Source organism: Girardinichthys multiradiatus, chromosome 8 (assembly GCF_021462225.1).
Source record: "Girardinichthys multiradiatus isolate DD_20200921_A chromosome 8, DD_fGirMul_XY1, whole genome shotgun sequence".
Lineage (NCBI taxonomy): Eukaryota > Metazoa > Chordata > Actinopteri > Cyprinodontiformes > Goodeidae > Girardinichthys > Girardinichthys multiradiatus.
The window spans coordinates 25,473,429-25,545,517 of NC_061801.1; the positions used below are offsets into that span (position 1 = coordinate 25,473,429).

The following is a 72,089-nucleotide window of genomic DNA, read 5'->3' on the forward strand; positions in this document are numbered from 1 at the left end:
TTCTTTGGCCTCACCGTGCCTTGGGTTGTATAAACAAAGTGGAAGAGTTTCTCTATGGCTTGTGTGTAAACAACCGCCCAAAGTTGTGAGCTTTACAGTTTGTCAGTATAAAATGTCATTAACCTGTGTAAGAACCCTTTCGCTCACCAAGGCCAGACTGCAGCTTTTCCTGTTTTTTTTGAGTTTGCAGCCAGCTTTGTGTCAGTTTGCAAAGAAAAACGTCAACTGCTTCAATAGTGGCATTTATGAGGAGTAAATTTCAAACTGTGTCATAAAACAGATTAACAGATGGCTTCTTTGAAACAAGTGCCAATGACAACAGGCCTCGTCACTATCTTTAGGCCTTACCATTTCATGGCAATGAAACTGAGACCATGAAATCAAGAACAGGAATTGATAAAACAACAAAAAATCAAAAGGAAAATTGAAGAGGCAGCTTTGTACTTGTATGTTTTGATGAAAGCATTGTGTAAGCTTTCAAACAAGCAACACAAAATGTGGCAAAAGCACACACAAACTTCAAAGTAACAGCCTTTAATGTGACAAACCCACATAAAGTAGTTCATGATTGTGAAGTGGTAGGAGAAGGACACATGTCTTTCAAATTTGATTAAAGAGAAACATGTGAAGTGTGGTTTGTAATTGTATTCAGCCCTCATTACTCTGATACTCCTAAATAAAATCCAGTGCAACAACTGCCTTCAAAAAGGACCTATTAATGAGAGTACATCTGTGCGTAGTTTAATTTTAATATAAATCCAGTTGTTCTGTGTGGGAGAAAAGTAATGTGCATATGACCATGAACATAAAATCCCCAAATTTAAACATGGTGGTGGCAGCATCAGGCTGCGGGGTAAGTAAGTACAGACAGGCTGGTCAGAGTTGATAGGAAGATAAATTGAGCTAAATACACCCCAATCCTGGAGCAAAACATGTTAAAGACTGCAAAAAACAAAAGGGACTAGGGCAGAGGTCCACCATCTGTCAAACTGGCTTGTATTTTGAATTTAAGTTTGAGTTTTTGTTCTATTATCTGGTCTAGTCTTTTGCTTTCTGTCTCTCTGCACCCCAAGCCCACACCTCTTCTGTGTTTTCCCCTGATTGTCTGGTCACGTTTGTCATTGGTTCCCCCGCTGTTCAGTTTTGTATTTAAGCCCGTTTGTTTCCTTTGTTCCCCGCTGGTTCCTTATGTGTGTTTGTGTGCACACTTGCTACCCTGTCTGTGTCCTGCCATGAACATTAAAGACTCGTCTAACCTGCAAACCTCGAGCTTCTGGAGTTCTTCACCGCTTAGTGGTCCATCAAAAAAAAAAAAAAAAATTATGGCAGTGTCCAGCAGGACAAATACTCTAAACATGCACCCAGAGTAACGATCAAATGGTTTACATCAAAACATAGTCATGTGCTAGAATGGCCCAGTCAACATCTGTAACTGCAGCTATAGCTGCAAAAGACTTGCAACTGTAATTACATCAAGTTTGGTTCCACAAAGTATTCACTTAAAAGGCTAAACCCAAAAGCCCACCACACTTTCATATTTCCATTAGGGGGAAAACATTTTAAACATTTTATTCTTTTCCTTCTACTTTACGACTATGCACTATTTGGTTTGTCACATAGAATATCTGACAAAATGTGAAAAAGTTCAAAGAGTATGAAGCCCATTTAGCTTTAAAGTCATATGACGAATGAAAAACAAAAACAAAACAAAACAATAAATAAACTATTCCATGATAGAATTATGTTCAGTTTAGCTAAAGTGTCTGCATTAGTGGATTAAGTCTGTAGTTACGACTATGCAGAATGGATTGAGACACATTTACATTGTGTTCCTCTCCTCTGACTGATCTTGGACACAGGACGTCATGAATCTCCTCCTGCTTAGCTGATTGGTGGCAGGGGGAGGTTAGCGACCTCGCGGTTTTGTTTCATCACGTCTTCGCCAAGACAAACAGATGATGGGTGTTGTCCTGTTTCCTGCCATTCTCAATTCATCACTCTGAAACAACACAGGAGGGAACCTCTCAAAATTAGGTTTTGGTCTGATTGAAGTCTGAACTCTTGTGTATTTAGCCTTGTCAAAGAAGTTGCACCTCTTGAACTCTTGAAGTTTTTTTGTACAAATAAAAATTTGAGTACTGTCAAAGTTAGTATTAGCATTCAACAAACCTGACTCTATACTTTGACACATCTAACAGCAACAATTTTGTGTCTCTACCAGCTTTGCACATCTAGAGACACGTTTTTGCCCCATTATTCTCTGTAAGATAGCTTAAGCCTAGCCTGATTTGATGAAGAGGATCTCTGAACACCAGTTTTCAAGTTTTCCCACAGATTCTCAGTTGGATGACATTCTGGACTTTGACTGGGCCATTCTAACAAATATTGGAATCTTTAGCCAGGAAGTACGAGCTCAGATTCTTTATTCAGAGGGTGGACGACTGATAATGTCAAAGGTTAAGATTTGACTCACCTGTAAAATGTAATGGACAACTCGCAATTTTACTGGCAACTATATACTGGTGCTCAAAGCTATTTTGTTTCCTTGTAAAAAGCCGCTAAGCCAAGTTTTGAATGCAAAGGTGAGAAATAATTCCACTATTAAATGATAAAAGATGGTGAATAGCTTGAAGGAAAAACCACACTGAATTGTTTCACCTTTATTAACAGATCAGATTGATCAGATATATTATTTGACCTGCCATAAAACAAGCGACCTCTAATGTATTATAAGTAAACTTTAGAATAGGTCCTCCAAGGGATGCCATGTGGCTCAGTGGTAGAGTAGGTGAACTGTATAAAGAGGTTATCCTCGACCCAGCTGTCCTGGATTTGACACCAGTCTGGGTTATTTACTGGATGTCTTTCCTCTTCTGTCTCTGTCCTTCCAATCAAGCTACTAATTCATAAAAGCCACTAACATTACAAAGTCAAAAAAAAGACTAGGTCTTCCCATTTAGGAACTTAGCCAAGAACTTTCAGTTTGGTCCAACAAGAGCATATTTTTCCCTGTTTGTCATGTCCATTACATGCTTGCATCATATTGCAAAGAGGACTTCTTATGGCTATATTTCAAAAATGGCTTTCTTTTTTATCCCTCCTCTATAAAAGAACAGATTTATAGAGTACACAAAGAGTTGCCCTGTCAACACACTGTCCCCCGCCTAACCTGTGGAACTCTGCATTTCCTCCAGAATTACCACAAATCTCTTTGCATCTTCTCTGATAAATGCTCTCTGACCTGTCAGTTTAGATAGAAGGCTGTGTCATGGTAGTTGCATATTACTTTTTCTGTTCTCCAGTTGATGTTTAAAACTTGTGACATTGTTTTATAACCTTTTAACTTCTCCACAAAGCATCCCTAATGTATCTGCTGTTTTTCTTGGTCTTCATGATGCTGTTTCCCTAAGTCTAATGCCTTCACATAACAGCTGGATTTATACTGGTTTTACATTACAGTTTGCTAATTAGTTAAATCCTACTGGCAATTGGTTGCACTACATTTTATTCATGCGGTATCAGAGTGAAGGAGGCTGAATACATTTATGTTCGGCAAATTCTAGATACCCTCTTAAGTCCGACGAGCCTGGCAGAGCAAAGCCCATTTTTTGCCATTTGTAAAACTACGTTAAACACCGCCAGTTTTTTTTTCTTAAATTCCTCACAAGAGGAGGCTTTAATGCTCATAAAATAATTCCCCAAATGAGTTTTGCACAAATACTTTTAGTTTTACAGCAACTTAAAAACATGCAATGACATTTAAAGGTCCCTCAGACATGGCTGACTGTGAACAAAACATTACAAAAAGCACCTTTCTGTTTGCAGCAACCCCCCTAAGTCTGATATCATTATGGACTAGAGACACTCACCTTTCTAACAAGGCATAACACGTCTTTCTAGTACCTTCTCCGGTGATGTTATTTGCATCTGCGCTTGGTGCATTCTGGTGTTCGAATTACAGTCTGCTGGCTGCTGGCTGCTAGCTTGCACGCCGTTCTGTTAGCTTCCAGTGTTTCTGGATAATTCATCCCTCATAACGGCACAGAAGATGATATTTGTGGTTTGGAAGTTTTGGACGACATTTGGCGGACCAGCGACATGAAAATGGAATTTTCTTTAGACACAGGGTAACTTTCGTGACCGAAAACTAGGACATATGCAGAAGGGGTCCTACTACAGAAATCAGCACTTTTATTTGACCAGATTCCCTTTTATGAGATGAAAAACACATTCAGCACAGTTTTGGCACATTTGGCTAAATTGTGCCGAAATCCCAGCTCCGCCTTGCACATTGCCCACTAAAACCTTTGTGGAACAAATGTTCAAATTTCAGGCCAAATTTGCTACAGTTATAGTCAAAATGTTGATGAATACAAATTTCTCCTGGATGTTCATGGTGTTTTGCAATGTTCATTTAATGAAAAAAATAGGATTTTGTTTGTCTGTTTAATCACAAGGAAATCAGTCATAGTTACAGTTGCAATAGTGATTCCATTGGAAAAATATTTTATGTCTTACCTTTACACAGGTACCAAAAGTCTGCATTTAGACTTTATAAATGTGGAGCTATACTTGGTTTATTTAAGTTGTGTAACTTCAGGTGGAAATTGGTTCAAAACCCCCTAAGGGCTTAACAGGATTTGAACATGGAATAAAAATTCAAAAGCCCTGTATCATTTTCCTCCCATTATTTTCTACTTTGCGTCGAGCAACTATATAAAATCGCTTTAAAATTCATGGGTGTTTAAGATTGTAATATGGACAAGTTTAAATGTTTCTGATATGGAAGCTCATCAGACTACAAGGTGGGATGCAAAAGTTCTGTTTTTTTTTTTCTTGCTGCCTTTCACCATTTGCCCAGAGAGTTTAGTTTATTATTTTTACTTTACATTCTTGTTTGTTTTGATTAAGCCATACCTCATCCTGTAGTCTGCAAACATTTACTATCCCGGGTATGTTTGTTTTGCAGCTTTACATGTTTACTATAACATCATGGTTTTAATTAATTCTAACCAGTTTTGTTAAGTCTACCTTTTATTTATTTAATGCAGTTGATTTGAGCACTTGCCTGACTCACCTGTGTTCAGGAGCAAAAGGAGAAATTGCTGTCTCACGTCCTGTATTTATAGCTCCCTGTAGAAAGCTGATTTCACAAGAAGGGACCAAGTGAAGAGGGGTAAGAGAAACTGTGGAATTTTGCTAAAGTTACTTTTAGGTTTTTGTTTGCCTTAGCTTTGTGTATACTGCTGTTGCATTATTTAATGGTTACACTAAAACATGTTTGTTTCTCACTTGTAAGAAGTAGCATCAACAAGTAAATGATTTTGATGTTTAGTCATACTGGTATTTGGAATACTCCATGAGAGACATTTTTATTGACTTGCCTGAGACTAATTAGGCAGAAGAGTTTAGCTGTTCAGGAGGAGAGGACCAGGTCAGTGTAACTGAGTGTACTTGCCCTTAATTTTGGTTGACTTAAGTTCAGTTCTGTTCATTTGTGCAATGTTAAATTTTGAGTCTATAATTATTTGGATTTTTGTAAAAAGATTTTTTGGTCAATAAATCACCTGCTACACTGGACAACATCTGCCAACTGCTCTTTTTCAGCAACTTTGGCCAGGCTATCTCGCCATTCACAAGATTAACGATCAAAACAAGGTGAACTCTCCCCCACAACGCTGAAAGAGCCAGCTCATGAGCTGAATAGGCTTTTTGTTCTACAAAAGATTTTAAACAGACATGTCTCTAAAGTATCTAAAACGTAGCCACATCAAGAGCATTTGCACAGTAGAGGGCTTGAGTGTTTTCTTCTTCATTGTCCCACAGTTCCTTGCATCTGTCATTGACTTTACCTCTTCATACAAAGTATTTTCTTCTCCATCCCATCTGTGTGCCTAAGTTCAGAAGCAGCAACTTAGAAATAAGGTGGGACCAACTGTAACTAATGATCCATCTACTCTACAAATTCATGTAGCATCTGCACATCTCAAGATTGCATTAAAGCAATCACAGCCAGACAAAGTCATGTTGCATCAAGTCTTGTCTTTCTATACAGTGCCTGTCAATATATTTACCACATCTTTCCTGTTACCAGAACTTGCTGAAAAGCTACCTTGTCACTGCATGCAGCTGCAGAAAAAAATGTCTCAGGAATTAAGCCTTCCAAATCCTCTCAGGCCATCTAATGCAGAAAACCTCTAACCTGTGTTTCGGAAGCCAAACTGTAACATAAATCATCAAACTGATTACAAACCAAACACTGTTCAGTCAATGACTCTACTTTTAAATCAGACCACACAGTTTATATGAGATATAACATGAGGCTAAGCTCACATTGACTTGGATGTTATAGAGCAACCAATCCCTGACTTTTCAACATCAGCCTATAACAGTAATATACTGCCTGTCAGAGTGGTACTTTAGCTGCAACATGGCAGACCAGAAGGCTACAAAGAGGATAGCAGGGGGAGCTGACGAGGTTGCCATAGTGTCTCTACCCTCTGTACAGGATCTGCTTCAAGAATGTTTGAGTAAAAAGGTCCTGAAATTTGTCAAAGACTCCTCACACCCTCTATATGAAGGTACAACGAGGCAAAACAAAATTATTAGCATAACCAAGCTGACCTCCTGTAAAGATTATGCTGTTTAGGTCAATGTGCTTTTTCTTTACACATTTTATCTGTTATGTGTTTTTATCTGTTTATTAATCTGACACTAATATAACTTTGTCAGTATAGTAAACCTGAAAGATGGTAAATGGTAAATGGCATGCATTTGTATAGCACTTTATCAAGTCCCCAGAGACCCAAAAGGGTTTAACACTACAAACAATCATCCACACATTCATCCACACATTCACACACTGACAGCGGTGAGCTACAATGTAGCCACAGCTGCCCTGGGGCAGACTGACAAAAGCGAGGCTGCCATCTACAGGCGCCACCGAGCCCTCTGACCACCATCAGCAGGCAAGTGGGGTGAAGTGTCTTGCCCAAGGACACAACGACTGAGGCAGACAGAGCGAAGTTTAGAGCCACAAACCCACCAGTTACAAGTTGAACCACTACCACCGTTGCCCGTAAAAAAAAATATCACTAAATAAAAAAAATAAAATATCAAAAATACTAATTTGTAGCAAAAACCTTTTGGCTTGTAAAACTGCAGTACCTAATTATCAGGTTGGTTTGAACACCTTTAAAAGTGTCGTTCAGTTTTTACATAATATATGAAGAAATAATTATTTTAAACAGCTTCCTATGAGGAATATTATTTCACAAAATGTTAACCTAACAAATGTAATGGTGACAACAAAGCTACTTGCAACAAACTCAACAGTAATTTTACAAAAGCAGCAGCAAAAAATACTTTCTATAACCTGTAAAACCATTTTACTGTTATAGAGCAAAATGGGCATGAAAAAAAAGGCATAAGTGAAATCAAACCTTATTTTATCTTTCCCGTTTTATGCTAGCACTAACACAGTAACACAGCTAGCTGCTACAGGAAGTTAGAAAAGTACCAATTAAGAAGTATCATGAACCCATTACTTCAAAAGACCTTGGAATGATCCATTTCTTGATTTTTGCCATATGAGGCAGCTCTGTTGGTAGACAATTGTTTGTTTAATACTGCCAGTTTGTCGGGCCATCCTAATTAAAGTTCTTCCAATAATAAGTCATGTAAGGCTAGTGCTTGCCTCTATAAAGTTGTACTTTGCTGCTGATCGGATCAGTAGACATTTTTTCAATTTAAATACTAGTCTTGAATTTTTCCTACAGACCCCTGTCAAGTGAAAGGAAATGTAGAAATAAAAGAGCTTGGTAAAAATCTGGAATTTGGGAGCATCACGTGGTATAGTGCACGTGACATATGCGGAGGCTTCAGTCCTCGACGCAGCTGTCCCTGGTTTGAGTCCCAACCTGTGCTGCAGGTCTTCCCCCTCTGCCTACTTTGAAGGCCAATAGTGCCGCAAAAGAGAGAAAAAAAAATCTGGACTCTTCTGTGAAAACAGTTTTTGAAATAAATAAATAACAGGCCACAGGGACAAGCAACAAGCTTAATTAAAAGTTGGCCACAAGGCAATTTCTTTCTCTAAGGATGTTTGTACATTTTAATCTAACTTTATTGATGATCCCTGATGAAAATCCAAAAAAAAAAAAAAAAACATAATTTAAATGGTAATAATCCAGCTTCACTAAATGTTCAACCTTTAATTGTTTTCTAAAGGTTGTGTAATATGTTTTAAATGTAAAATTCAAAATCAATAAAAAATAACTGTCTTTAGTTAAACATAATTCCTGTCTGGAATTTCTAGCAAAGGTTTGCTTGTGCAATAGTTTTATTGGCAGTGAACTAATCCATTACAGTAGTCACTCACTCCCATTTACTTAGCTGACTGAACAGATTATGCTGTTGTTCCTTAGCATGTCTCCTCATGTGACTCTCAACTGCTTTCAATGTTTGCTACAGAAAATGGGAGCCAGTGAGGCGTGCAAAGTCATGCTTTAAGCTGTATTTGCTGAGATCTGGGACTAGGCAAATAGTCCTGCTACCGACAAACAATAAACAGAGAACAGCCAGAATCAGAAGACTGAGTGGGAAAGTGAATTGAGGACTCTGATTGGCTACCTTTCAGCGAGCTTAAATGGGAATAAAACTCAGTCTTTTAGAAACAGCAGAGCTGAAAGAAGGACTTAATATTGGTTTTCTGCCAGTCAGATGGTTGCGGTGTGTTCCCCATCCCTTCTGTCAAAAGTGTTTCTGGCCACAACATCAACCCTTGTGTAACTGTTTTGTATGTATGAGATGCAGCAAAAACAAAAGAGGCATTTTGTAAATCTATGAAAGTAATTTGCACTATAAATGCTAGTAAAAATGTCACCAAACAAGAAGAGTGCTTTAAAAGTGCAATCTTACTGTTTATGTAAATAAAATCTAAACACTTGGTGAATAAAGTGGATGAGTTTTGATGGTAGAGAAAATTATATTTTTTGGTTTTACAAGTCAACTTAAAATAATAAATTGCAGTTTTTTATCTTGGATGTGTCGATGTTCTCTTGGCCAAATTTTGGTAAGTAATTTATTGGTAAATGATGTGAATATCCTGATGCAACAATTGATGCTCAGTTTGCCATAACCACTGAACAAAAAGTCACCACGCAACTTTGAAGGAATAAACAGATAAATAAAGATATGAGTTGTTTGTTATGGTTCACTAGTGATAAACGTTCAATTATTATATTAGTCTTTCACTGCCAGGAAAGCCTTCAGTTTAACCTGTGCTTGTCTCAAGGTATCAGTTTCTAACTCGATGAATAATCTCATTCAGCTACTGAACATTCCTGCTTGAATTGTTTTAGTGATATTTCATCCTACAGAAGCTGTTCCTTAACTGAGAGGGCAATGTGTTTGAATGACTCACCTGAGAAAACCCATTCTTCCCCTTGTGGGCTCCAATCCATCCTGTCATTAATCATTTATCCTGTTGATTAATGTTTCAGCGATATTAAATTGTGTGAAGGGATGAGTACAGTCTGGCGACCTGTCCAGGGTGTACCCTGCCTCTCGCCCGTAGACTGCTGGAGATAGGCACCATGGAATAAGCGGTAGAAAATGACCGACTCACTGATGAGTACAGTATACAGCAGATGTGACCTGAAATTAGAGTGAGATATATTTAAACCATTTTGGACACAAACAAGAAAACTAATAATTAGGAAATCACAAACGCTTGTGTTCATGCTTTTTCCATGTTTTATCCTTCAATGTTGTTCTCATCTGGATATTTGAGAAGCTTTCCTCAGCTTGACTTCGGATAAATGGTGAAGTCCAGTGGTGCAAAGAATAAGTTAAACAAACAATAAAAATGCTAAATATATTGAAAATTCATTTGGAATTGTGAATATTTCCAGAATAGGAATATGAGTGGCCACTTAAAATAAGTTTAAATTATTTACCAACATAATTACGTTGCTGTTTGTGAACCCGGAGTCGCAGCTGTGTGCATTTAAGCATTTTATATTCAATTCTGGCAATCTGATCCTTGAGTGTGGCGTTGAACCAAAACTCATTTTGGCAATCCACTGTAGAATAGATTCACATTTTTCTTTCGGTGATTGTGTTTTAGTTTTTATTTTTACAGTCCAAGTTCTCCTGTTGTTTGTTTTACTGTCTCTCTGTCTATGAGGACAGTAAATAGGTCATATTGCACCTCAAGGCTTGATTGTCCCCTGCTGCAGCCCAGTATCTACAAAAGGCAAGTGTCACACCAACATGAAGAGGTAAATATGCCAAGCAACAACGAAAGAAATGTATTGGGGACTTTAATTCATTCATAAATAAGATGACTATGGAAAAAACTCCTATTAAAGGTTGTACCAGGCTACAGTTGTTAAAAAAAGTGAACTGAGCCTGCACTTGATGATAATGTTGACAATAAATGAAACAATAGCAGCATAGTTAAAGCAGGTCACTGTTGAAGAGGCCATTAATGCAATGGAGTGATGATACTTTGCTTTTGCCTGGAGCAGAAGAGACACAGATGTCAGAGAACAAAAATTCCCCTGAGAAACACGTGCAAAATCTACTCATTTTCTCCACTTACTCTAATTAGCTCAATGTATTAATGTCAATATCTACCTTCTGTTGAGAGAATTATGATCCTGGGTGTACAGATTTGACTTAAGAGTGACAATTTTCTGTTTTGAGCTGTTTTTAAATTCTTTTATGGCTGTTAATCAAAATTTCTATTCTGTTTTTGACAATATGCAGTTTCTGGAAAGCTGTTAGGGTTATAATTTAATCTTTCAGCATTTGTTATAAGGTAAATCTTAGACTGAGAGTGACAGATGGGGTAGACTGAAAGAATGTGTGGAGATAACTCTTTTGTTTTCTTGATCAAAGCTCCATAGAGTGTCTTCCACAATAACTGACACCACTAAATTTCACTGAAAGTTTTAGATATATGCTGCCTTTAAATTACATGCCATTAAATGCATGTATTTAGTGCAGAAATAAAACATCATATTAGGAAATAATTACTTTTTTACCATTCCCTGCAGGTAATACTTTGTATAACCTTCTTTTGCAAATAGGATAGCATTTAGTCATTTGACAAGCTTGGCATTTCTCTTTGCACAATCTGTCAAAGTAGTACAGAGTCCTGCATCCTTTCTCCTGCTTTTCTTTCTATGTTCACTGCAAAGGTTTTCTACAGGATTTAGTTCAGGAGACTCACATGGTCATGAAAAACAATTCATTTTGTATCCGGTGAACCACTTCTGTGTTGATTTTCCTGTTGTTTTGGATAACTTTCTGGCTAAAATACCTATTAATGACCAATGTTTTGGCCTGAGGTTACCAGATTTTTGTCTAAACTGACCTGGTACTTCAAATAACTCATGATGCTATGAACTCTAACAAGGTTTCCAGGAAGAAAGACCATCACAAATTCATGACATATCCTCTACCATACTCACCAGTAAAAATGAGGGACTTTCTCACATATTCATCCTTTGTTCACATCTAGGCCGCCAGAAGTGTTTGTCGTTGAAAAGCTAAATCTGACTCTCACTGAATAAAAACACAAAGTTCCTGTTACAATCCCTGCACCATTTTACAGACTAGTGGTTGCATTCTACTGTAGATTATGTCTAATGGTTGTAATAAAGACTTGGTTAAGTGCTGCACTTACTGTCAGAGTAAGCTTGAGGTATTCTTTGTTACACTAAGTGTTCTGACAACATAAACCTGGATCCTTGTCCAGACTTGTTCCACTAGTTTTAAACCTTTTATTTATCGCTCTTGCTGTAGGTATAACCATGTTTAGGTCAAGTAGCTGTTTTCTTGTAAAAATTTTCTTATGAAGTTCAACATACATCTGATTTACTTGAAATAGATTTTCTCTTGTTTTTCCCATTTTGAAAAGTGGCCCACATTATATTTATATACCAGGAAAACAATAAGTAGTAGATTTCCAAATAGAAGTTCTTAGATACTCTGAGTAATTTAAAGAAAACTATAATTTCAAGAATTGCTTCGGTTTTACGCATTTTATAGAAATTGTTAGGAGTGACAGTTTGGAACCAGTAATTTTGTCAAAAACTAGTTCAGGGTTTTTTACTTGACTAAAAAAATATATTGAAATAAATTTTGGTTGGTTTAAGATTATGCTACTTACATAAAAGATTTGTTGATTTTAATGGTTTTACACATCTACTACGGATACAAATAACCGTGATGGGTGCTGTCTCAGTTTAATGACTGTTTCCAACAATGTCAGAATGAGTATATTAGCTCAACATTTTTTTGAAAACTTTTATGTTGTTTGGTGTGTCACGATATATTTTTTTATCAGTTTTAACATCATCTTGCATTTTTATATTTTCATAAAGGCATGCTACTAAAAGTCTGTATTTTTTGTTGCTGTGGTATCTTGCACCTCTAAAAGAGAACCTCTAACCTATTAATGTATGTGAAGTCTAACATGTGATTGACATAAATTACTAATAAATAGACCACATATAGTTTAAATGATGTATATATTAGTTTAAATTAATAGTACAGAGTCAAAGAGACTGTGAGGTTTTCACTGATAATAAATGAGATATATGAGGACAGCTCAGGTGGGACAGCTCGGAAACAAAGTTAGAGATGCTTAAAGAAGAGGTATCAAAAAAACATTAGACATAGATATTGATCATAGAGATGAAAGGAAGAGGAAGATCACATAAAAGGTTCATGAATGTAGGAGGAAGAGATGGAGTTGGGATAGAGGCAGATGATCCGTTGTGGTTACCCCAAAAGGAATGCTGCAATCATAACTGGAGGTTTCTTCCTGTCAAAAGGGAGTTTTTCCTCTCCACTGTCGCTACATGCATGCTCAGTATGAGGGATTGCTGTAAAGTCAACGCCAGTGACTGTCCACTGTCTCTACATGATCATTCAGGAGGAGTGAATGCTACAAATCTCTGACTCGATGCAATCTGCTGGGTTTCCTTAGATAGAAAAACGTTTTATCCAATTTGATTAAATAACTGAATCTGACTGCACTGTTTAATGGTTAGGATTAATTTGGAATGTATGTACCTGACTTTTGTGAAGTGCCTTGAGACAACATGTGTTGTGAATTGGCGCTATATAAATAAACTGAATTGAATTGAATTGAATAACAAATTATAAGGTACAGGTCCTTCTAAAAAAATTAGCATATTGTGATAAAGTTCATTATTTTCTATAATGTAATGATGAAAATTTAACATTCATATATTTTAGATTCATTGCACACTAACTGAAATATTTCAGGTCTTTTATTGTATTAATACGGATGATTTTGGCATACAGCTCATGAAAACCCAAAATTCCTATCTCACAAAATTAGCATATTTCATCCGACCGATAAAAGAAAAGTGTTTTTAATACAAAAAACATCAACCTTCAAATAATCATGTACAGTTATGCACTCAATACTTGGTCGGGAATCCTTTGGCAGAAATGACTGCTTCAATGCGGCGTGGCATGGAGGCAATCAGCCTGTGGCACTGCTGAGGTCTTATGGAGGCCCAGGATGCTTCGATAGCGGCCTTTAACTCATCCAGAGTGTTGGGTCTTGAGTCTCTCAACGTTCTCTTCACAATATCCCACAGATTCTCTATGGGGTTCAGGTCAGGAGAGTTGGCAGGCCAATTGAGCACAGTGATACCATGGTCAGTAAACCATTTACCAGTGGTTTTGGCACTGTGAGCAGGTGCCAGGTCGTGCTGAAAAATGAAATCTTCATCTCCATAAAGCTTTTCAGCAGATGGAAGCATGAAGTGCTCCAAAATCTCCTGATAGCTAGCTGCATTGACCCTGCCCTTGATAAAACACAGTGGACCAACACCAGCAGCTGACACAGCACCCCAGACCATCACTGACTGTGGGTACTTGACACTGGACTTCTGGCATTTTGGCATTTCCTTCTCCCCAGTCTTCCTCCAGACTCTGGCACCTTGATTTCCGAATGACATGCAGAATTTGCTTTCATCCGAAAAAAGTACTTTGGACCACTGAGCAACAGTCCAGTGCTGCTTCTCTGTAGCCCAGGTCTGGGGAATGCGGCACCTGTAGCCCATTTCCTGCACACGCCTGTGCACGGTGGCTCTGGATGTTTCTACTCCAGACTCAGTCCACTGCTTCCGCAGGTCCCCCAAGGTCTGGAATCGGACCTTCTCCACAATCTTCCTCAGGGTCCGGTCACCTCTTCTCGTTGTGCAGCGTTTTCTGCCACACTTTTTCCTTCCCACAGACTTCCCACTGAGGTGCCTTGATACAGCACTCTGGGAACAGCCTATTCGTTCAGAAATTTCTTTCTGTGTCTTACCCTCTTGCTTGAGGGTGTCAATAGTGGCCTTCTGGACAGCAGTCAGGTCGGCAGTCTTACCCATGATTGGGGTTTTGAGTGATGAACCAGGCTGGGAGTTTTAAAGGCCTCAGGAATCTTTTGCAGGTGTTTAGAGTTAACTCGTTGATTCAGATGATTAGGTTCATAGCTCGTTTAGAGACCCTTTTAATGATATGCTAATTTTGTGAGATAGGAATTTTGGGTTTTCATGAGCTGTATGCCAAAATCATCCATATTAAGACAATAAAAGACCTGAAATATTTCAGTTAGTGTGCAATGTATCTAAAATATATGAATGTTAAATTTTCATCATGACATTATGGAAAATAATGAACTTTATCACAATATGCTAATATTTTGAGAAGGACCAGTATATGTTGATACAGAATTATTTTTCTGTATGTTTAACTGGCCAAAAGCCTACATCATGTTTATGTTATACTGGAAGCCTGAAAGCCTTCAACTGAATTTTAGACCAAACCCACATCAGGAAATGTGCAAAATGTTCCTGCATCAAAGTCTGCAAAAGCATTTCTATAAACAAAGCACTATAGTGTGAGAAATGAAGAACTATAGGACACGTCCATTTCTTAACACGCCTTTAAGAGTCACCTATGTTCACCCGAATTAATGTCACTGTGACCACTTTTGTGTCTGTGTCCTCTAGTGTGACGATGTCCATCAATCTTCTGGATTCAAGCATGCACCCTGTCCCTCCCTCCCATCACCTTCTAATCAAACACAATAGGGCGAAACAAGTTATCCTGGCAGGTCATGCGTGGAAATTATCTGTACGCTTGTGACATGCGTCTTAATGAACTTTTGTGCGCGCTACACTGCAGCTGAACACACTGCTGCCGTCAAAACTTAGCAAAGCTCCCTGTGGAGCCTCTGGCTGAACGCCTGCTGCCACATCAGGCGACACTTCACACTCAGCTGCTGCCCGATTAGGTGCATCTTTCGGGGCTGTCCAGCGTGTGAGTGAGGGATAAAGAGAGACGCTCTGAATGCGGCTGAACACCTGCAAGGACACTGCGGACTGTCTTCTTTTCATTTTCTCCATTCGCATCCCTCACCAGCCTCTTATTGCTTATTAAGAAGGAGAAAGAGAAGGATGAGCTCCTCTCTTCCCAAAAGCGAGTCGACCGCCTCTCTGCTGCGGTCGTCAGGGTTCAGCCGCAGGATTGCGCACCCTGATCACCCCGCTGCTCACCGGGTCCACCACCGCACACACCATCAACAGCATCACCACCCTTCCAGAGCTGGGAGCAGCGAGGATGCGCCCTGGTCGGATGACTCTGAGACAAGTGCGCGGAGACCTCTCTGCCAGCCCCGACACGCTGAGTCTCGGCATTTAGTTGAGCCTCACCAGGTGCAAAGGAGTTACTCTAACCGCGAGCCGAGCCACATGGAGGATGATTATTCTCAGGAGCTGGATGCGAGGCACAGGGCGAACCGGCTTCACCAGAAAGAGCGCAGCAAGTCATCCAGATCCAAACCTCACCACCATCCCCATCATCACCACGAGTCGCCTCCTGCAGAGCCTCTCATCCACCAGGGCGACTCCCGACAGGACAGGAGGAACTCACCGACTCCTTCTCTTCCAAAAATCTCCGACGAGGCAGATTTCCTCTTCGAGCAGAGCGAGAGAGCCGTGACTGGGTCCACTTCCACTCTCAGCTCGGACGCACCTGCTGGCCGCAGGTGCGCACCTGTCCGGCCAGCATCCAGCCGCAAAGGCAAAAGACTGGGCTCGGCGTCAGAGTGCGACTCCAGTCTGCATCCTATAGTGAAGTCAGTATTTGGGCAGGTAACTAAAACTTTCAAATACTTTTAAAAATTGCTTCGAAGCCCAACCTATGGTAAATACAGTAATCGGTTGGTGTTTAGCTGAAGAAATATTGCTGGCATTAGTCCTGAAGAACAACTTGGAGGGCAGTATTTGACAGGGAAGTATTGGGGAAGAATTGACTCAGAATTCACAACACAAAAACATCTGTTGATATCTTGATTTAAATGGCAAGAATTAAGAAATAATTCATACATTTAGAAAAAGCTTTACTGAACAAAAGAAGGTTTTAGGGTCTCCATTCAAAATGAGTGCAGCGTGACCCCCCTGTTCCTTGCGCTCAAAGCCAATCCATCTAAAAGTGGAGTTAGGGCCCCAAGAGAACTTGACTTAGCTTGCAAGTTATGTTAACAGACTCACAGTTTTAAGCCTAAAGGCAACTAATTTAGCTTCTCCCTGTAAACGTCATGCATACTGTAACTTTAATTGATTTTATTTAATGGTTGCTTGTACAGAAAACAAAGGACTTGGACCCTCCTCCCTCACTGTCTGTTCACTTCACGTGACTCCCAATACCAAATGAATAATTCAGATTAATAACCATTTATTTACTGCAGTCATTTTCTAAAACATGTATACGCAATATAAATTTTCCCTTTTCATTTTGCCAAAAACCATGCAGGGGTCACAGCTAACATGCGGGTGAGGGTGGTCCAGTCAGATCAAACCAAAATTATACCTTTTTGAGCCATCTGTGGCAGAAAACTAATTATTCACATTTCCCCAAACATACCATGCCCATTGTGAAATATGGTGGTGGCAGCATCATGCTGTGGGGATGCTTTTTTCCCAGCAGGGGCAGGGACACTGGTCAGAGTTGATAGGGAGATGGATGGCACTAAATATAGAGCAATCCTGGATGAAAACCTGTTAGAGGCTACAAAAGACAGGAGAGTGGGGTGGAGGTTCACCTTTAAGCAGGACAATGAGCCTAAACATACAGCAAGAGTTATAATGAAATGATAACTCAAAGCAATTCATTAAAAACCTAAATCCAGCCAAGAATCTGTGCCAAGGTGTGCTGTGTGGTGTAGATGTAATGTAAATGTGCACGTATGTAGTGGCTATTGGTCCTCAGGGCAGCCATCTGGAGTTTGGTTCCCAACCTTTGCTGTGTATCTTCCCCCTCTCTGCCCCTTTACCATCTGATTACTTTGAATAAAGGCCACCAGAGCCAAAGCAAACCTTGCCAAGACCTGAAATTTGATGTTCACAGAGGGTCTCTATCCATCTAGTCTGATTAAAACAAAAAAAAGAAAACACTGTTTAGAGCATAAGGCATAAGTTTAACATTCAGGTCATCTTCATTATTTACACAGACAAACTTTCTCCTGCAGGAACAGATCAGGGTGCAAAGTAACAAAACTGAATAAAAGGTGTTATGCTCAAATTAGAGAAAAAAGGAAGTTAAAAAAAAGATAGTAGTATTAAAGCTCTGTTATAGTTGAACAAATCAACTGTTCCACTGAAGCTCTCTGGTTATATAACTACAGCATAAATGGTTAGTGAAAGTGCTGATTGTTCTGCAGGAGGTAAAAGGCTCTCAGGTGAGACACAGGTTGAAGCTAGAACCAATTAAAGAAACCTAGGTTCACCTTGTGGGGTAAAGCAGATTAAAAATGAATGTTGAAATCTGGCTGCGCCATGTGTCTGGTGTCTGTTACTTTTCATCTATCCTAGTATGAATACAGCAGCTTTCATCAAGCCTGCCACCTGAGCAGTGAAAAGGGGGATCACCTTACATGCTCTGTGGAAAATGTTTGCATAGATGAGAGCTTATCTGGTATACACAAAACAATAAAGAATGAGAGCCATTTATCCATGCTTTAATAAAACATACTGTACTGTACTTTGTTTTATAAAGCATGGGATACTGTCCTTGTTGCTCTGAAAGATCATGCAGCTGCACAGTTCCCCTCCTCATCCAGTCCCTCCCCTGCATTTCATCTCCTTGCCAATCTATTTTCTTCCTTCATTATAATCTGTCTTTTTGTGTCGATGATAAAAAGCTCGAGAGGAGACAATTACCTCCCCCGTGCACTGATGTGTTCCAGAAATAACTCCTCTCAATTTAGGTCAAAGCTTCAATCAGTCTTAGGTGGTTCCAGAGAGAAAAAATCCATGCCACAGTGTGCTATATAAAGTCTCCAAAACTGCTGATGTGTGAGAAAAGGAGAGCTAATTTAGCATTTATTTGATCACATCTATAAATTAGTATCTAAATATTTAATTGGTATGCACACCTGAAAACCTTTGAGTTTCAGAACAAAGAGAAATGTTACTGTTCAAAGTTATTTTGAGGCAGAGAATCTTAGGTAAGCTACTGTCATTAAAGGTTGAAGTGGGTTCTTTTAAAAGGTTGAAAGAAGTTTATATCTGGCATGGTGACAGTTTAAAGGTTCATGAAATATAATTTTCTTAGACCTCTGTAACGTTTTTTGAGATTGTCATGTTTTGTTGCTGAATAGCACCCAAATGCAGGCAGGAGGCAGGCATGACCTAATTAAGATTGATAATTAATGATAAAAAGGATAATTAATGATAAAAAGGGTGAGAAAAAGAAAACTGACAAAAAGGGGGGAAAACCACTAGGAAGAAGCAATCTACTACTACTACAACCAGTAGTAGTAATATTAATTGATGCATTTCTTGGCCTCTAGTTTAGTTGGAAGCTAACTTGTTGTCCGAAATGGTCAAAAACCTTAGCAGACTTCTACCATCTGAAACAAATGAAAAATCTAAAACATCAGACTGGTTTGTCCAAATGCTATTTAAAAAACCTTTAAACCACTGCCAATTTTGCATCAATTATTTGTTAATTTAGGTCTAATTAGATATGCTTTGTATGCTGTGTAATTTGTTTTAAACAGGAGGATCACTGTCAGTGCAGCACCACTTAACTCAGCCTTCCATGTAAATAATCATCTTTAAAGGAAAGTAGCTCTTTGGGCTTCGCCCCTCTCAAACTGCCTTACAGCTTCAACCTTAAGGATCACCTAATCTGGATTTATACTAAATGAAGACAGTTATCTACTTCAGGTAAGATGTTACCTGCCTATAACCTGTTAACAGCACCTCACCTAAGAAATTCTGAACTATACCTTTAAAATGTTACCATAGATTTTGGATCTGAAGCAGTAGGATTAAATCAGAAAATTGTGTGTTTTATGCACTGATGGCAATGTGAAGTAAAGTAATATCTGACACAACAGCTCATAATTAGTATGAAATCATGAGTGGACACAAGTTTGCATTGGTATTTGTGTAATGGAGTGTGTGAATAATGCATGAATGGGAGTGAAACCCAAAAACAAAGAAGTTGCTTTCTCTTCGAAGAGATGCAGCAGCATCACACAGAATCCAGGGTGAGATGTCAAACTCTGCAAACTCTTTCATTTCACATTTTCTTACATAACATCAGATTTATGTACCATCTCAGCAGAACTCATTTGCCACAAGCGCAAGAAGCTAAAAATAGCCCATTAAGACCTAATTATGAGTCTAGAGGACAGAAGTGTTTTCTTTCAGGTATTAGCAGAAAAGAGAGGGGAAACTCTTTATCCAACATGTTAACTAACATAGCTGATTAGTGAATTAAGTAACTGATGTCTGGCATTAGCCAACATGTTGCTCCCCAGTTGCACGTTTACAGTCCACATCATAGGATGCAATCATCAAAGGGCCATTGTAGCAAGTTAGATGCAATCTAATCTGGCATCTAGCTGTTATCATAAAGACCTGGTGACCCCAAGATGCCACTCCATGATGTTCCAGTTGTAAATGTTTTAAACACTGCCCTGAATGTAGATATGGGCATGTTTAGGAGATGTCAATTTTTTCAGCAACTTAAACTCTGCAGACTCTCCCATTTTACATACTTTATGTAACTTTAGGACCCCTGCACATCCCAGACAGAATTCCCATGCCACCAGTAGAAGAAGCTAAAAATAGCCCATCAAGGCTTATGAGACTGGAGCAAATTAGTGTTTTTTCTTCTTTTCATGTCTTACTTAAAAAAATAAATTGAACATTTGAGCCAACATGACAACTGACAGAGTTGATTAGTGATGCAAACAAAAGCTAACCAGGATTAGCTGAGATGCTGCTCCAAGCTCCTGCCTTATAATCCATATATGTAGATGCAATCATTATGACAGAGTAGCAGTTTACATAAAGGACACTCAGGGGATTTGCAGCATCATAGACTGAGTTAAAGTGACTAATGTCCTTTTTAATGCTATATTCTTTATTTGAAGCAGGCACAAACTATAAAAAAATTCAGCTTTCTAAATTCTTTAGGCAGTGACTGTTTCTTCCCCTGAAAAACATTTTTTTACATGAAGATGCTCACATCTTTGGAACCTTGCATGGCATCAAGGAGTCAGGGAGCTGTTTAAAATACAAATTTAGAAGAAAGCATGTATTATCCAGCAGAGGGTGCAAGCACCTATAAGATAAAGCTTGCAGAATGTATTTTTGAGTGCCAGGGAGAAACTAGTACTCCTCTGTGTCCCATAAGTGAACTCAGAAATGTTGCATGGTAGAAGGAAGTGAAGAAAGCATGAAAATTGGGTAAATTGGATAAACCTGCTCACAGTAAAAAGCTCTGAGGTCAGAATAAAGGCATTAAATAGAAGATTATTTTCTCATTTCCTCATTTTTACAGTCAGTCTTTCCTCATTAGCAAGGAATAAGGTCTCCTTTTTTTTTTTACGCTTTCTTCTATTTCTCCAGCAACCCACTATGGAAGAAGCGGTATAGAAAATGACTGACTGACTTTCTTCTATTTCTTTGCTCCTTCAAAAATCTTCCTGCATTTTTCTTTTTTTCCTTGGTCGCCTGGGTCACACTGACCTTGATGATGTCAAAGGACCGACTAAAATAACTAAAAGCCCACTTATTTCCACAATAGAGGATGGAAATTGAAATAGAGTGAGCAGAAGGGCTTAATTCTCCCCCCTGCGTATGTTGTCAGTTTGTCTGGAGTGTAGGAGGCTATTTTTAGACACAGTTGAGTATTTTTATATCTGTGCTGCCAAAGATGGAGGCAGAAAATTCACTGTTTGGTAAAATCCACCCCGCTTTTTGAAACGAGGAATACAGCCCATGCACACATGTACACATTATGTAGTTTAAGGTATGGGTCTGTTTGATGCATGAATGTTTGTAGCGACCAGAAGCTGAAACATGAAATCAGATAAATCAGCTAAAAACAGATACAGAGGACAAAAAAAGAGGTTTCACTGACATACTCGATGTGGTGCAATACCACAAAATCCTCTTTGAAGTCTCATATTTTGTGCAAATTTGGTTTTAGTGGATCAGTCGGATAAAAGTGGGACGTCGTAGCCGAAGCTCAAGAAGATGACGCAAATGTATTTCTTTTCTTTTTCTGAATATGAAAATGCATAAAAAGAAGGAATCATATGTTCACAGTTTATTATTTTCTCTCAGCATCCAGATTCACAGCAGAATAAAATTGCCCCTTTGGAAGTACCTCCAGACCTAAAACATGCAACGTAAAGTGCAAAAACATTTTTGAAAGAAAATGTCTATGGCAATAAGATATATCATAATCCCCTATGTCTTTCTCTAACACAACATTCATTTAATAGAGTTGGTTAGTGCCTTGCAGCAGTATTAACACTTTACAATATATTTTACTGAGATTTTATTTTTTTAGACCAACCAACTCGCAAGTTAAATTTATACTTGAATCTATAATGGAGGTTTACCTTTGAGCAGGACAATGACCCTACATCCAGGGCTACAGTGGATGGTTCAGATCAAAGCACATTCACATATTAGAATGGCTCAGTCAAAGTTCAAACCTAAATGCAATTGTAAATCTGTGTCAAAAATTATACATATGCCATACAGTCAGTGATTGAACGTGAGCCTAAAGTATCTGTCCGTCTATCCAAATCATCGAATTCCTTTGTTTATTTCACTTCAATGGCCATCAATGTGTAAAATTAGGCACCTAGACATGCAAACCTCTTCCACAAACATTTGTGAAATAATGAGTCGCTCTCAGGAGCTCAGCAAATTCCGGTGTGGTACCGTCATAGGATACCTACCAGCACAGTCTAGTTAAGAAATTTCCTCTCTTCTAAATATTCCACGGTTAAGTATTAATGGTAATATAACAAAATGGAAGTGATTGCAAATGACTGCAACTCAGCTCTAAAGTGGTAGACCACATAAAAACAACGAACAGAGTCAGTGCGTAGAGGTTGGCAACTTTCTGCAGAGACAATAACTCCAAATGTCATGTAGCTTTTTTGATTAGCTCAAGAACACTGTGTAGATAGTTTCTTGGAATAAGTTTCCATCTGCATCTAAACCTTACATCACCAACTGCAGCACAAAGAGTCAGTTGCAATGGTATGAAGCACAAAACCACTGACCCCTAGAACAGTCGAGATGTGTTCTTTGGAGTGACAAATCATGCCCCTTTGCAACAAATGGATCAGTCTGGGTTTGGGAGTTGCTAAGGGGAATGGCATTTTTCTGGCTGCATGGAAGATGGTGTGGGTCTGTTCCAGTGAGAGGAGCTCTTAATGCTGTGGCATAACATGACATTTTAGACAATTTCATGCTCCCAACTTTGTGGGAACAGTTTGGAGATTACGTCTTGAAATTCCCACATGACTGTGCACCGTGACACAAAGTGTGGCCCATGAAGACACAGACAAGTCAGTTTGGTGTACAAGAACATGGCTGGCCTCCATAGAGTCCTAATGTCAACGCAACAGAACACATTTGGGATGAATTAGCAGAGACTGTAAGCCAGGCCTCTTTGTCCAATACCAGTGTCTGACCTCAAAAATGTGCTTCTAAAATAGTGTTCAAAAGTTCCTATGAACTCACTCGTAAACCTTGTAGAATTGAAGCTACTATTCTTATAAAAAAAACTGGGATGACATCGTATTAAGCCCTATGGATTAAGAATGGGATGTCACTCAAGTTTATATGGTTGTGAGGGTATATGAGGACATATAGTCAGATTGTGAAGGCAGGTGAGCAAATATAGTCTATTTTGCAAGGTAAAATAAGCAAAGAATGTAGTCTCTAGATGTACAAAGCTGGTTGAGACATACCCCAAAAGACTGTAGCTTATGCAAAACATAGTTATACAAAGTATTTACTCAGGGGGGATGAATATATATGGACCCAACAAGAGAACCATGTTTTATTTTCCTTTTGCTTCACAACTATGCACTAGATTAGCTCCACTAATGTGGAACAAACTTCAAGGTTAAAAACCCATTTGCTTAGAGTTGCTGTTGATTGTTTTATTTAAACTATTAACTGAAACATCATTCATTTTAGCCCATAGTCCAACTTTTCTTTACTTTTTTAATGATTTTTCTAAATGCAATGTACTTTTTTCATCCTGTAAAACACTTTGAGTTGTCTTGTTGCTGAAATGTGGTATACAAATAAACGAGCCTTGCTTTACTTTGTGTAGGTCTATCACATAAAATCCATTTAAAATGCACAGAAGATCATGGTTGTAACAAAATGTGAAAACAGTGAAGGGGTGTAAATACTTTCCCAAGGCATTGTATTTGCAGATTTAAACAAACCTCAACATCTTCAATAATATTTCTTTTTACAGCAAGAGTTTAGTCTATTTTCTTTGTATCACTAAAATGATGCCATCGTGCATCATAATATGATGTCTGCTTTTAAGTTAGATCCTAGAATGACTTTATCACAGGATGCAGTGGCCATGCTGTGTCCAAACAGTTATGTAAAAAAGTAATCATGATTTTCTGAGAGAGTGCGTAAATGCATGAGGCAGAAGAAAAAAGATACAAAAGAGAAAGAAAGAGAAGGAGATGGAAATGAAGCCCGTGCACACTGTGGTGTGACATTATAAGAGCTGACGGCTCCTGTATCTGACATCTGATGTGTTCTGAAGTTCACAATGAGCCTCCGGTGAGAGGCTTGATGAATCATCTGCGGAGCAACAAAGAGGACGCTGAATGGGAGCTTAGATCTGAAATGACTCCGGCGTGAATGTGTTTATTAGAACAGGAGCGAACAGACAAGGTCGAGCAGGAGAGGAGAATATAGGCGTCCACAGGGACTGATGTTGGCGTTACCGCTGGGAGACGGCGTTAAAAAAGAGATGGCTTTTACCACATGTGGTGGTTTATTTTTACAGCAGAAGAGGAGATTGGACCTTCACTATGCAGAATAAGACACGCATGCAGTTGGAAAGCTGTTTAGAACATCCGTAAAAACAAATTTACACAGGAGTTTGATTTTCTGAAAATTCAAAAATTTATTTAAAAAGAAAACATACGTCCAGTCATAATTTCAACTCAAATGTAAAGGGAAAACTTGAAACCTCCTTCTACATAGACTTTCAGTGCACGAAATACAACACTCTGCATTTATTGGAGCATCTTGTGAAGATGTGCAAATAGCAATGAAACAAAGCCAGCTTTTAAGCAGCAGCATAATCGAAAATTGAAATTTATATTTCAAGTACATTTTACCACATTTTTAAATGTTCTATAAAATGTATGTTATTTTTCTTTACCTTTTAGGTTGATCATATTGCCTGAAAAAAATTAATCAGTAATTCATCATTTCTAGTTACCATATAGCAAAAATATGATGTGACCAAGGCCCTTTTCAACTTTTCAGACAGAAAAGAAAAGACAACATGGGCGGTACGGTAGACATGTGTTGTTATGCAGCATAGGAGGTTGTCTTGTTATTAACAAAAACCCAGAAGTGTGTATAGAAAGATATTAATGATTATTAAAATCATCAACGAAATAATGATTTTAAGGAGATCATCTGGAAAGGAATCAGAAACTAACAATATTGGTATCTGTTTCAAATACATGGTGGCCTGTATTCTTCAATCTTTACAGAAACACACTCAGTTACATGCTGATAGAGTAATAATTTAAACCTAATTTAACAACTTGTGGCTGAACTTAAAAAAGGCATAATTTACTTTTTTGTAATTAGATCAGAGAGGATAGTATATTTTTCTCTTGGTTGCTTGTGAACGCAACATTACACCTGGCCACTTCTCCCTGATAAGAAATACTAAACTAAATGTTTTAACCTGTCCAGGGTGTACCCTGCCACTTGCCTGTAGACGACTAAAGATAGGCACCGGTTCCCCCAAAACCCTGTATGGAAGAAGTGGGTATAGAAAATTAATGGATGGATATTATAATTAGGGAAAAAAATACCATGTCATTCAACTTAAATTCATTATTGACTCAAAAGGTCAAATATAGTCGCTGTAATTGTGATGATTGCAGAAAGCAAAAATAGTCAAGTATGGACAAAATAAAAGCAATACCAAAACATCTGGTGTGTTTAATTGGAGGTGGGGCCCCAAAAGGAATTCTGCTGAAGGCCTCATAGAACCATGGACCGGCTGTGCAGATATGACACCTTCATTGCAGTTTAGTAAAGGCTTGAATTCAGGCTTTTCAACCAACAGCTTTTACAATGTTCATATATAAATTATGACAAAAACATATTCTTTAAGAGCACAATAGAATTTATTAACGTGTTAACAATGATAATAATCAGTCATGCTAAGCCTAATAAACACTGTTGTCAACTAAATACAGTTCTGTTTAAAGCATATACAACAACAGTGATACCCTTATGTTAGTGAGTTTGTCTAAATGTGTGTTGGGTGTGTTTGTGGGGGTAGGTATGGAACAACAACAAATACAATACCAAAGATTATTTTGGTTTGTCTGGTCTTAGAACAAGATATTATGTGTCACTAGAACAAAGAAATCACAAGAAGGCGGGTCAGCTGGACATTATGTTGATTTTAAGACCACATGCTCTGTACCTGTTGGTTTAAGACACGTGGTACAGAGGACAATGGATTTTGGGAGAAGCAGGGAAATTGAATGTCTCTAGATCCCTACTTTGCTGTGCCCTGTAACTTTCCTTGTCCAGTATGTCTCTTTCAGTTGGTCCTCTTTGAGCTCTTTAAAAGAGGAATATGCACACTTGCATGTCAGTGTTGAATAAAAGTCACCAGAGAATGTAGTCCCGAACTGTCTAGTAAGAAGATTTAAACCAGTTTTGCAAAGTTTAAGCAGTGTGAAACTAGTTTTTCGCATCCGAGTCACCCTGACAACACAGAGATCATGCAGTACTGACAGGATGTCCCAAAGGCAGATAAAGAATGGTGTTTGATTTCTATTTGTTAAACATGTCAACCAACTCTACAACAAAATGAATGACAGCAACAGATAAAATTACAATCCTGAAGTCATAGGTAGATTTGCTCAACTGACTGAGATAGGACGATTGTCATTACAAGGTCCTGCGTAAAATCCCAGTGCCATTGCAGGCTTTCTTTATGCTTCTCTATCTCTCTAAAACAGCCACATTACATAAAACCCAGTTTAAATGTCTGCTCAGGAGGTCCTTTTTCTTCACATTTTTAAGAAAATGTTGTATAACAAGTTCTACATTCTGGTAGAACAACTGGCCAGAAAATGAGTGAAATAGCAGCCAAAGTACAAAGAAAATATTTTAAAGACCCCAAGGACTAAAAAAAACCACCAATGAAACACCCCCTAAAACCTTTCAAGAAAGTCTTACATCTTAGATACAAAATAAAAGGAATTTATGGGCGGGTTTAAACTTTGGAACAGTATTACTATAATAATACACAGCAAGGTTAGGACTCTACGAGACAATATGGGAAATATAACAACCAGATACATTTGGTAGATTCTTTAGATCTGTAAATAGTTTTATATTCAAACTTGTATTTAAATACAGGTTCTGTCTTTAAATGTAATTTAATTAATTTTATTCCTCAATACACCTGGTTTTTAGAGATGCTCCGTATGTTCAGCCTTTATCCTCAGTGACAAATGTGTGTGTGTGTGTCTGTGCGTGTGTGTGTGTGTGTGTGTGTGTGTGTGTGTGAAAGACAAACTGCCAGAGAGCATTTCTTTCCCTTTCTGCGTGTGTTTGCATTTGCACGTGCTGCTCTGCTCCTCTCTCCGTCAGGGTAATTTGGCATCCGTGTGTAATTTCTTTACCATTTTGGCTTTGATCTGAATCCAAACCCTCAAAGCTTATCATGACTTTGTGTTGCCTCCATGTAGTCGGGGATGGTTGCTGGGGTTAGAGTCAGAAAAGGGGTGGAGAAGGGAGACAGAGAGAGAGAGAGAGAGAACGAGAGAGAGAGAGTTTTATTTTTAGCTTCATAGCCCCACATCTGAGTGGGTTTAATCAAGTGTATGTATGTGTGTGTTTGTGTACATACTTGGATTAGTGTCTTCAGACTCTTGGTCAGAGGAAGGTAAAATGCCGAAAGAACTTCTTGAGACACATTTGTGAAAAGATGCTTTAAAAGTGTGGAGCTAGCAGGAGTTTGGGAGTCGAAGGGGGGTGTGCACAAAAAGAGCAAAACTGACGGACACACAACGAGATATAGAGAGGGTAGAGAGGAGGGAGGGAAGACACTGTAGGAGAGAGGATGGAATGAATAAGCAATCCTGCTTTTCCACTTCAGGCACTTGCATCTTGCACAGATCACATGCATGCTTCCTCACCCTAGTAATCTTTGTTTTTCTGACCTGTCCTTTATTTTGTCTCAGCATCCCTCTCCTTGTACTGTCCAGCAGGTCTTCCTTTGTACTTTCCCCCCTATTTCCTCTGTCTTTTCCCAAATATCCCTTTATGTCAGTCAGTAACCCACTGATTCTTTTTTCCCTTTCTGATCCTTCTATTCCAATGCATGCCTTGATACCCATTCAAACATGCATGCAGACATGTGCACTCAAAAACAGACACAGTAGCACAGTTAGAGGGAAAACATAAAGGAAAGGGAGCTTTTGTTGCCTTTTTGTTTTCTTTTTGCAATGGGAAACTCTGTAAAGTCACTAAAAAATTTCTCCAAAAAGGTAAGCTTTGCTCTGAGGTTTTTCACCCTGTGGTCGTCTCCCTTGACTTCCCCTGACCCTCAGTGCATGTTTGTTTAATGGTGTGTCACCATATGGATCATTGACTGTAATATTTGACTGAATCTCTCCTGACTGATCCCTCTGTGCATTTTGACATTTCAATCCCGGGCAGTAGGTCTAGAGTCAAATCATTCTTGGAATTACTGTAGAGTTGCAAAGATAGAATTAATGTCATAGCTTGCTAACGCCATAGCGTTTAGGTATGATACACACAAGATTGTAACGGAAAAATTGTCCTGCAGAGTGGTTTTCAGAAGACTTGAGCAATGGTGCTTGTGTTATACACAATCTTAACATGACATGATTATGATCATGCCATCAGACCCAAAAATCAAGAATTCCACCCAGCAGGAGGTATGATTAGTCATTGGGTTTTGTTGCGAGCAGCTTTTCAATTTTCAGAGTGTGTCAAATGAAATGCACAACTAGAACTGAATCATAGTGTTCCCGAAATCATCAAACCTGACAAATTCATCTCCTAATTGGCTCCTCTGGTTGTATCAGCCTCATGCTTGAATACACTCTCATCATAGCAGCAGTTTCCTTCATATCTGCAGCTGTGCATCCTTGAGGAAGCACAATATCACAAGCAACTGTTGATGCCATCTGTTCGAAATGGGGTTGGAAGAGTGCTACAGAGTTTCTTCTTACTCTCTTTTCCAATGTGTGCAGGTGCTTTTTTTTAGATTATATAACTAGCACAAGGCTTCGTAGTACTTTCCTGGCAGGATGTAGCCACGGACAGCCCTGCTCCATGCATCGCTTGCTCAGATTACCCAGTGGGCATCCGCTCCTGTGGCGAAAACTGTAGGAATGCACAAATTGGCATTGGGACTGGCATGGTGGCAGATGGAGTGTGAAGGTTGTTTGTAGAATGTTATACATCTAAGGCATATATGCAAAGGAATATTTCAGCAGCCATTTGTGTGCAAAGATTATGCTCGCTCATGTCAGAGAGAGTTTAAGCAGCTGTTAAATGGATGCTTGGTTATTCCCTGAGATGTTGAGTCAGTTGCTTTTGCAGTTACTTGATGATCCACTTCTGCAGTTATTAAAGCAAAACTCAACATTTCGTGCTCTAAATTTTATAAAAGACATAAAATGTTGCTTTTGAGCTCCAGCTGAATGATGGTAGGAGCTTGTTTGATTTAATCTACAGGAGACTTCCACTCTTGTTTCTAATTAACCCGCAGTTCTCTCATTAATTCGGAAGGCTGCTGTGAGAACAACATTTTCCCACTGGTTGATTGAATAATTGGTGATTATAATTTAATGGCTAGCTAAACTTTTGCTTCACTTTTTAGGACAGGTTTACAATGTATTCAGAAGAAAACAAGACAACAAGATCAAATTGCAAATTGATGACAAAACTGAACATGTTCATGTGAGCCTAGACACAAATATAATTATTTGTGCATTTTTGTGCCTCATGCTTCTAGATATTAAACAACAAATGCAGCAGCTCCAATGTCTTGCAAAAACCTGCACAGAGCTATAAACTTCAGTCAATTTGTTTTTAGGATTTTATGTGATAGAGCATCACTAAGTAACTCATGATAGTTTTATTTGTTTTCAATTTTACAAAAATATCTAAAATTTGTGGCATGCATTTGTATTCAGGTTTGATCAGGTTGATCATTTCATGAAGCACTTTTTGATCCATCATCCAAAAATGGAGGGAGAATGGTACAACTGCAAACCTAACAAGACATGACCCCTACTTTAACTGACAGGACAGGCAAGAAGACCATGAATCAGAGAAGCAGACAAGAAGTGAATGATTACTCTAGATGGGAAGTAGAAATCCACAGCTCAGATGTAATAATCTGTGGACAGGACAAATATTAGTTGTGCATTTCATTAATCTGATTGTTATGGAAGAGTGGCACGAAGAAAGTCACTGTTGAAAAAGAGCCAAAATAAATCCTGTTAGCAGTTTGGCGAATAAGGGACATAGCAAACATGTGGAAGAAGGTGCTTGGTTCAGATGAGAGCAAAATGGAACTTTCTGACCTACTTATAAAATGCTCTATGTGATGGAAAACTAACACTGCACATCACCCAAAACATGCTATTGCTGCCCAGCATGTTGGTGCAGCTTCATGATGTGAAGATGCTTTTCTTAAGCAGAGACAGGCACCTGGTCAGAGGAGATGGAACGATAGAGTTAAATATGGGGCAATTCTGGATGAAAATCTTTTAGAAGCTGCGAAAGATTTGAGGCTAGAGCAGGAGATCACCTTTCAGCAGGACAGTGACCCTTTACATACAACCAGAGCTGCAATATGGTTTAGATCAAAGCGTGTTCATGTGTGAAAATGGCCCAGTCAAAGTCCAGAACGAAATACAATTGAGAATCTGGATGAAGCCTTAAAAATTTCAATTTGGACATTATAAATCCAATCTGACTGAGCTTGAGCTATTTAAAAAAGAAGAATGTGCAAAAAAGAGACATAGCAACAAGCCCCAATATATGCTGCCAAAATTCAAATGCATGCTACTCTCTTCAGAGTTTTATTTGCCAAACACTTTTGAACACCAAGTATTATTTTTCTCCTATTTTACAACTATGCATTACTTTGTATTGGTCTATCACGTAACATCTCAACAAAATACTGCACATTTGTACAGATTTGTAGTTGTAATGTGACAAAATGTGAAAAAGCTCAAAAGCTATGAAAACCTTTGCAAGACGCTGGATTTTTGGCTATTATTTTTTCTAAGTTCGGCAAATTCTAGTGCCGACATTTTAAAATAAAACATCTATAACCAGCTGGATCCAATATACAAGTGAAGACATCTAAGCTAAATTATTTCATTCGTATTAGAGGCATTCTTCCTCATTGCAGGGGAATGAATAAATACAGTACAACCACGTTTAGTACTGCACCAAATTTAAGATCTGAAATTAGTTGGTGAAATGTTATTTGTTTAAAACATGCAGTGATATAAAATGTTTTAGGAACATGAGATGACACATTTTCATTCTTTGAATGGTTGGACAATTCTCAACTTATTCCACATGATATGAAGATTTACCACAGTTCTCCTAGGCAGGATGGTGAGGTACACGGCATCATGTATGGCATCAGATGCTTTGTAATATGTTACACCCTGTTTTGACTGGGCTCTTTCATCCATCATAGCTAACCTGAATTCACACCTTCCTATGACTGACAGGCATATGTTAGTCCACAGTCACCCCCTTGCACTCCGTTTGAACCCCTCACCCCACTCTACTTCTACCCGACTCCTTGTTGACACCACACCTCAACAAACTGAGTCACAGTCTCTACCCCTGTCTTTGCATCTGCTCCCATTTCTGGCCCCTATCCCTGGATGCTGCTCCAGGACAAGAAGAAGAACTACAAAGCAGTGCAGTCCAGTGAGGAGGGGGGATCTGGGGGGAGCTATCTTGAGCCACTAGTAGCCCTGGCCCAGAACGGAGTCAACATGCACAACGTGCTGGGGCCTGCATGCATCTTTCTACGCAAGGGCTTCGCTGAAAGCCGGCAGGCTGTACGTAAGTCCAGAACATATAAAGTGCATGCATTGCAAAAAGATTAGCACAAAATGCAGTTTATGCACAATAACCATCAGGAGAAGGTATAGTGATCACAATATACAATCATATAAGCATTTCACAAATGTGGTCCTGGTCAGAGGATGGTGCTTATGGGACTTCTCAAAGTCTTCTCAGATGAAATGAGTAATCTTGGTTGCTGAAAAACTAGACAGAATAGTGTGTTTGTGTCTGTGTGATGTGCATTTTGGCATAAACAGCTGGATACTTGAAATAAAATGGAGAGTTAAAAAGAGGGGCTATTGGGATGGTAGAAATGTATCTTTCCTGGTCATTATTTATTTTTAACAGTCTGCAGAAATGCACCAAAAGATCTAGAATGTTTTTTTTTTTCTATTAACAAATAGTCAGTTAGTATTTGTTGATATCATAAGGATTCTGAATGGGTCATTGAAATAAATATATTTCTCTTAGAACCTACAGAGACTCTCAAAAGCGTACACACCTGTTACAATGCCAGGTTTTTGTCATGTGAAAAACCTGACTTTGATAAATAATTTCAAACATTTATCAGAGGAACAAATACAACAAAAAACTTCAATAACGTCACATGACAGTGCACATACCTACACTTGTATTTTATTAAAGTACCTTTTTGAATAAGTAACAGCGCACAGTGAAACCTGTCACCAGTAAACAAAGACGATGTTAAAGTGGTCGGTTCTCCGAAGCTGAAAGATGAGAGGGAAACTGGTCCAGGAGGTGGCCAAGAGGCCAACAGAGACACTTAAGAAGCTGCAGCAATTTTCAACAAGCTGTTGAATTCTGCGTATGACAACAAGCTCCTATATTATGCGTATACTAAAGAGTAGGGTTATCAGATGTATAATGTGTACGTTTGAATAAATGGTGGCCACTCTAACTTAAAAGAAACAGCAGGATGGAGAAAGACACCTTTGAGAAACAGGTTTTACTCTTCTTCACACTTTCCCCAGTTTACACACATGCCACCTCCTTGTTCTCACTCACATGTGAAAGAGCTAACAATGAAAAGCTAGGCTGAGCTTCGATTAAACGAGAAGATTAAACAAAAACAAATTCAACAGCCTATAACTTAAATGCAATAAATTAAATGCCTACATATGTAAGCATCTATGGCGAAGGCATACATTTCTGTTTAATTAACTGTATTTGTGTCTCACAATATATATTAACAAATTAACAGAAAAAATTAAGGATTGAAAACCTCTACAGCTGTATCATCTTCCTGAAAAAAAAAAACGTGTGGCCCAAATTAAAAATCTCTAAAACTTTGCTGAAGCTTACATGTTGCAGTCTGATACAGGCCAAATGGAGCTGAGGCTTCAGGCCACAATTCCAAAAGCAACGTTTGGCTCAAAAACAACACCAGACATCACCAAAAGTAATGTGTAAAATATGGTAGTGGCAGCATTATGTTTCTGGGTTACCTTTTCACAACAGAACAAAACCATTTTGTGAATAATTCAATCTAATAATAACATAATAATAACAATAATAACAATCTAATAGATTGGGAGGACATTTGCAAATTGGGTGAGCAGTTATTGGCGAGTTAAGATTCAGGATGCTGACAGACTCCTAGCAAAGAAGACTAAACATAAAATTGAATCAAAAGCTGCTTAAACAAAATATTAGCTCAAGCCGTGGACACTTATGAAACCAGATTTTGTGAAAGCTTTTTTAAATATTAAGAGATTTGTTATTTAGTTTGTTTTTTGCATCGTAAAAACCTGGCATTTAAAAAGAAGCATACACTTATGAGAGCTATTAATAGAAGTAAAACACAACATTTATTCCTCACACGGTGAAAATAAGGTGTTACGGAATAATGAATTCCTCTCTTGAAGAACCTACATTACAAATCCCATGTTTCTGATTTTTGTCTAATTCCCTTTGTTCCATATGCCAAATTTTACCCGACTGCCAAGACTCTCAGCGTGTTTTAATCTCTGTGATCTCACGGATAAGCTCCTCCTGTCTGGTTGGAAACAAAACCGCTGGCACACACTCAAAAGTGTCAATTCTTGTTTTTCACAGCCTCATGTTGTGTGAGGAATGATGGCCGTTGGCATAGGTTTTAACATATGTCAGCTGCAGTTTGGTTGATAACCTTGCATTGTGATTTATTTTCAGGACCGAGAGCTGAGGCCGGAAGAGCTGGATGGTATGTTAGACAACAGCACGCGTCAAGGTTATTGGCAGCCCTGTTAAAAATGTGTCTTAGAATTAAAAAATGTCATCTTTTACTGTAGTAATCTCACACTGTAAAAATTAGAAAAATCCAACCTTTTATACGAGTGCATTTAATCCCATAGCAAGAAATATCATTAAAAATCTTAATAATTTATGTTTAATAAATGTAACTCAAACACGTTTAGTTATTCTTTACCTTTTTTAGGTTGATCTGATTGTAAAAATCTGATGTGAAACAACAGCCTTTTTTGTTTGTTAAAAATGGGAAAGATAAGAGAACATGCCATTCAAGTTAGGAAGACGTGTTCAGATACTGACTTCAACTTCCCAATATCCACAGTCTGGAAAATGTTACAGACATTGGACAAGGATCCAAGTTTATTTTCCCACCACGTAACGCAACTATAAAATAATAAATATGCAATAATGCTAGTGCAATAAGATATTATTTGAAGACCTGTTTACTCATTTTTAACCAGTGTTGCCAATAACTATGGATGACGATTTATATGCAGCAACATAAACAATCCAAATGAGCACTTTTTAAAATATTTTCAGGTAATTTGTGTTACATCTTTTTCGTCCACAGAGTTGCGGGAAGCATTCAAGGAGTTTGACAAAGACAAAGATGGATTCATTGGCTGCAAAGACCTGGGGAACTGCATGAGGACGATGGGATACATGCCAACAGAGATGGAGCTGATAGAGCTGAGCCAGCAAATCAACATGAATTGTAACTGTTTTGTTTGTTGACTTTTATTTCATTTCCTTCTGATGTAACTCAGTGAGCAGAAAGTCTAACACTACGTTTTCATCTGTTTCACATCACAGATTTTTAAATTCTCTTTAATTTGATGTGATTTTGAGGTTAACTCTTGTTTTCTAACAGTGGGAGGACATGTTGACTTTGAGGACTTTGTTGAACTTATGGGGCCCAAACTTCTGGCTGAAACAGCAGACATGATTGGAGTAAAGGAGCTGAGGGATGCTTTTAAGGAGGTGAGGAATACCCCCACTGCTAACTGATGCTTAAGTAATACTGAACTCCATCTAAACTTTTAATTAATTTCCTAAGTCCAAGCCAAAAAAAGAAAATGATTGAAACTTCCTATAAGGTCTGTATTCTGAATTAGAAATGGAAATGTTTCTCACAACCATGACCTCAAAATTCAATTTAGAAGATGAATACTTGTAATAGCTGCAGTGAAAAGGGATTTATTCACCGACTCACTTACTGACTACACAAAGGACTGTACAAGACAAATTGATTGAACATTTGAATGTATTAATTACTGAAAAACATTATGAACTCCTCAAATGAAATTCTGTCATTTTCAGAGTTGTAACTGTGAGGAAGTCACTATTCTTTGTTAGTTCTTCCACTTTATGCATGCACTAGTATGACTGATGGCAAAACAGTTGTTAGCAAGTAAGCAGAACAACAGTCCCATAGCATGAAGTATCCACTACCTGTCATGTTTTGAGGTGGTTGAGCCGGACCAAAATGCAGGCAGGAGGACAGGAGCCGCATGGTGAGTTGACAAGATTTAATAATAACTGACAAACACTTACATACGCAGGCAGGGTAAAATGCAAAAACACTGAGACAAGGAACTAGGGAGATGCGCGGCAAAGGCATACAGCAAACAGAGGCAGCAAATGCAGAGAATCCAGTGGCGAACAATGAAAAACAGAGAACTTAAATACTGATGGGAATACAAGAAGAACAAATGAGCTAGTAGGGGAACCAATCAGGAGAAACATGAAACAGCTGGTAGACATGGAACATGGAGAGCAAGAAGGTGACCAGAACACAAGGAAACAATAACTAGACTTAAGAACATAAATATGGAGGGACCAGATCTATTAGAAAATATATAAACTAAACACAACTAACTCCGGGACCCGGGAAGTAACAAAATTACCCAGAAGCAATCTAAATAAACTTGAGCAGAAAAGCACCTGGCTAAGCAGAAAGTAAACAACACAAAACCTAACAGAGACAGATCCTGACACTACCAAGCTTAACAACTGAAATGGCATTCCTATGGTAAAAAGCCTTATCTTGATTTCTACAAACATATTTCTGGTCATTGAAGCTTTCTCTTGTTTGAACAGAAAACCTGATACTACTCCCACAGAGCTTGACAGTTGTAACAGTTTTCTTAGATCAGAAAACCTTCTGTTGACTCTTTCAATCATACTTCTTGACGCTGTGGGCAATAACTCAATTTTGTCTCATCTGACCATAAAACCGCAATAAGCTGCAAAATCCAAAGACTTGTAACCGCAATATAGTTACAGTAAGTTGAATGTCTTTCCAGGATCCTGGTTCAGACTTCAGAGACAAATAGAATAGAGTAACGGGATCAATTGCACTGATTTTATGAGTATTGCTTGTAATATATTTAGTCCACAGTGATGAAAGGCTACAAAAAAAAAGAGGAATCAAGACTTACACCAGCTGCTTATTTTAATTATCTTTTTCCTTATTTTTAGTTTGACACCAATGGTGACGGCCAGATCAGCACAGCCGAACTGAGAGAAGCAATGAAAAAACTCTTAGGACAGCAGGTACAGAGCCGCTCGGAGAGACTGCCCTCCTCTCTGAGACTCTCCATCAATCAGTGTCCGACTGATTTCTGTCTGTCTCTTTTCACGTGTAAATTTAGTCTGAGTGTAAGCCACAGAAGCTCACACTTTCCCCTCAACGTTCTCAGGTTGGACACAGAGATCTGGAGGAAATTCTACGTGACATTGATCTAAACGGAGATGGACATGTAGACTTTGAAGGTAAAATAGCTAATATGGTATGCATTCATATGCACATGTGAAAACACCATATGACATATAGTTATCATCTGGTTCCACCTTTTCTGTTTGTTCTCGACAGCTGCGTGTTTATCTATACACACCCATGCACATTTATTTCAATACAAGGGTGTGTCTGTCTATTGATATCTGAAACCATGCTGATGTTGGAGTGAAGGGATGAAGAAATCTCTGCCGGTTTATCTCTGAGGCAACAGATTACTTCACCTCAAAGATTACCTGCAGAGAAAAATATGGATACACGCTGTGAAGTTTTAAAAAACAAGAAGTGTTACTTTTTCTCAGCTAATCCACTCGTCTCGAATAATAATGTTCAGTTCGTTATTGAAGAGGTTCAGGATTCAAAAGCAAGTGCACACATGCTGGACATTATTGCACAGAATAATACTAACCATGGATTTGGTGAACTTGCATTAACTGAGTTTTGACAGTCTCTGTGAGCTGCAACAAAGTAAATTCAAAGATAAAAGGGCAGTTTTCCTCAATTTGATTGTAAAAACATTATGATCATTAGAGCTACTGAGCTCTTCGGAAGCACTTGGAAAGTATACCCCCATGCATAAACAGCATTAACAACAATTTAAACAACAGCAAACGTTTTGAGAGGAACTTAAGTCCTATTTTGTTTTCTCTATGACACATTCAACCATCCTTAAAAACATAAGGCTGTCTTATGTTTCCATCCAGCTGCAACATTTAAAGCAGCTATTAATTTTCTATATTCAGGGCTACCTTTGCTACCTTTGCGTATCCATTTTGTGTTTGTAAAAGACATTGATCTCATCTCTAATCTGTTCCGACAAGCCATGAAACACCAGCATCAACAGTCCAGGTATCTGAGCTGTTCTGTCTCAAGCACACTGGATGCAACTAATGAAGCCTTCGATTGGTTGCATCAGGCATGCCTGTGTGCTCTTATGAACAATTATACTCAATGGGTTAAATTATTTTGAGATGGCAGTAGACACTAAAGGTAGGATCTAGCGTTTAAATTTCATATAATCATTGAAATATAATAATCGTAATAATAATAATAGTAACAATAATATTTAACTTCCTAAACTGGGCTTGTGTCATTTGGATATTTTGCAAATAAATCTAATTGCTGTTGGGGTTGAATAGTTTTGGGTGCAACTGTGTCTGATGCATTTTTCAGATTCAGGTTGTTTTTATTTATATATGTAAGAAATTATCTCAAAACCTTTTACGTACTTCATTACATGTTTAATATTTTCTATTATGGTCAAAAGAAGAAGACATTGTACTTTTTTAAGACTGCATATGGTAGTTAAGAAAAGTGTCTTGTGCTTTTGTATCAGAAAGAAAGAATCAGAAATCAGAAAAGCTTTATTGCCAAATACGTTTTTGGACATACAAGGAATTTGTTTTGGCGTAGTCGGTGCAATACAGTACATGTAAGTATTTAAATGTTTTGGAATTTACAGATTTCTTTTTGACAGTCAATTTTTTTATTAGGTTTTTTGTTACTTAGCAAATAAGACATTTCTTTACCCTTCTGGGATCTGCAAAGTCTGTCAGGATTTGAAACCCGATGTTCAAAACTGTTTGGCAATTAACAGATACATAAAGAGTTAAATAACTAGAAATTTCTGAGTAGAGCTGGAAAGAAATGCACATTAATTCAGAAAATAAAATGAACTATCAATTTTGACCCTATATTCAACAGATGTGGAAATATGATGTTATGTGGTGTTTGTGAATTGCAATAATTAACAAAAGCTAAAGTTGAGCTGTTTCGATTCTTTAGAGTATTGAAATTAAAGCTACGAATTGGTTCAAATATTTAAATGAAAAAAAAAATGAAATAGCAAATTTAGCTCCGCAGCAAAAGCAAAACCTTTCAGTCAATAAATAGTGAAGTAATGAAATACTGTAACCATTTGGCCTCATTTATTGAGAAAAAACTAAAGCTGGGCACTAAGCTATACAAACAATCTATCCTTTTCTCCAAAATTCCCAGAATTTGTTCGAATGATGTCCCGATGATTTCCTGCCAGACAGCTACGTTTTATTGGACCCGGATTCCCAGCTGGAGCAGCACAGAGAAAGTCTGGGGAAGAAAACCGACAGGTCTCAAACTTTTCTGAACTGTGAAGATGGCAAAAACATATCAACCTTGCCCCGAAACTGCCTCGCTGAAGCACAACGGCTGACGAGTTCAGCCGGGAGCATCACTGTTAATAACACACTGCTGCTGTTCCTTCCAGCATAAACAAAACCAACGGCTGCACTCGTGACTTTTGCAGAGTACATTTTTAAAACATGTTTTCTTTTAAAGATTACATTTCTATATGTTTACTGACGCAGATGTGATGTTTGAGGCATTTTCTCAAACACCAACAGCCTCTCTTATTACTGACTGTATCAGTAAGGAATAATTATGTTTAATACAGCAGTATGAAGCAAAGCAACACAGAGTTCAGTAAAATCTGTTTTAATGCAGAGGTTATATTAAGCACAAATACTAAAAGCAATATAGAAACATTCCTTGTCATCAAGTCTTGTCTGTGTGCGTTTTGTGAATCATGTACTGTTGATGTTTTAATGTTGATTCAGACCACAGACAAATCTGCTTAAGACAAACCAATATTTGTTTGGTACATATGTATAATGTAGCACTGACCTTTCTGTGACATACAGTGTGCATAATATGCTTGTTTAGCCGCAAGAAAAACATTATTAGTACCAATATTGTTATGTTTTTATAAATTCCTATTATTGCTTGCATGAATAATAACACAGAAGTACGTGATCAGAACTTTGTCACTAATCTATGATTGATGGATTCAGTCAACAGATTACTTTATAGCAGAAAACTTTTCCCTTTTGGTGCAATAGTTATCAGCATTAAATACCTCAAAGTGAGCTGAACCATAAATGTCCTCAATTTTCTTCCTTAAACACATTCCAGTCTCTAAAACCTGTGTCGTTACTTTATTATCAGTAAGTGTAGGAAGCGAGGTGAGCTTCTTCATGCAGAAAGCCAAAGAACGTTTACAAAGTCTGATTTAGTTGAATAAGTGACGCTGGGACAGCTTTGACTGTTTAAGACTGGACACGAGAGAATATGCATGCTTTAAAGTTGAGCTATATCTGAAACGGGAAATCCAACTTTGTGATTTTATGTGTCCTAACTGTGTGAAACTATGCATGACAGAAAACTACTGCAATTTGTAGCAGAATATTTGAAAATAAAGATATTTATTTCAACTGGAAAATGTGTGTTTCACAAATAAATTTAGACTTTACTAATATCATGATGGAGAAATTATCCTGCATTTAACCAGGGAACCGTGGGCTTCCATTGAAATAAATCTTTGAGTACGTAAATTACATGCTGTACAAGTGGGATAATGATTTTCTGCCTTTTCTTTCTTTGATACTGAACAAAAGCTGAAAATGCTACAGATGAATCTTGTAAATAAGTTTGAAAGGGCTAATAATATAGTCAGAATAATAAAAGCATTATGTCCACCTCAGGGACCACTGAAAAAATGAAACAAACAATGAGTAACCCACTTTACAGGCATATGGGAAAACATATGATAATATAATAGAGCAGTCTGTATGCAGGATTCAAGTCTAAACTATTGCAATCCTTAAAAAGTTCCTTTTTGTGAAAATGGTGGATAATGAAGTGATCTGTATTGACTATGTCATGTAATGAAATATATTTATGTTCTCACTAATTACTGTAAAGGGGACCTTTTTAGAACTAACTTAGAGATGGGTTTTGCTTCATTAAAATATAGTGTTTTTCTTTATATAGGTTTCATAGACTACCATGTAATCATTTGCTGGACAAATTTAGATGATCCAGGGTTATGTGTCTTACCTGACACGGTATCAAGAAAAATATAGGAGAGAGATTTTAAAGCCATAATGCCAAGTGAAGTCAAAATGTATCAAATCAAATTTCAGTTAGAAATGATTAAATCAAAATATTTATGAGAAAAAAGTGAAAATGTTAAAATAAAAGCATGATAGTACTTTTATTAATGTAGTGGAAATGACAGGAAATGTAATTTTAAGATTAAATAAAAAAATTAAGATTGGCGTACTGGCCTGCTTTGGCCATATTTACAAAATTCCCTGTATTTTTAAAATATTTAACATGTTTAAAAGATTTAACAGCTTTAAAGAAAATGGAAATTTAAGGCCATAAACAGTGTGGTAATAATTATTTTCAGTTTAGAAAAGAAAATCATTCAACTTTATTCTCAACCTGCCACTTGACATTTCACCATTTAAAAAAAAAAAAAATCTAAATTCTGTAAAAATCATCCTATAAAAGCCAAATATTTCATCAATGCCTTAACATTTATTTAAATCAACAAAATTTGAAAACAAAAACAAAACTAATTTCCTCATTTTTCTTGGTGCTAGGCTTCACTACAGTGACACTTAAATCCACCATAATCAGATTTAAGGTTTATTCCCATCCCCCAGAGCAGTGACTGCAGCTCTCATTGGCCACCTGTTGCCAAGTGTTGCCACTGGGACTTGTTGCTGATTGTCTGAAAAGCAAACAGAACCGAGTCACACAGTCCCTCTACATCAGAGGGGACTGTTCTTATATATGGAGCATCACCTGATCACCTTTCTTCCTCTCAGCTACAACTTCATATCTGAAGGATGGTAGGAGACAGTTGTGTAGGTTACTTTGTTTCCAATTCCTCCGAGCTGTAAACCTGTGGGTCTAAATTAAGGCTAAGTGGTTATTATTAACAGACATCAGTGGTGTGGTTAGAGTTGCGTGGTTTAGAGCCAGTCACATTGATGTTAGTGATGTTATGATGTTGTTCCTGCACATGTAATGATTATTAAAATATAAAACTAAGAATAGCTACCTTGGCCGTATATGTACGATATTTAAAGCTTGGAAAAATATTTGGAGTAATTGACTTTTTCATTATGAGGTGCTGTATTAATTTACAAAAGATGAGAACACTTGAAAAACATAAGGCAAGAAATAAAAACCTATTTAAGCAGATGAACAGTATCTGAAAAAATCCACCATACAAATTATTGGAAGCTTTAAGGACATGTTAATTGACGTGTCATTATTTCTGCCACTTTTATTTGGTATACATGTACAGTGCCTTGTAAAGGTAGTCACACTCCTTGAACTTTTTATATTTTATATTTCCATGATTTTTTGCCATGATTCATGTTTGTAGTTTATCTTTCATGGGACATTTTTAATTGTTCGCTTTTCTTTTGGAAGTCAGTTTTTAATGTATTTTTGTTTTTTTAATTTTTCGTTTATTTCTTCTGGCCATATCACACGGTAAAGGGTACAAATCTCATGCAAAGAACAAAACATGACAGACCAACACAAAGTTGTACATATTGGGAAATGAAAGGAAAAAGACACATGGCTTTTAAATGTTTTTGTAAACATAAATCTGAAAAGTGTAGTGCCCGTTTGTATTTAATCATGGTATAAATGCTTCAGAGGTTTGTTGCAGAACATTTTGAAACAAGATCAAGGGGTATGAATACTTTAGAAAGGCACTCTGGATCAGCAATGAGTATGTCAAGGACTTGATTTGTGGCAGCTGGTACATCTGAAATGGGCATCAATGAACATAAGTGGTTTAGAGGTAGCATTTCAGGCGGTTGCAGCATTAAGTCTTAATGACACCACTTAACGAGTTCGATCCCATTGTGAGTATTCATCACGCAACTGGCCACCAGTATGGGGCAAACCCATGATATTACCCTGCAGGATAACGTGTGGGTTCCAATATGTACCCACTGATTTCAGGTTAATGCTCAACTAATTCCTCAGTAAGAGTATTTTAAATTGGTTCAGGGTTAGGAGTCTTTTTTCAGGCTTGAATTATTCAAAGGTCAGCATTCAGTGACTCTTGCATACGACAAGGTTTGCTCAAGACCACATAAAAAAAAAAAAAAATAACCAATGAGACATAGTTTAATGAATAATATCTGTTCATCAATGAAGCAGCGTTAGTCCTATTGGAGGCCTCCAACCTCCACCCCCTTAGATTACATCTACTTCAGACCAGGAACATCACACAGCTGTTGCAGGTGTAGAAATGTCAGTACAGCCAATACAATTTGTAAAATTACTTTATTTAATATATAAAGCGTTATACTTGCACATTCTTTCTCCTTTCATCATATCATCTTCAAGGACGTATTGCTCTTATGCTGTTGTATATTTCTAGGTCTTAGAAACTGGTTTAAGATTATTTTTTTTATGAATTGGTTCTATATAAATAAACATAATTAAACCAAATTGACCTGAATGTCGAGCAAGATGTGTTTTACATCAACTTCCACTGCTCATATAGATATAACTGATTTTTAGACTTTGATTCTTTTTGCTGTCAGCCTTAAGCTCATTTTAAAAAGGCTGCAATGACCATAAAGTTATGGTGAAAGTTACCTTTCACAGATAATTTAATCAATATTTCATCGAGAAACAATGATTTAACATCATAAATTGTGTTGTGTGTCTGTTATCTGTGATAATTTTACTCTTTTTTTAACCAGATCTAGATGGTTCACTCCTAATGTATGACTCCGCGACTTCCACAGTGGTCATGGTTTTAAACAGAGAGGAAGACCTTTGGTAAAGCTGAAGGTTTCCATCTCATCTATCTCCACGTCTCCTTCTCTGCTGTATTCATGGATTGGTTCATGTCTCCTGCTGATGAGCTGCTGTCCAAATATCTTGGCCTATCCATCAATGTGTGGCTGACTCTTGTGTTTGGCTTCTTAATTGTGCCAGCTGTACTTGGAGTCTCTTTTGGTATCCATAAATATTACATGAGGACACTTCTCTGTATATTTGAGGTGAGCTTGATGTGTCTCTTAATTCTTATTTCTTTTAAATAGCATATATCATAATTTTTTTACCAATTATTCCTCTTCAGTTGTGTCCATGCTTGTAGCCCATAAGAGTTATTTTCATTTCAATGTCAAGAGTTGGGAAATACGTTTTTAAAACATATAAAAGAAAGAAACCGAGCAAAAAGCAGCTGAGAACCCAGCCAAAAGTTGCTAAAGGGTGATAATGTTATATTTGGAACACTGACAGCATCATTGCATAACACAAAGTTATGCAAAGTCTCCAGCTTGAATGTGAGTTCATGAACAGAAGCTTGATAAGGTGATTTGTCGGAGGAGGAGAAAGTCAGCTTGGAGTAGCTTGGAGATCTAACAAACAGGCAATCTACCTGGGGATTTAAAAGCCCTCTGAGGAGAGTAATTTGACTGTAATTTACCACAGTGCTAAATAACAGCTAGTTAATCTGTAATTTAAAAAAACTAAAACTCTGGCAGCATTAAGGTAGATCTAATTTCTTCAGTTTTGACCAGTAATGTCACACTGATGCTCGCTGGCGTCAGCATTTCCTTTTCTCCCAACAGCTGTCATCAGCAAGGCATGCAGTGGTTGTGTAAAACATAGGGTCAGTCAATGGAAGCAGGTGAAAGTCCTCTTTTGTTCCTCATAAGCTGTCCATGTTTTACTTGCAAGGTTTTAATGGCACTTTGAGGACACCATATTTCAGACCTTTCAAACTCTTTAAGTCCTTCTACAGTTAGTTTTCTTGTTTGGCCCTGAAAAAAATCACTTCATGTTAAGGCTACACATGTGGTGGTTGGAAGTAAAGTAAAGAAACACTGATATAAAGTCTGTTGTTTATTTGGTTCAGAGACAGAGTTGTTGAACCTGCATGAGGAGCATTTGGATAGATTTATTGATTTAATTGTAAAAACGTTTTTGCAGTGACAGAGGGCATATACAACTAAAAAGCACAGAAAAAATACATTTTCTTATCTGAGAAAGTTTATTCTCAACAAACCCACGGTCGCCTAAGTATTTTGACCTCTGACTCCGCTATAACTATCATTGATAGCTGTGAAAGCACCTGGTTTGTGTTATTGTCCCTCAGCTTTTCGTTGTTGCTTCCTCCTAAGTCAAATATCAATTGTGTTATAATCTTGGGGCAAAAAGTCTTTTGGGTGGGGGAAGAAAAATACACCTTCATTTCGTTACTTTCACAAATCTTACCCATGTTTCATGTTAAGAATGCTCTCTTTATCCATTTTCTGTGTTGCCACTGGGTGACAACAAAGCCTTTTATGTGAAGAAACTCCGTTTTCAAGTTTGTAATAATATGCTGTTTTACACTGTGGTTCTAGGGGACATGGTATCATCCATGTTTGGTAGTGAATTTCCCATTTTGGAGGTCAGGGCTTGAAAAATGTAAAGTGTATTTGAAAACTCTCATGCAATGTGGAACATGAACCTTTAAACTGATTTTGAAACATAAAACCTTAAGATATCAGTTTAGACATGATGCTATTTGCTTGTGAAGATTTAGTGCTTCCTTTACTCCCTCCATAGTGAGAGAAAAGCTTAGAACCTCAGGACCACCATCTGAGTTGGTCTTGAGTGATCTAAGACCCCTGGGAAGTGGTTCATTCACTTCTGTAGCAGTTTATTGAATAAGCTTAATCCCTGAGGTTTAGCTGCATATGTGGTAGCTAAATACATTCTGACCTGGTCTCTATTTAAAGTGAAAATAAACAATTTTGTCGCAAAATGTTATTCTTGGATTGGAAGAGTCCTCTCTATTAGCTGCTTTGGAGATTTCGAGTCATTTTAGGGAGCTGTTACAGTTCAATTTCCCCAATCCTTGGATGTGTAGAAAATATAACAAGACAGATGAGATCCAAACACTGTTTAAGAAAACTGAAAAATAGAAAACATCCAAGTTTAGAAATCATCTTTGAACAAAACGAAGAGTATTGTTGATTATTTGGTCATTATTCCTCATGTGGTTGTCAAGAATTTAAACCTTTTGAGGGTTTTTTGATCTGCATAAATTCCTCATTTAAGTGTATTTCCATAAATAAATAATAATAAATAAATAAATGCAACACATGCATAAATAAGAATAAGTAAATTTACTCTAGAACTGTGTATACAAGTTTAGAGACACTCTTTAATGTAGGTATGGAGGTCAAAATAATTAAGAGCTTTTAATAATCTATTGAAACCATACTTTTCAGAGTGGACTGAACACAAGAAACACTTTTGATTATGTTTCAAAACAAAAACTAAGTGTACAAGTTTTAATATAGTAATATGGATCCTTTGTAATCCATACAAAGTCACAATTATACATACAGGCTCAATTGTACTCATACACCTCCACTAAAATTTTGTGAAATATCCCCTAGCACATTACAGAGAAAGAAACAACATGTTTGTACCCACCAACAAGGTCCAGGCATTATTCTGGCAGAATACCTATCAGTTCTCCTCGTCAGCAAAAAAATAGTTAAAAATTGGTTTATTTCCTATCACAAGGCCCATATGGACAAGTCAAATATTTTCTGGGGATGTGTTTAAAAATCAGATTTAAGCTGTTTGTGTACTACGACAAAAAATGCTTGGAGGAGTAACGATGAAATCAAAGAACACTGTACGACCTTTAAAGCACAGTGGTAGTAGTATCATGCTGAGTGTCTGTTTTTTAATTTTAGAATTGCGCCGCTCAAGGTGGCAGCAGGTTGGAGTAGCTCTGTTACTTTTGATTCTGATTTAGTCTTTTTTGGGAACTATTCCTCTTGTGGTGGATACAGTTGATTTTTTTTTTGGATGACTGTCCACTCCAGTATCGGATGCTGTGCAGCTTGGATGATTTTTCTTGATACTTTCTATTTTTGGACATTTGTTATGATGCATTGCCATGGCAACGGGGTTGTTTCTTACAACCGGGAGCAGCTGATTAATATCTCAAAAGCTCAAATAATACTTCAGCTACAACCCCAAATCCCTGATGAGTTGAAAAGGAGACGCCGTGGATGCAGAGCAGGAGCTAAGTGAAGAGAGAGAAGGAGGAAGTTCAAACCATCTCTTCCGTCGATTTTGATGGGCAATGTGAGATCGTTGGGAAACAAGTTGGATTAACTCCAAGCCCTACAAAGGACCCAGCCAGAGTACTGGGCATGCAGTATCATGTGTTTTACTGAGACATGGCTGCAGGATCATATCCCCGACTCCAGCGTCTCTCTGCCGGGCTTTTTAACCATACGAGCTTACAGAGATTTAAAGAGGAGCGGCAAATGTAAAGGAGGTGGACTGGCAGTACTTGTGAACAACAGATGGTGTAATCCAGGACATGTTACTGTGAAGTGTCATCTCTCCAGTCCAGATATTGAACTGTTGGCAGTAAGTTTTCGTCCATATTATTTACCAAGAGAGTTCACCAGTGTTATTTTGGCAACAGTTTACGTTCCACCTTCCGCTGTTGCTGACACTGCATGTGATGCCATCAGCTCAGTTGTTGCTAAGCTACAGACACAAAACCCCAATGCTTTTGTGGCAATTTCTGGTGATTTTAACCATGCTTCACTCTCTGCTACACTTCCAACGTTTCAACAATTTGTCAGGTGCTCTACCAGAGAAAACAAAACATTGGATTTGTTTTATGCAAATGTCAAGGACTCATACATCTCTACAGCAAGACCTCCTCTAGGCAAATCAGATCACAATCTTGCTTTCTCTGCTCGAAATATAAGCCCCTTGTTCAGAGACAACCTGTAATAAAGAGGACTGTGAGAAAATGGTCACAGGAAGCTGAATAAGCTCTGCAAGGTTGCTTTGGGGATACAGACTGGGACGCACTGTGCCAGCCACATGGAGAGGACATCAATGCCATGGCTGAGTGTGTAACCGACTATATAAACTTCTGTGTGGATAACATCATCCCCACCAGAACCGTGAGATGCTTCCCCAATAACAAACCTTGGATCACCAGTGACCTGAAGGACCTGCTTAACAAGAAAAAAAGAGCCTTCAGAGAGGGAGACAGAGAATTATTGAGGATTATACAGAAGCAACTTGAAGTCAAGATAAGAGACAGCAAGGAGGTGTACAAGAAGAAGCTGGAGAGCAAGCTCCAGCAAAACAATATCAGAGATGTGTGGACAGGGATGAAGAAGATCACAGGCTTCAAGCAGAAGGATGATCAGACCGATGGAGGTCTGGACAGAGCCAATGAACTGAACACATTCTTCAATAGGTTCAGTTCAGAAACAAGCTTTGCATCCTCCTCTCCTGCTCACAGCCAAACAGACATTCCACCTTCCTTTGACCCACAGGACCCACAGCTGTCCAGTAACACCTCACATTTTTTATCTTCCCTCAGCCCTAGACCCTTCTGCTTCTACATGTTTGCCTTCAACCATATTAGAAGATGCTGATGCTTCCTTTGCTTCCCCTTTCCACCTGTGTGTCTCAAGAAGTCAAGTGAAGATGCAACTGGAGAGACTGAATAGGAATAAGGCTGCAGGTCCAGATCATGTCAGCCCTAGAGTCCTGAAGGCCTGTGCAGAGCAGCTCTGTGGGATTCTGCAGCACCTCTTCAACCTTAGCCTGGCCCAGAAGAAGGTTCCGGTGTTGTGGAAGACCTCCTGTCTTGTTCCGGTACCAAAGAAAACTCACCCATCAGTCCTCAATGACCATAGACCTGTTGCCCTGACATCTCACATCATGAAGGTCATAGAGAGACTCCTGTTGGCCCACCTGAGTAAGCAAACAGTAAACCATCAGGACCCCCTTCAGTTTGCTTATCGCTGTGGAGTTGAAGTTGAAGATGCCATCATACACCTGCTTCAACAAACCCACTGTCATCTGGACAAAGCCAGTAGCACTGTGAGAATCATGTTCTTTGATTTCTCCAGTGCATTTAATACAATCCAACCTGATTTGCTTTCTCAGAAACTCCAGAAGACTCAGGTGGAGGCCTCAACAATCTCCTGGATCAAAGACTACCTGACAAATAGACCACAGTTTGTGAGACTGAAGGGTTGTGAGTCTAACCAGGTAGTCAGCAGCACAGGAGCACCACAGGGGACTGTACTCTCACCATTCCTTTTCACTCTGTACACCTCAGACTTCCATTACAAGACAGACTCCTGTCATCTGCAGAAATACTTGGATGATTCTGCAGTCGTGGGGTGGATCAGAGATGGACAAGAAGCTGAGTACAGGAAGGTGGTGGACCGCTTTGTGGCATGGTGTGGAAACAATCATCTCATTTTGAACGTGACTAAAACAAAGGAGATGATTGTAGATTTTAAGAGAAACAGGAATAAGTCAAAAACTATTTCTATCATGGGAGAAGAAGTGGAGGTGGTGGAGGAGTATAAATACCTCGGTGTTCACCTGGACAACAGACTAGAGTGGAGATGCAACTGTGAAGCCATCTACAAGAAGGGACAGAGCAGACTGTACTTCTTGAGGAAGCTTAGGTCCTTTGGTGTTTGCAGCGAGATGCTGCATATCTTCTATAAGTCTGTTGTGGAGAGTGTGATCTCTTCTACCATCATCTCCTGGGGAAGCAGCATCAGAGCCAGGGACTTAAAAAAGCTCAACAAGCTGATAAAAAAGGCTGGCTCTGTTCTGGGGACTCCTCTGGAACCTCTGGAGATCATTGTGCAAAGAAGGATTCTTCATAAAATGAAGAACATTATGGAGAACCCTGAGCATCATCTTCATGAGACTGTCCTACAACAACAGAGTATCTTCAGTCAGAGGCTTCTTCAGATCTGCTGTAAGACGGAGGACTACAGGAGATCCTTCCTGCTCACAGCCATCAGCATCTACAACGGCTCTTTGAGGAAACCTTCATAATGAGCTACAACAACATTTAATTTCCCTTTGGGATTAATAAAGTATTTTTGAATTTGAATTGAATTGAATTTTTGCCAGTCGCACTATTGCAAAATTAGGTACAATAATGAAATACCGCAATAAAGCAAGAAATAACGCAGAGCAGCACAAATAATTTTCAACTAATTAACAGTGATTCCTGATAGACTTTCACACATTCTCAACATAAAATGTAAGACACAACCATCAGGAACCTACGAAATACTAGTGTGACACTGTTAGCATGCGGCTAATCGCTAGCTTATGTTAGATTCAACATGTAACTAAAAGGAGATTCACAGCTCAACAGAAGGCAGTAGACAGCAGTAAGGCTCAATTCTTACTGTCATCTAGTCGCATTTTTGGAAACTGGTCAAAATTAGGTAATGGTGTTGAATTCAAGTGGAATATAAAAAATACCTTAAAATTCAAACTGTACCCACTTTTAAAACACCTTCTACGTTGCATCTTCTAATAACAGTGCACCATGAAATAGAAATGTTCAAATATATAAGCAAAAGCCCACAATTATTTTGATAGTCATGTCCATGATGAGGATATAAGATTTCCAGACCAACTTTAAACCTTTTAAAATGCTGTACTTTTGATTTCTCTTCATAAGTTTATGGACATCTTAAAATTCTCAGCTCGTTACAATTAACTAAAAAATGTATCTTCCTGTTTGTAGCACAACTCCACAGTGACTCCATAAATGTTTCTGTTATATATCTGATGCAGAACCCTCCCCCCTCATGTTTATGACCTACTATTTGAATTAGCAAGCTGGATAGTGAAAGTCTGAAGCTAAAATTGCCCCATTATAGTGTTTATCATCTGCAAAGCACATGCTCTCCCAACCTTCTGTGGAACATAGCTTTGCTCCAGAGGGAATTTGTTGTGTAATTTTATTGCTTTGATCAGATCATTGCCTTCTGCTGCACATTTTCTCCTTAAATCTCTAATTCCATTCTGGTGACCTACAGAAATTACAGCTGTTTGTTTCATTGTTTTCATTTAGTGGGCAACCTTACAAATGGAGCTAAAGGCAAAAGAGAAGAATCATCAACTCTACAGACACTATACCAGTGGTAAAATGTTGACATTTCTGTGTTTTAGCAGCACCGGTTATAAACAAATCACTCACTTATTCATATATTCTTCACTGTAAAATATAACAATAATTTTTCTACCTAAAGGCATCGTATCCAAAATGCCAGATTCAACTTTGCGCCAGGAAATCCAGGATCTTCGGCGTACTGCTGACTGTCTGAGTTTGGAGCCGCGGTTTGACCTCGCTGATGTCTTCTTCTTCTGTCGGAAAGGCTTGGAGAGCATTTTAGATGATGATGTGACCAAGTGCTTCTCGGCGCAGGAACTGGAAAGCTGGAACTTGCTGACAAGGAGCAACCTCAACTTTCGCTACATAAGTCTAAAACTTTTAGCCCTTTGGGTTCTGGGAGTTGTAATCCGCTATTGTGTACTACTGCCTTTCAGGTCAGAGTGGCACAAAGGTAGGTTTAGAAGTAAAACTTTTTAGGAATCTCCTAAATACCCGTTTGTTCTATTTTTTGCAGAGTAACTGTGGCAGTAACAGGAATTTTTCTGTTCATCGTTTTAAGCACCGTGGTGGGATTCCTACCCAGCACAAAGTGAGTTTCCATCAGTTTCACTTTTGCTTCGAGCAAGTGACGTTAATGTTGGTTGATACAAAGCTAAAAGCCTGACAAGATTAACTATGTGTCTAGATCCAACTAAACTGATTGTGGTGGGATCATTCCTGTTCGACCCTAGGTTAAGAAGATACCTTAGTGATACCGTGCATCTGATGGGTTATCGCCTGTGTGTTAGATCTCTGTCTGGAGTTATCACCTATCACAACAGGTATGGGATAATTAACATTCTCACCAGAAAATGCTGCAGAGCAATATTTCTGTACAGAGTTGACAATAATAATACTACATTTCTAGTAAGATCATCTACACTCATGGCTTTTCTTAACCGTTTATTTTCCAGTGGGGAATCATCACACAACATACAACTTCCATGTTTTTTTTAAACAGGAATTGGGTTCACACATTTACAGTTTGTGAATTTTCTTTAATCTACACATAGTCACAATTATATATAAATTCTTTAGTGTATACATATGCCAACACTGATATTTGGTTAAAGGTCTCTTGGCAAACCATGCTTTGAACCACACTTTTTCAAGCCATCTGGCAGGATATCTCACCACTCTTTTAATTAAAATTGATTGGTTTTAAACATAGCCTGAACACTTTTAGTTGGGTTGAGATCAGAGTTTTAGGAAACCTGTTGATTTGAAATAAAATGGACAAATGACAAGGTAGCCTTCATTCAGTACCACTGTTAGTGAGACAGCCCCACAGCATGATTCTACCTCCACCATGCTTGATAGCTGATAGTGTTATCAGGTCTTAATGCATCACCATTGCTCCTCCAGATATTCTTCTTGTTTTTATGGCCAAATTTATCATTAAAATGGCTAAATTGATTTGACATTCGTGTCCATGATGACATGTTGTCTGACAGGAACTGTGTATTATCAAAGGGATAATTTTTTTGCCCCTTTTGTTCGGTGTACAAAGTAGCAAAAACACTGCATCGGTTGGTGTTATGTAAGATCTTGGTTCAACTGTATACAGATTGATAAACACAGTTTTGTTTGGATACCTTGATGTTAGATAATAGACTGAAATATGGTGATGGTATTTCACTGCAAATCATACTTCTTCTTGCATCGTGTTGTACTTGATCTCTTGTCAAAGTATAACTGACACAGAGGTCCAGATAATTTCTCTGTCTGTCTGTTTATCCGCAGAGAAAACAAACCAAAGAATGACGGCATCTGTGTGGCCAACCACACAACACCAATAGATGGGATCATCCTGGCCAATGACCGCTGCTACTCTTTGGTATGAAATCTTAAGCAGGTGTACTTCTTTTATAAGAAGACTATTTATAAAGGCCCAAGAATGAGGGGAATTAAAAGTGAAATTATCTCTCAGGTTGGTCAGTTACATGGAGGCTTGCTGGGAATGATCCAGAGAGCCATGGAAAAGTCCTCTCCTCATATATGGTTTGAGCGATCTGAAGTCAAAGACAGACACCTTGTGGCCAAAAGGTAACATTGCAATGTCCGTGGAAGAAAGTGGCTCTTGAGTTTGGCAGAACCTGATTTGACACGTTTATTTATTTTTAGTCTCTGAGTTCCTAGTGTTGTTTATTAAAAAAAAAAAAAAAAGAATTAAAAAAAAAGTAAAAATATTCATCTGAACTTATGATTCATTATGTTCACTAATGAGGAGTGGTTTTCAATGACACGTGGCATAAAGTAGAAGAAGCTAGCCACTTTAGGCTGTAATTTTCACAGAATAGACAGTATAGTACAAATATGTTGTCTCAAGAAATAATTGGTCTTTATACTAAATAATAAAACATTTATAAAATCTCCCTATTTTGTTTTTTCTTGTCTGCCATTTCAGACTTAGGGATCACGTTGCAGATGAAAACAAACATTCAGTCCTCATCTTCCCTGAAGGTACGAATGAAAATCCTGTTACCTAACTAGATACAAAATCAGAAGAGTTTGGTTGTGTTAAATATTAAGGAATTTAAACGTTCACTTCTACCAAACACATTTTTTAAAAATAAACAAATTTAGAGACTTTGTTTTTTTGCTAAACAAAATAAATACAAAAAATATTTAGATTTTCTTTTAACACATTAGCATTGAAGGATAACAGTACCAAACATAGCAGGAACATTAAGAGATGTGATGCAACACTGTCTAATATTACCATTTTCTTTAATTAAAAAGGTAACACCCAACCTTCAGAAAATATATATTAATGTTCTCTTTGCACATTGAGATATTGCACATTGAAATAAGTATTTTTTTCTGGATAAATTATTTTGGTTTCAAAACCAGCATCAAGCAAACAAGTGGTCATTTTGACTGTGTCCTCTGTGTGCATACACATAGAGAGAGAAATGTCTTTATTCATATTTTCCAATAACTGATTGCCTTTATGTATGGCAGCAACTCAGTGCATTTAGCTGTTGAGATGTGGTGCAGACGACTTGGTGATGTTTAACCCACGAAAGTGAATTCAAGTGATTTTGAACAGATGCTGTTAAGGTGCTGGCAGTTTCACCAGCAAAGATTCCTGTGGATTACAAAGAATCATCCAAAAAGGAGAAAATACCCAGTAAGTAATAGAAAAGCAACAGTAGCTCAACAAAAACCCAGCTGAAACCATAAAGCAGATGGGCTACAGCAGTAGAAGACCACACCAGATGCCAGAGCTGTCGGTTAAGAACAGGAAACCGAGGCTACATGTTGCAAAGACTCACAAAAATTGGACAATAACAGAGAAGAAAAATGTTACCTGGTCCCACGAGTCTCTGTTTCAGCTGGAAAATTCAGACGGTCAATTCAGAATTTGACATCACTTGAAACCATGGATTCATCCTGCCTTGCATCAACACTACCGGCTGGTGATGTTGGTGTGGGAGATATTCTTTTGGGACATTTTGGGCCCATCAGTATCATTTGAGCACCATCTAAATGCCAGAGCCATGTCCATGTCTGTTTCTTTATGACTAAAGTCATAAAGACCATGGAAATAGTTGGAAATAGTCTGATGTCTATTTCCAACAGGATAATCCAACATGTCACCAACCTTGATTTCAGCCATGATTTCCATGATTTCAGGTAGTTCTGAAGGCAATAGGAGGACCAACTTGGTACAATCAATTTGTACCTGATAAAGTAGCCAGCGAGTGCACTGTAAAAAACAAGAAAAAAATGTCAGAACTCAAAATTCTAAGGCAACAACCTTCAGGGAATTTTTAGGTTCAGGACTCCAACTTAACCGCTTAATTTCTGCTTTTGAGTTTGCCAAACTTAGTTTTTTTGTAGAGACTTAAAATTTTAGGCTGCAAGAACGTTAAAACTTGAATTAACTCGTCCCTTTTGTTTCAAGGAGCAGTGGGCTACACACACCGCTGGCGCCCAGGAAACATTCTGTGGTTAAGAGTCTTGTTCAGGAACCCATAATGATAGTCTGAGTTCTGAACCAAACACCATTGGTCAGAGACCAGCCTCTCCAGAACGCAAATGCTCTCTAACCACTAGACCAACATCTAACTGGTACTTAGTTTTATTGTCATTGTACAGAAAGTACAACGAAATATTATTTAGGCTGCATTTTTAGCAGTATTTGTATTGTTAAGATTGATCATTACATCAACACTCAGCCTTTAATTTAACAGCAAACTCCAAAAGTTGGTTTTTCCTGCACGTCACAACAACATTTAGCAGAACTTTCACCTGTTGCAATGACTTACAAGTAAGAGATATAAGTACTGACAACTCCCTAAATAACCAACTACATTGGTTTACTGGACTGACTTGAGATATTATCTCTAATATGTTACAATTAGTCCTTCAAGTTTTCACAACTGAAAATAGTTTATCATCCCAAAAAAAGGATGTTGTTTTTTGTTTGTTTTTTTTGCAGTGTGTAGATTATACCGTTGTTCTGTCTGTTCAAAATCTTCACTACAAAGTGCACAGGTTTTGAGAGTGCTATGATGTTTTCTAATGTGTTCACAAAATTCTGGAAAGAAATGTTCGAGAATCATGCAAATTATTTCAGTCAAGCTGCAAAAAGTGTTTAAAAAAAGAATGAAAAAAACATATTCTACCGTTTCTTCCGTAGTGGGTCGCGGGGATGGGCGTCTGTCTCCAGCAGTCTATGGGCGGGAGGCGGGGTACACCCTGGACAGGTCGCCAGTCCATCGCAGCACAAAACAGACACACACACAGGACAAACAACCATGCACACATTCATTCACACCTAAGAGCAATTTAGAGAAACCAATTAACCTATCAGTCATGTTTTTGGACTGTGGGAGGAAGCCGGAGTACCTGGAGAGAACCCACGCATGCATGCAAACTCCATGCAGAAAGACCTGGGAAAAAGGCTGGGAGTCGAACCCAGAAGCTTCTTGAGGCATGGCAACAGTGCTACCAAGTATGCCACCATGGAGCCCAGAATGAAAAAACAGGAAACCAAACATTTGAATTTTCACTTTTAAAGTAACTTTTGTAAATTTTGTTTTAAAATCCTCATTTATTTACAGGTACTTGTGTCAACAACACCTCGGTGATGATGTTTAAGAAGGGGAGCTTTGAAATTGGCTGCACCGTCTATCCTGCAGCCATTAAGGTAGAAACGGGTTTTTACATTTTCGGCTGTGCTCATGTTCTTCAAAGTTCAACCAGTGAGAGCAGGTTTTCTCTTTCAGTATGATAGTCGCTTTGGAGATGCTTTTTGGAACAGCAGTCAGTCTGGTTTGGTGGGATACCTTCTGAGGCTGATGAGCAGCTGGGCCATTGTCTGCAGTGTTTGGTACTTGCCACCAATGAACAGAAAGGTGAAGTCCTTACAATACCACAAACAAATACGTTTTTTAATGACATAAGGAATATTTAAAATACAACACATGTAAATAGGCAGTAAATGTGAAATGTCTCATCTAGATGCAATTTTCAAGAGCGTAGAAGGACTTGCATAGGCCAAAAACCACATTTGTTTTGCAACTGTCAACACAGCAACACAGTTTGTATGTATGTTTTTTATTCAAAACCAAGACCTTAATAAATTATAATAAATCCATAATAAAAGATTACGAGGTGTAGAGAGTCCTTTTGGTAAAGAATATGCATCTTCTGCAACATTTCCCCTTAACTATACAACAGCACAGCACAGAAAAAAAATGCTTTTTATCTGGTGGTCTCAGTTTTGGACCAGAAAAACGAATAAAAGAGCAAAAATATTACAAATAGAGAAAAAGAGCCAAAATCCCCTGTGGGTTTAAAAATATTCATTCATTCATCTTTTCAGTCTATGGGCAAACGGCAGGGTACACCCTGGACAGATCACCTGTCCATCACAGGGCAACACAACCACACTCATTCACACCTAAGAGCAATTTAGAGAAACCAACTAATCTAACAGTCATGTTTTTGGACTGTGGGAGGAAGCTGAAGTACCAGGTGAGAACCCATGCATATGGAGAACATGCAAACTCCATGCAGAAAGACCCCCAGCGGAGTCGAACCCAGGACCCTGTTTCTGCAAGGCAACAGTGCTACTACCTTTTTTTAATTCAGATGTGTTTATAAGGAGAGGCACTAAGGTTGCTTTTGTGAAACATGATTTTTTTTTTTTTATATACATATTTTTAAGAATTATGGTATGTGCCTCTTACATTATGGTTACATAAGATGGAACGAGAAAAGAGAAAGTAAACCATTTGATTAAATAAGCAACGTTATTAAGCAGATATCATAGTTCTACAGATCAGAGACATGGTCACAGCATAAAATGGCCTACTTGCACAGGGCTAAATCTTTACTTGTTACTGCTCAGACAGTGTAGATAATAGTGTACAATCAGCCTCAGTGTGTTAAAATGTTGCAGAATTGTAAGGTAATCTCTGTTGAAGAACAAGACAGTAGGCATGAAGAACATTAGAAGCATGGGATATTTCTTTCTGGGTCAAATGGGCACATTTGAAACGAACTCTTCGAGGTAGTACTTCAATTAATCCTTTGTCCTTACAGCACAACATGGAGGTGGGACTGTGATGATTTGAGCCTGCCTCAATCTAAATCCTCACTGTTGATATGAACATATGTACAGTACAGACCAGTTTGGACACACCTTCTCATTCAAAGAGTTTTCTTTATTTTCATGACTATGAATATTGTAGCTTCACACTGAAGGCATCAGAACTATGAATTAACACATGTGGAATTATATACTGAACAAAAAAGTGTGAAACAACTGAAAATATGTCTTATATTCTAGGTTCTTCAAAGTAGCCACCTTTTGCTTTGATTACTGCTCTGCACACTCTTGGCATTCTGTTGATGAGCTTCAAGAGGTAGTCACCTGAAATGGTTTTCACTTCACAGGTGTGCCCTGTCAGGTTTAATAAGTGGGATTTCAAGCCTTAAAAATGGGGTTGGGACCATCAGTTGTGTTGTGCAGTAGGTGGATACAGTACACAGCTGATAGTCCTACTGAATAGACTGTTAAAATTTGTATTATGGCAAGAAAAGCAGCTAAGTAAAGAAAAACGAGTGGTCATCGTTACTTTAAGAAATGAAGGTCATTCAGTCCGAACAATTGGGAAAACTTTGAAAGTGTCCCCAAGTGCAGTTGCAAAAAAACCATCAAGCGCTACAAAGAAACTGACTCACATGAGGACCGCCCCAGGAAAGGAAGACCAAGAGTCACCTCTGCTGCAGACGATAAGTTCATCCGAGTCACCAGCCTCAGAAAACGCAGGTTAACAGCAGCTCAGATTAGAGAACAGGTCAATGCCACACAGAGTTCTAGCAGCAGACACATCTTTAGAACAACTGTTAAGAGGAGACTGTGTGAATCAGGCCTTCATGGTAAAATAGCTGCTAGGAAACCACTGCTGAGGACAGGCAACAAGCAGAAGAGACTTGTTTGGGCTAAAGAACACAAGGAATGGACATTAGACCAGTGGAAATCTGTGCTTTGGTCTAATGAGTCCAAGTTTGAGATCTTTGGTTCCAACCACAGTGTCTTTGTGCGATGCAGAAGAGGTGAACGGATGGACTCTACATGCCTGGTTCCCACCGTGAAGCATGGAGGAGGAGGTGTGATGGTGTGGGGGTGTTTTGCTGGTGACACTGTTGGGGATTTATTCAAAATTGAAGGCATATTGAACCAGCATGGCTACCACAGCATCTTGCAGCGGCATGCTATTCCATCTAGTTTGCGTTTAGTTGGACCATCATTTATTTTTCAACAGAGCAATGACCCCAAACACACCTCCAGGCTGTGTAAGGGCTATTTTACCAAGGAGGAGAGTGATGGGGTGCTGCGCCAGATGACCTGGCCTCCACAGTCACTGGACCTGAACTCAATCGAGATGGTTTGGGGTGAGCTGGACCGCAGAGTGAAGGCAAAAGGGCCAACAAGTGCTAAGCATCTCTGGGAACTCCTTCAAGACTGTTGGAAAACCATTTCAGGTGACTACCTCTTGAAGCTCATCAACAGAATGCCAAGAGTGTGCGGAGCAGTAATCAAAGCAAAAGGTGGCTACTTTGAAGAACCTAGAATATAAGACATATTTTCAGTTGTTTCACACTTTTTTGTTCAGTATATAATTCCACATGTGTTAATTCATAGTTTTGATGCCTTCAGTGTGAAGCTACAATATTCATAGTCATGAAAATAAAGAAAACTCTTTGAATGAGAAGGTGTGTCCAAACTTTTGGTCTGTACTGTGTATATATATATATATTAAATGTTACCTTAAGGAGAATATGTCTCTCAGCTAAAAGATGGTAATAATAATGATAATACTTTTTTTGACACAGAGTGGAATCGTTTGATTTTGTTGTATATTTCAGCTTTAAGAATAGAGGCTCTCTAGTTAAATGACATTGCTTTTAAAAATTTATTTCTTGAGGAAGGAGAGGATGCAGTGCAGTTCGCCAGTCGAGTAAAATCTGCCATAGCTGCCCAGGGAGGGTTAGTGGACCTCACATGGTGAGTCACTGTTTTATTTAAGTGTCATTCAGTCTATTTATCATTTCAATTCAAATTCCTTAAGGAATTAAAAAAAGAAAGAGGAAGGTAATAATAGTGCAGAACACAGAAAATACATTACTGGGGATTCTATCTTTGACAGAAGACTCTTTAGTATTAAACCCTGGAGCAATGTCAAGGGCTCAAACTCTTATTGCTCCCCACAGGGTCTGGGAAAAATTACCATTAACAGTGACTCTATGTGTGACAGCACCTTTTTTATTCACATGTGCTCACCCAGGGATGCCGGACTGAAACGAACCAAAGTGAACGACGCTTTTAAAGAAGAACAACAGCAGCTTTTCAGCACAATCCTTCTGAGTGACCATGAGGACCAGAACCACAGCAAACATGTAGAGGGTGGATGTCCAGAAGGGGACAAAGGCAACTGAGTTAAAGTGAGAGGACAACAAAAACCAGTATGTCTGTTATCATTACAAGGTCTCTTGCCCTGCTCAGTAACACAACACATGGTGGCAAAAGCCATTAATAAAGCATAAGGTTTATATCTATTAAGTTTTCACATTAAAAATTATTTTTTTAAATTGTGCAGGTCAGAAAATTCGGAGAGTCTCGTAAGTGTGTTTTGTTCTCAAATATCTCTGCTCTCTGATTTATTATGGAACTAGGTTCTGTGAATTTCATTAAACAAGCCGACTCTAAAATACAATAGTTTACTAATTTTCCAGGTTTACAGATGCTTGCACTGCAGCCATTACATAACAGAGACTATAGTGTTGCCAGCATTTGTACGGCGGTTTACTAATTGGCTCAAGGCTCTATGTTTGTCTGCACCTTTAATCTTTGCTGGACTTTGCATGCTGCAGTAAGCAAGGTGAAACACATTTTAAATTTGACTGTTTGCTAGTTTAATATTTAACTAGAAATGACTGGTTTATGAATTTTAAATAAAAACGTTTTTCTCTTGTTTGCCTCCCTCTAACAGCAGGAGTCACTGTTTATACATAAACAGACTCACTCTATTGAAATTAAATCCATTTTATAGGTAAATGTAATCATTTTTGGGTTTCAGGAGGCCCGGTAAATGTGAAAGAAGCAGAAAATCAGCTCTGGAAAGACTGTGGAAGTCCAAAATGAAACTTCAAAACAAATCAAATTTAATGTCTGTATATAGCACATTTAGAAACAACTGACATTGGAATAAAGTGCTGCACACTAAAACAACAAATTACAACAACTGTTCAAAGCTAAAGACAATAAAAAATTAAAAAAAAACACATGACAAGATAAAATAAAACCATAAATCATCCCTCATGCTGTATTAAAAGCCAGTGAGTACAAATGTGCTTTAAGAGACTTGAAAACAAGAGTTGAAACCTGTCTGATATGTAGGGGGAGCAGGTTCCACAGTTTAGGAGCTACACCAGAAAAGGCCCGACCACCTCTGTGGACCAGCCTTGACTTCGGGACATCAACAAGCAAATGATCGTTAGATCGAAGAGATCTAGAGGGCACATAAGGCTGCAGGTCAGACAGGTGCACAGTAAAATGAGCGGTGTTAATTTAACACTTAAAGAGTCAATTTCAACACTGAGCCGGTGAACATATGGTCCTGCCCTGTACAGTGTTAAAGTTACACTCCTCTCAGTGTTATATTTTCAGAGTTGATTTTACATTGATTAGAGTTAAATTGAGTTATAGAGTAAAAATCATTTAACACTCACAATTGTTAATATACTTTTACTCTGTAAGATAAACACTCATAGTGTTAGTTAAATATGACACTGCTACTTTTTAAGTACCGGTATTCTAAATAATCTACATTTTTTATTCTCAAGTGTAAAATCTATGTAACACTCGTTAATTAAATTTTACTCAAAACAATGTTAGTCTGTAACTAATCCAGTGTCAAAAAAATTACTCAATTATATATGGTTTTATTATAAACCTATTAATATTTTTTTACCAATATACTGCCAAACATTTGAAAAATATAGGACAAAAAAAACAAAACATCATCTTCCTCGCCAAAAATAAATTGCACTTAGGCTTCAGCATTTTTAGCTATACAACTTTATTACTTTGAAGAACTTGACAACATTAGTTGCATTTTTAACAAAGTATGCCAATTTTGTATTCTTTCAGATAACAGATAGTCCTTTGAAGTCAAACATTCAATAATCAACTGCAACCACCAATCTTTTGGAATTAACACATTTTACAATTCTACCTTTCAGAAGTGAAATACATTAAGGTGCAAGATCATCTTGAGAAGATAACCACAAAAAGTGACTAACACCAAATAAAATTTCAAAGATCGCAAGGTTTTAAAAATAAAATTAATGTAAAGTAGGTACATTAATTGGTTATCTTGCTGTGACCTATATTGCCTCTTAGGTTGTTGCCATGTTACATTTGAAAAACTCCATCTTCAATTTTGACAACAGTAATTAAAATCTTTAAATCTAATGACTAAATTACTAAAATGACTGATCAAGGCTGCATTAAATGACAATATGGAACAATGAAAAGAGAGGAATCTTGTGCATCATATGACCTGGTTTCTTGATCACTGCTGATTCAACCAACTGTTGACAGACAAAAAATATGTATTTTTTGCATATTAAGGATGACACGAAATCATATTATTTTTCATCATTTTATCATCATGGCAGAAAAAAAGAGACCTCTTTTGAAGTTGTATCCATCCATTTTATCTTCTGCTGTTTACTGGGAGGACTGTCATTCTCATTGTGAATGGGATTAACAGAGCTGCAAGGTGCAAGATCAAGGATGATTGTATCATCAGAGTCACAACGTGAAAATTCTGGTGCTGAATGTGTTGCAGTTTGATACACTGAGGTGGAAGAAAATTATGTTTCCAGAGTCCGGTGAGTTGATGTTGACCCCTGAGAACAGCTGGACAAAGTTCTCTCCTTAGAAGCTAGAAGTCACCAGAAAAAAAATATAAAAAATGAATAAGTGAAATCCTTTGCACTGGTTGTCAGCCCAAAGTTTCATAGTGCTTTGGTAATAGTCAAAATGCAACATTCAGAAGGAACTTGGAATCAAGAAAAATCAAGCTTACCATTGCCAAATGTGATGGTCAATATGCCAGTACTGGGCTGACGCACTAGTTCCTCAAATATTTCTGCATCCACCTCAGTTCCTGTGTCATCAAACACTGTGATGCCCTCAACGACAGGTGGAATGGAGAACTTCATGAAAGCTAGGGAGAAAACAACACATTTAAATTATCACTGAAATATTTCAAATTTAGGATTTGCACTATCAGTTAACAAAACAAGACAGTGGTGAATAGAACCCAGAATGGTTAGTTGAGAATCAACATTCAACTTAACCCATTTCAATTTTTATTATAAAACAGTTTTTGTACAGAAATATGGAAAAAGGCTCTCTGTGTTTATACAGATAAATTTATTGCTCACTTCTACTTGGCTTCACTCAAGATGCAGACTGTAAAGAGCAGGACTGGCATACATCTAAACATCTTCAACCAAAATGTTGAACAGTCTTTCATTCACAATCACTGCTTACCAGTATTCAAGAATTCTTCCAGGCTTGGTTCACTGATCTTCACATACTTCTGTTCCATATCTATTTTTGTTTTAATAAGCATGATGTTTTCTACAAATAATAAAAAAAAAAAATCAAATGGGAATTTCAAGCTAAATAAACAAATGTAAATTATTATTTTGATCTTTAACCTAACAGTCTAAAATAAAACCTATAATCGATATACCACAACAAACAATGCAAAGATGAAACCTTATACAAAAAAATATATGGTTTTTACATACATTTTGGAGTGAATTACCCATACCAAATTACCAGCGGATTGCAACAATCTTTCCTGCTTATGACAGGTGTACGCAGAAATATGACTGATGATTGGATATATGAAGACCACAACGTCTTGCACAACCCTCACGACTAGAATCTCTGTTTAGGTAGACAATTAATAAAAATGTAGCATAAGGAATCTATCAGAACCTAACGATGCAATGTGTATTATAAAAATAATTATACAATGAGAAAGATAAATGTATCATGACCAAACACTGGATGTTTAAAGTAAAAAGTTTCTTAAATCAGTTTTACAACTACAATTATAGGCTACCTTAATTTTGGTCTCCATATGTATGAATTATTATATGACTGGTTATTTGGACACTTTACATAATACGCCTTGTCTCTTAGCACTGTGCTTTATAGCTTTTCATGAAAGAAATCATAATGTATTTGCACGATATAAATACCAATCTTGCGTTATTTTTACAATGCGCTTCAGAAAATGTTGATGCGTTTAACAGTGACAGGGCAGAAAATGTTGGGTAATTACGGTAACCTAACCAGATATTATTTTTCCTAAATTACTTTAAAGGAACCGCCAATCATGTAGTTGCTTATTGCTTGAGGATTATTTCACGTTCGTTGAAAAATGTCCGTAGAAATAAGCTTAACTTTTATAAAATACACTTAAAAAGTGAAATAGCTACGATTTAATTAAGTAACACCAACAATACTGCTGTTTCAGAGGAACCGCGTGGCGCTCAGCTCCCGCCGAAGGAGTTTCCCCCCAAGGCAAATTAAAAACGTAACCCGGGGTTTGCGCATTACAACTTGGTTTGGAGCTCCAGTAGTCAATCCCCCAAATCAGTCCCCAAGTATTTTATAGGTTCCTATCAATGTTAAGAAGCGTAGTGACCAGTTAATGCAACAGTATGTCAAAAATGCCATTTTTATTTAATGCTAAATAGGATAACACTTTGCAGGTTTAAGCTTGCTAACAACTCCTTACATACATTTATGAAAAGCACATTTTGTTTCTCACAGAACAAGTTCCTTCTGAACACCATGTTATTTTATTATGTTGCTTTAACTATAACGACAGTGAAAATTTGGAAAATAATTGAAAATTGAGAAAAACTTTTCAGCAAGGTGGAGAAGTTGAAAACGGCGCTGAGAAAATTCTGGTCAGTCTGGCACAAGGTGGAAGGAGGCGGAGCTTTGCAGAGTACTTTTTAACACTCAGTTTGAAGAATTTTCATTAACACTGAATTATGGTGTTGTATTAACTCCGACAGAGTGCATTTTCTTTGACACTTGATAAATTACAATGTAAAGAGTTATTTTTACAAAACCTATTTTAACTCTGAATATTTACACCAACACTGCAGAACATAAGGAGAAATTTTACACTCACTGTTGTTGAATTGACTCTTATGTAGTTAACATGCTCTGACACTGCTTATTTGACACTGAGGATTTTACTGTGTGTACAGGAGCTTGCCCATTCAGGGCATTATAGTTAATCAACAACACTTTAAAATCAATTCTAAAATGAAGAGGTAGCCAGTGAAGGGTAAGCCAGCACTGGGGAGAAATGTTCATGCTACTTGGTTCTTGTTAAGAGATGAGCTGCAGCGTTCTGAACTAACTGCAGGAATGAGAAGACAGCCTGGCTAACACCAGCATACAGAGAGCTACAGTAATCCAGCTGGTTGTTAACAATTGTGTGAATCACCCCTTCAAACTCATTAAAAGATAAAAACGGTTTCACTTCAGATAAAAATCTCAGTCTTTTTACTACAGAACGAATCTGTCTCTCAAGGTTAAAATTGGAATCAAGGATCAACCCTAGATTTTTAACATGAGATTTTACCTCGGGAAAACAGCCAAACAGTGGTTGAAGTGAAAAAGGAGCCTAAAAGGAGCATGTAATGGAAAATAAAATGGGTCCAAGAATTGATCTGTGGGGAACTCCACATGTGAGGTAAACTGGTGGGGATGGACAAATAAGACCTAAACCAGTCTAGTGTAGCACTTTTGATACCACATAAGGCCTCTTGGAGGTACAGAAACAATTCTGAGCTCCATTTTAAATCCTCTGCTCATTAAAACTATCCTGTACTCTTCTTTGTAGGCAAATGATTGTAATACATATCATTTATGTAAAACAATAAAAATTAATTGTACAGCTATATGTACATCTATCATCTGGAACCATCTACCTACCTGCTCAACTTTGGTATACAGGTCCTTCTCAAAATATTAGCATATTGTGATAAAGTTCATTATTTTCTATAATGTCATGATGAAAATTTAACATTCATATATTTTAGATTTCAGGTCTTTTATTGTCTTAATATGGATGATTTTGGCATACAGCTCATGAAAACCCAAAATTCCTATCTCACAAAATTAGCATATCATTAAAAGGGTCTCTAAATGAGCTATGAACCTAATCATCTGAATCAACGAGTTAACTCTAAACACCTGCAAAAGATTCCTGAGGCCTTTAAAACTCCCAGCCTGGTTCATCACTCAAAACCCCAATCATGGGTAAGACTGCCGACCTGACTGCTGTCCAGAAGGCCACTATTGACACCCTCAAGCAAGAGGGTAAGACACAGAAATAAATTTCTGAACGAATAGGCTGTTCCCAGAGTGCTGTATCAAGGCACCTCAGTGGGAAGTCTGTGGGAAGGAAAAAGTGTGGCAGAAAACGCTGCACAACGAGAAGAGGTGACCGGACCCTGAGGAAGATTGTGGAGAAGGGCCGATTCCAGACCTTGGGGGACCTGCGGAAGCAGTGGACTGAGTCTGGAATAGAAACATCCAGAGCCACCGTGCACAGGCGTGTGCAGGAAATGGGCTACAGGTGCCGCATTCCCCTGGTCAAGCCACTTTTGAACCAGAAACAGCAGCAGAAGTGCCTGACCTGGGCTACAGAGAAGCAGCACTGGACTGTTGCTCAGTGGTCCAAAGTACTTTTTTCGGATGAAAGCAAATTCTGCATGTCATTCGGAAATCAAGGTGCCAGAGTCTGGAGGAAGACTGGGTAGAAGGAAATGCCAGAATGCCAGAAGTCCAGTGTCAAGTACCCACAGTCAGTGATGGTCTGGGGTGCCGTGTCAGCTGCTGGTGTTGGTCCACTGTGTTTTATCAAGGGCAGGGTCAATGCAGCTAGCTATCAGGAGATTTTGGAGCACTTCATGCTTCCATCTGCTGAAAAGCTTTATGGAGATGAAGATTTCATTTTTCAGCACGACCTGGCACCTGCTCACAGTGCCAAAACCACTGGTAAAGGGTTTACTGACCATGGTATCACTGTGCTCAATTGGCCTGCCAACTCTCCTGACCTGAACCCCATAGAGAATCTGTGGGATATTGTGAAGAGAACGTTGAGAGACTCAAGACCCAACACTCTGGATGAGCTAAAGGCCGCTATCGAAGCATCCTGGGCCTCCATAAGACCTCAGCAGTGCCACAGGCTGATTGCCTCCATGCCACGCCGCATTGAAGCAGTCATTTCTGCCAAAGGATTCCCGACCAAGTATTGAGTACATAACTGTACATGATTATTTGAAGGTTGATGTTTTTTGTATTAAAAACACTTTTCTTTTATTGGTCGGATGAAATATGCTAATTTTGTGAGATAGGAATTTTGGGTTTTCATGAGCTGTATGCCAAAATCATCCGTATTAAGACAATAAAAGACCTGAAATATTTCAGTTAGTGTGCAATGAATCTAAAATATATGAATGTTAAATTTTCATCATGACATTATGGAAAATAATGAACTTTATCACAATTTGCTAATATTTTGAGAAGGACCTGTATACAGATATATATGAAAACAAGACATTTAGAATTAAAATATTACATCAGACCAACAAAAAAAAAACATTTTTAAAGAAGAAATGTGGGCTTAATGAAAAGTATGTTTAATTCCTGATAAGTTCTTTTAATCAACAATCAAGCCTCATCGAAAAACATATCCTAATTTATTTAATATGACTTTATAGTACTGGTCTCAGCTGTGGTCCATTTATAATGATCCACCCACCTGTCAGTTCGAAGTGGGCGTGGCTACTCCGAACCAAGGCACGCTGTTGATGTGACCACGCCCATTCAGCTGCTTCTGAAGTCCTGCGGGGCTCTTCAGCAAACTTTTCCGTTCTCTTCAGTTTCGCGGTGAGCCAGGTGGTTCGGTGGCTACGCTGCGTTTTGTTTTGGTATTTTATTGCGTCACGGCGCTCCTCCAGCAGCAGGTATTGTCACCATGTCCTTATCGGATCAGCAGTGGTGTCCCACAAGCGTCCAGGTAACGGTACTCCAAGCCAGAGGCCTCAGGATAAAGGGGAAAAGCGGCACCAATGACGCGTACGCTGTCATGCAAGTTGGCAAGGAGAAGTACCAGACGTCGGTGGTGGAGAAAAGCGTGGCTCCGGTATGGAAAGAGGAGGCCTCCTTCGACCTGCCGCCGCTGCTGCTTCAGGGAGGAGGAGGGAAGGAGCGCGGCTCGCTGCACGTCCAAGTCCTGCACAGGGCTCTGGTGGGACCTGACAAGCTGCTGGGACAGGCTGTCATCAACCTGCTGCAGCTTAGTGAGGACAAAACCCGCAACAAGACAGAGTAAGTCCACTGAAGTATGTGAAAAAGATCAAACTGAGGAGTTAAAATTAGATCTGCTAATAAGATTTGTAAAAATACAAAACTGCAAAGTACCCCTCATAAATTAAGTTTTTTTTTATTTTTATGTATTTTTATATAACTATTGGCCTTCTGATTTTCCGGAATAAACGCCATTGAGCAGATAAAGTTTTACTAGGTTTGTTTTTTTCACACCTAAATATCAGGTAAAAATAACTGGTATGGTTTTCATTTGCGCCACAGAGACCTAACTTCCTTTTTTTGTGGCTCAGTTGCCAGTCATGCTGAACCTTTGTGGTCTCAGATGTCCAAACTCCCGTAATCCCTTTTGAAATTCTCTGTACTCTTGCAAACAACATATCTAGAAGCATTTGGGAAAGCAGTGCATTATCAAAGGTTGTCCCGTGTGTTTTTATGGTGTCTGCACTGAAGAATGTGTGATCTCTGCACCTTTGAGCAATTCGAGAGTGCACACACTGAGCAATGCGTCACTGCACAGGCCCATTTAGGTTTGGCATCCAATCGTTACCCACTCGCAACATTGCGGCTTAGAGGATTTGTTTCCTTGGTTGGAGCCCTGGAGGATGCCACAAAGCATTACTTACTCAAGCAAGTGAAGGCATTTTGCTTAAAAATTAATTTTGAATATTGTCTGAGTTCATTCCTTTCCTTTCAACAAGAGAGAAGGTTACGCAAGACACTATAAACTTTACAGGAGAAGAATATCCAGCCTTCAGGTATTTGCTTTTAATTCCAAAGTCTTTCTACACCCCAAATGTTGTAATTAAATGACATGATAGCAGAAAATGTTTCTAATGCAAACATGCACACACTGATCTCATTCTCTTTTTCCTGATTAAAAATAAATAAATAAACTGAGTTTTAGGTACTTTGCCTGTACTGTAGCATCACTCATTCAAATACTCATTCTAATGTATCACATTGGATTAAGACCACTGTACTGTCTCCATGGCCTCCACTGATTTTCAAACATGTCTGCTTTGTGGAAAATTCAGAAAACCTTAGTTCAATGAGAAGGGATAACGCCGCTAACTATTCGCTTCATAGCAATCTTCCCATCACAATCTGCACAATTTCCCTCTTTACTTTGGAGGTTTCTGCGCCTCCACCATGTGCTTCTCTCTTGCTATGGAGATAAAAATGCAAACATCGGTAATCAGGCCTCGGTGCGCATAATGAAATGCTTTCCAGAAAATGTGGTTCATTAAAGTTTTGTCATGATTTAACAAGCTTTCGGTTACTTCAAGTAACTTGGCAGATCCTGGTTCTATAGGTAGCTTTTTTCCACTTATGAAAGATGGCGATATCTTGTATATACCATGCTAGTTGCTTTAAAAGTTTATTGTCCAGTTCCATTGATCCAATAACATATTAAGGTAAGTAAAAAATCAGGCTATTTCTGCATTTGTGAAAAGCCATATAAAGATCAGAGAGAGATTATATGGAGAAGTATTTGAATTGTTTGTTTTTAACACACGTACGAGGAACTCTGCGTGCTTCTTTTGCTGTGAATTCCGACGCAGCTCATATGTGTTGATCTTTCTGTGAGCTCGGTGACTTTCCCTCCAGCTTTGGCCTCACATTCCTGACTGTTTTATCAATGAGAAAGCAAATATTGATGGCAACACTGAAAGTCAAGCGAGGTCAGTTTTTTATCGTTAAACCACAGAGAATCAAAATGCCTGATTGAACCAAAATACATGCTCTGAATTATAATTATTATTTAAGGATAAAGTGTTGAGGTTTTAAAGTTTGATGGGGATTAGGGTCAGGGTGACTGGGAAAGGAATTGTGTCAACATGAGATTCTGTCCATATTTCCCCCTCTTAATAGATATTTTGATTCATAAGCAATGGGAAGCTGAAAAGGAAAATATAGGCTCAGGCTTTTGTATGTTATGGCAGTGTGATGAGAACAGCGAACTTGATGCAGCTAAAATCAGTCTATTTGTCATCCTTGTTTATCATTTTTGTCTCTACCTTCTGTAATATGTTAGCCTGTCTCCCTTGGTGAAAATAGCACACTGTCAAACATGAGCTTCTTAAAAGATTAGAACGTCACAGCTGACATCTCTGCATGGCTAATGAACTTCTACAAAAAAAAAACAGTCAGCTGTCAATGATCCAATGCACCAGGACTGTGAGCAGCAGGTCAATTAAAATGAGAACTTGCAGTGCTTTTCATATTGAATGTCAGTGTTTATTTGAACCAATCTATTTTCAGGTGAAAGGGTGATGCAGCACACAACTTCAAATTATTTTGGAAGCACAACCTTAGTGCAGAAGATTTGAATTAATTGTGACCTTTCCCTAAAACATAGTGAAATTTATGCATGCAGACTCAAACATAAACAGTTGGGACCATTTGTTTAAATATGCTGTATAAAATACCTCTTTTTTTTTCTCCCCTCACTGTTTGATATTAAATCAGACTAAAGCTGTTTTATGTCAGTTGGGATCTTAAACAAAATTACTTCCACTTCCAGAATGAGTGAGAATGTATTTATTTACTTCATCATTATTATTTTCATCAAATTCAGATGTCTACATACACAAAGATTTAGGAAAACCCATATGATGATTAGGATGTCATGGCTTCGGAAGCTTCTGATACGTTAATTCAAAACTTTTAAATGAGTTAAATGGGTGCACACCTATGGACTATTTTAAGGCAATAACTCACTGCTTCCTTGAGTGACATGGGAAAGTCATACATAATCGGGTAAGATATGAGGAAGAGAGTTGGGAAAACAATTGTAAAATTTTCACAGTGAAACAAGTTCAGCAGCGACGGCCAAAAGGTCATTCAGATATGAAGTACCCATTACTCCAAAAACAACATGAAAGAACATATTACAGTTTGCAGATGCACTTAGGGACAAAAACATAAATTTTGTAAATGTGCTCTGATGAAACAAAAAATTGTTTGTCCCTAATGACAATCTTTACATTTGGAGGAGAAAGGAGGGAGCTTGCAAGCCTGAGACTTGGAAGACCCATACCTGCTAAATTGACCCATACAGCTAAATTAGTGGTCATATGTAGTCAAATAAGATGTCATCACAAAATTCCAGTCCCTTAAATCATTTGTGGGGAGAGCTGGAAAGATATTTGGGAGCTGAGGAAAAGTCTTATGGTCAGATGAGGAAAGGATTGAGTTGCTTCTTAACAAGGACGTGAGATGTGTTTGGAGCAGTAAAGATCAAGAAATTCTTCAAGCATGGTGGTGGTACCATTAGACTGTGGGTTTGTATCACTGCAAGAGGTACTAGTGCATTGCACAACCTTAGTGAAATAAAGGATTACTTGCAAATTTCTATCTCAGCTCAACAGCAACAGATGACTGAAAACTGCTCAGAACATGGTAGTCCTGCAGGACGGTGATCCAAGACATTCGTTAAACCTAGTTTTGGAATGGAAAAAGCAGGCTAACCAAGCTTCTGGGTTACAATGAACATCAGTCCTATTACAAATGTATGGACTGTGTTTAAAAGCCAGATCTGTGCCAGGAAACCAGCCAATTTATATAAGCTTGACTTATCTACCAAGAAGAGTGGTCAAACGCTTGCTGATGGTCCCTAAAATGTGGTTTCTCTACAGTTTGCTAAGGGACAGGTATCTAAATGTCACCTGTAGTGTATTTATATTTGACCCTGTTGTATAATTTAGACCCTCTGTGAATTAGAGGAAATGTGGAGTAAAACCTGCTGTACTTGTGCACAAAATCCTTTTTTTTTAAATAATTGAAGTTCACCTTGAAATGCTAATTTTAAATTCATCATTAAAAGCCTAAAGTTAGTAAGATTCATGTAAATTAAAGAGAAAACCTCAAGGCATCTTAACTCAGTAATTCAAGGTTCAGTAGTTCATGTACATGAGAAACTGAGCCTGTTTTCAGTTTTCTACCAGTTACTCAGCTCTGCTGCCCCTCCTTTTTGGCTTTTCCGATCCAGCAATGTGACTCGGGACTGTTTTAGTCCTTGGACGTTCTTACTGCCACATTGTTACTTATTCAGCTGTTCTCTTACTCACAGCTGCGCTCTGTGATAAGAAAGACTTGAGTCACCCGGGGCCATTGTGTTATCAGCAGCCCAGGAAGGATATGTCTAGAGAAAGTACGATGGATATCTGCAACATTTTGAGCCTTCTGTTATCCTCCTGGTTCTGTCTTTCCACCATAGCTGCACACTTTCTACCAGCTCAGGGAGGTGTAAGATCAACTGAAAAGCACAGATCAGTGTGAATTTACCTCATGCAGGGTGGTGTTGGCTCCACCCAAACGTTTTGTAACTTCCCTACTGATTTCACTAAAGGAACTTGCTTCTTCTCGTTTTGGCTTTTTTACAGAGTGTGAATCTGGTTTTGTGACCTGTAATCTAGATCAGATTGTGCTCTTAATATTGTTGTACAATGCTAAATGGTGTTTCTGTTTCTTTAGTAAAATGCCTAAATT

At 38.2% G+C, this 72,089-nt stretch overlaps 3 protein-coding genes across 8 annotated transcripts in view; all 3 read left to right on the forward strand.

Moving 5' to 3' along the window:
- The first annotated feature begins 15,108 nt into the window (after window positions 1-15,108).
- On the forward strand, window positions 15,109-40,048 carry cabp1b (calcium binding protein 1b). 3 transcript variants are annotated; one of them, XM_047373676.1, is made up of 8 exons: window positions 15,109-16,190; window positions 31,571-31,738; window positions 33,918-33,948; window positions 34,567-34,710; window positions 34,867-34,976; window positions 36,477-36,551; window positions 36,698-36,770; window positions 38,791-40,048. In XM_047373676.1, the coding sequence occupies exons 1-8, from the start codon at window positions 15,495-15,497 to the stop codon at window positions 38,814-38,816; spliced, it is 1,323 nt and encodes a 440-aa protein (XP_047229632.1). In that variant the 5' UTR covers window positions 15,109-15,494; the 3' UTR covers window positions 38,817-40,048. The 3 variants fall into 3 exon arrangements, with proteins under 3 accessions (XP_047229632.1, XP_047229633.1, XP_047229634.1); XM_047373678.1 differs by lacking the exon at window positions 15,109-16,190 and adding an exon at window positions 27,693-28,159; XM_047373677.1 differs by lacking the exon at window positions 31,571-31,738 and having other exon boundaries at window positions 15,110-16,190.
- Window positions 40,049-40,817: 769 nt separating this feature from the next.
- LOC124872279 (glycerol-3-phosphate acyltransferase 4-like) lies at window positions 40,818-60,122 on the forward strand. 4 transcript variants are annotated; one of them, XM_047372072.1, is made up of 13 exons: window positions 40,818-41,483; window positions 43,353-43,655; window positions 50,549-50,618; window positions 50,727-51,024; window positions 51,105-51,179; window positions 51,322-51,411; window positions 52,373-52,466; window positions 52,560-52,675; window positions 53,037-53,092; window positions 55,702-55,787; window positions 55,867-55,995; window positions 59,077-59,156; window positions 59,437-60,122. In XM_047372072.1, the coding sequence occupies exons 2-13, from the start codon at window positions 43,488-43,490 to the stop codon at window positions 59,585-59,587; spliced, it is 1,413 nt and encodes a 470-aa protein (XP_047228028.1). In that variant the 5' UTR covers window positions 40,818-41,483; window positions 43,353-43,487; the 3' UTR covers window positions 59,588-60,122. The 4 variants fall into 4 exon arrangements, with proteins under 4 accessions (XP_047228028.1, XP_047228029.1, XP_047228031.1 ...); XM_047372073.1 differs by having other exon boundaries at window positions 40,818-41,468; XM_047372075.1 differs by having other exon boundaries at window positions 59,081-59,156; window positions 59,437-59,578.
- Window positions 60,123-67,094: 6,972 nt separating this feature from the next.
- The window catches only part of LOC124872544 (trichohyalin-like), an 18,183-nt gene continuing 13,188 nt past the window's right edge, over window positions 67,095-72,089 (forward strand). Inside the window, exon 1 of the mRNA XM_047372671.1 lies at window positions 67,095-67,598. Coding sequence (XP_047228627.1) covers window positions 67,246-67,598 — 353 coding nt within the window. The 5' untranslated portion in view covers window positions 67,095-67,245. The remainder of the gene's footprint in view (window positions 67,599-72,089) is intronic.

What these genes read in the sequence shown, in the direction of transcription:
- cabp1b (XM_047373676.1), top strand. Translation starts at nt 15,495, where the DNA reads ATGAGCTCCTCTCTTCCCAAAAGCGAGTCGACCGCCTCTCTGCTGCGG. An exon ending in AAAAACTCTTAGGACAGCAG is followed by an intron (nt 36,552 to 36,697) that starts GTACAGAGCCGC and finishes CAACGTTCTCAG; the next exon opens with GTTGGACACAGAGATCTGGA. An exon ending in TGGACATGTAGACTTTGAAG is followed by an intron (nt 36,771 to 38,790) that starts GTAAAATAGCTA and finishes CAAAATTCCCAG; the next exon opens with AATTTGTTCGAATGATGTCC.
- LOC124872279 (XM_047372072.1), top strand. Translation starts at nt 43,488, where the DNA reads ATGGATTGGTTCATGTCTCCTGCTGATGAGCTGCTGTCCAAATATCTT. An exon ending in CACTTCTCTGTATATTTGAG is followed by an intron (nt 43,656 to 50,548) that starts GTGAGCTTGATG and finishes GTTTTCATTTAG; the next exon opens with TGGGCAACCTTACAAATGGA. An exon ending in GGATTCCTACCCAGCACAAA is followed by an intron (nt 51,180 to 51,321) that starts GTGAGTTTCCAT and finishes GTTCGACCCTAG; the next exon opens with GTTAAGAAGATACCTTAGTG.